The sequence below is a fragment of the Bos javanicus genome, chromosome 8, assembly GCF_032452875.1.
Source record: "Bos javanicus breed banteng chromosome 8, ARS-OSU_banteng_1.0, whole genome shotgun sequence".
Lineage (NCBI taxonomy): Eukaryota > Metazoa > Chordata > Mammalia > Artiodactyla > Bovidae > Bos > Bos javanicus.
The window spans coordinates 9,212,100-9,273,047 of record NC_083875.1 but is presented as its reverse complement, the minus strand read 5'-3'; the positions used below and the strand labels follow the sequence as shown (position 1 = coordinate 9,273,047).

The 60,948-nt window shown below is 50.7% G+C and overlaps 1 protein-coding gene across 1 annotated transcript; it reads right to left on the bottom strand.

Moving 5' to 3' along the window:
- Window positions 1-1,174: 1,174 nt before the first annotated feature.
- Window positions 1,175-42,730, bottom strand: RP1L1 (RP1 like 1). The gene is made up of 7 exons (XM_061427016.1): window positions 41,988-42,730; window positions 41,114-41,255; window positions 34,186-39,174; window positions 18,753-18,899; window positions 5,622-5,937; window positions 5,399-5,509; window positions 1,175-1,394 (listed from the first exon to the last, which is right to left on the bottom strand). The coding sequence occupies exons 1-7, from the start codon at window positions 42,582-42,584 to the stop codon at window positions 1,175-1,177; spliced, it is 6,522 nt and encodes a 2,173-aa protein (XP_061283000.1). The 5' UTR covers window positions 42,585-42,730.
- Window positions 42,731-60,948: the final 18,218 nt, after the last annotated feature.

Here is a 60,948-nt window from a genome sequence, read left to right as displayed (position 1 = left end):
AAAACATAAAACAGAAACAATATTGTAACAAGTTCAATAAAGACTTTAAAAATGGTCCGCATCCAAAACAGATGAGGTTCCCTGTGTTGGCAGCGGGGTTCCCACCTGGGAACCCTGGAAAAGCCATGAACCCATGTCTCAAAGCAGAGCCTGGGCATGAGAGTGGGGCCACCAGAAGGTGCCCAGGTACCACCGAGACCAGGCGTCCAACTCAGGGCTGCACCGGGAGCCCAGAGCAAAGCCAGGACAGGCACCCAGGCTCTGGACTCTGGGAGCCGAAGCCAAGGCTGGCTGCCCCTGACCGGGTGAAGCTTTCAGCAAGAAGGTGGTCCCATGGGAGTTTAGAGCTCCTTCCGCACTGAGACCAAAGCTTGGAGGACTTTGGGCTTCACCCTCTTGCTCTGAGTGATCTTCCTTCGTGACACCCTGGGTAGTTAGACCCATTTCTTCCCCGATCTGGTCCCTCACACCTCACACCTTCTCTACTTGATCCCTGGCTCCAGCTCAGGATATCACATGCTGCCCGAGCACCCAGACAGCTTGTTCCCACCCTTGGAATTACTTCCCTGTCCTAACGTGCCACCTCCCACCTGCCTCCCCACCACGAGTCCCGTTGCCTACGCGAGGCCCTGTCTAACTCTGAAGCACACTTGCCCCCAGGGACACTGCCCTGAGGGTCCTAAGTGTTCTGAGGGTTTCCTGCCTCTGCAGCCACCACAGACCCTTTGCAGTGTCTTATTCGCCCCCACAGAGGTATCATATCCCAGAGCTTCCACCATTTAGGTTTATGCCCTGTAAGTGACAGCTCAGACAGTAAAGAATCCACCTGCAAGGCAGGAGACCTGGGTTCGATCCCGGGGCAGGACGATCCCCTGCAGAAGGGAATGGCAACCCACTCCAATGGTCTAGCCTGGAGAATCCCACGGCCATAGGAGCCTGGTGGGCCACAGTTTGTGGGGTCTCAAAGAGTTGGACATGACTGAGTGACTGAGCACACATGCCTATGAATTGGTGGGAGGGGGCCACAATTCAGCCCAAAACAGGGGGAGTAGTCTGTCTCTAAGATCATCTTGAAGAGCTCACTGATTCTATGAATAGTCAAGCAGATAAAGAGACAGAATAAAAAATACAAAGGAAGGATAGAGGGATCTGAACTTGAAGACTGGGGTGGGGGCTAATGTCCAGAGAGGCACGTCCCCCGTCTCAGCTGTCTCTTCAGTGTATAACCTGTTGGCATCTTGGGCAGCCTGAAGCCCACCATGGCCATCCACGGCTTTTTTGTGAGGGTCTCAGTCAGGTCTGCATGCAAGGTAATGATATCTGTGACGGTGACGAAGTGAACGGAAAGGCAGTAGGGTCCACTCTGGGTAGATGCTTTGAAAGAAGTGGCCCAGCTGGGGATGGGGAGAGGTGTATGGGGTTGGGACACTGAGGGGTTATGGATGCCCAGAAAGGCTGCTAATCCTGACCCAACGGGGTCACAAAAAGGTGAGGTAAGCAAAAGCCTTCCTAGGAATCCAAGATCCCTGATGGGGAGCCAGCATCTCCCCCAAAACTCCCTTGCCCGGGTGTGCATGTGTGTGTATGCAATGTGTGTTTGTGCCTCTGTGTGTGTATGCTTGCATGCATCCATGCGTGCGTGTTTGTGTATGTCTTCATGCACTGCAAGTGACCGAGTATCCCAGAGGAGGTGAGGGAAGATTTGGGCCCAGCCGGAGTGTGGAGGCTGCAATTCAGGCCACAGGGATCTTTGCACCTGAGCACCCCAGCAAGCACCTAATAAGCACCTGGTTTTCCCTTGGAGCAGACAGGGGCACCCACTTCTCTCCACAGCCCACCTCTTCTGCAGAGGCTTCTTTCTGGCTCCTTGTGGGTCTGTTTGCTCTTCTTTAGAGTGACAGGGACCAAAAGGATTTGAGAGAGGGGACATCTTCTGCCCAGAGTCAATGTGAGGGGTTCTGAGAAGCCCTTACACCCGTCATGTTACTCTGGAGCCCAAAGACACACTCCCGTGAGTTCCTCCGTGTGGTTTTCTGGGACGGGGGTGGGCAGGGGGCGGTGAGGGAGACTGTGGAGTACAAGGACACACTCCCGTGAGTTCCTCCATGTGGTTCTCCTGGAGGGTGGGGGCGAAGACTGTGGAGTACAAGCCATCCGCCTTCTGCAACCTGACCACGAGCACTGGCCGTGGGCATGGGAGCCAGAGGGACCAGCGCTGGGCTCCTGGCTCAGCCACTAGGCAATGTGGAACTGAGGGCAAAGTCTCTGATTCCCAGTCTCCTGGAATGTAGAATGGGGCTCTCTGCGCCTGCGGGGGAACCTTGCAGGCGCAGAATGAGATAAAAGGAGCTAAACCTGAAGCTCAGTTAGAGTAGGTGGGGCAGCCCTCCACCCCCACTCCTCCAGGGGTCACAAAGAGCAGGGTCGGGGGGCTTAGACTCCAGAGTGCCTGTCTCCACCCACCCTCTGTCTGTCTCTAGAAAACTCTTTGTTCAGCTGTCCTACCCCAAGGCTGCCTCTTAGCCAAACCTCCAAAGTCTGGGATTAAGATGAAGTTGAAAAACCAATGCATCGTTTCCACTTCCAGCAGCCCCCAAACTAGCAAAATCCCGGATCAGACCTAAAAAGGTTGCCTAGACCCTTCTCAGAACCCAGGACAGCCAGGGGTCCAGAGCTTCACCTCCTCAGGGGTCTGCAGATAGCGGCTCGGAGGCCAGGAATGCACCCTGCCCGACCCCACTTCTCACCTCTCTGTCCCCCCATGTCCATCCCCCACACATTCATTCCCTTGACCTCACACATTCATTCCCTACTTCATGAGCCCCAGCCCATGGTAGAGAAGAAGCCCCGCACCCACCTGGGTCCTCCCAGAGTTGACAACTCCTGCCCACTCCGCTCCTCCAGCTACAAGCAACTGAGAAAATGCTGAAGAACAAGAAAGGCCAAATGCCCACAGGCTGCTCCATGTCAAGCCTGTCATTCCCAAAGCACATCTCCATCCTAGACTCAGAATCAGAAGGCTGCTGAGTCAGGGTCTAGACCCTGTTCCCAGCTGAGCAGAGCCCCTCCTACTAGGAACCACGAGAGAACTTGCCCGTAGGCAGGGAGACGGGTCACCAAGACCCAGGAAAGAAAGCTAGGATGTCCCTGGCAAACCCACTCCCCATGCCTGAGACAGGCCTGTGACGAAGACTCAGACCCCTCCACGCCGTCTGTTCTACCTGGCCTCAACCCTGGGCTTCTGTCTGTTCTTTCAGGGTCTAGTTTTAGCGAGAGTCTGGCTAAGTCCATTTGCATACTTGACATCTAATCACTCTTGACATTGACATCGGATTAAATTCCTCATTCCCCGAGATCTCGCAGTTGATAACCAGCCACCCAGGGCTGCCTTCAGGGACAATCACGCTCTCGGATCCTTTTAGCAAGAATCCCTCTACCCTTGATATTGTCTCTTAGAGATCTCGATCCACTGACCTCTCCCTGCCAACTGCTCCTTAGAAACCCCCATGTATTCTTGTGGTATTCAGGGTTTAGCCCCGTCTGTCTCCCCTATCGCAACAGCCTGAACACTATTACAATAGTCCTGAGGTCTGAATGTTCGTTTCCTTAACAGTTAATATTAAAAGCAATGGAGGAAGGCATGGCAACCCATTCCAGTATTCCTGCCTGGGAAATCCCATGGACAGAGAAACCTGGTGGGCTACAGTCCATGGGGTCGCAAAGAGTCAGACATGACTGAGCGACTGAGCATGCAGGCACTAAACACAGCCAAGCAAACAGGTATCTGTTCTGTTGGGGTGGCTGTGTTGAAGACAGGTGCTTGCTTCTGAGTTTTACGAGCCATACAGCCAGCCAACTTTTGAGGATCAATCGTGAGGATTATTAACAATCCACAGAGTCGTGGCCAGGCAGAAGGTTCCAGGCTCTATCTAGGATTTCCCTTTCAGGGACAAGAATTTAGAGACAAGGACAGACGTCTCAGTAGGTCCAGGCATCAGCCCTGGCACTGACCCCCTCTGGCAGGGTGGAACCCCCACTACGTTAGAGGCTAGCAAAGCTGACACCTCTTTATTATGGATATGACTCAGAAATGAAGCCTGAGCTCGTGGTCACCCGTTCTCTGAGGGTCTCTGATTATCAGGGGGCGCTGCCCAAGGGCGTCTGTGGAACGCCAGGGGCTGTGGTCGCCTCTCACCTGGGGATGAGCTGGGCTGGTTTTACCCACCCCTTGAAATAGAGACTCCCCTCCAGGGCTACATTTGAGAAAGATTTGACCATGTGCTGTTTGATTCAGAACTTGGGAACCAAAAGAGACCCTAAATTCAGGCAGACCTCAGAGACACTGTGGGTCCGGTTCCAGGCCACAGAAGTAAAGTGGATATCACAATAAAGCCAGTCACACACATTTTTTTTTTTGGTTTCCTACTGCATATAAAAATTATGTTTATACTATACTATATTGTAGTCTATTAGGTATGCAATAACATTAAATTTAAAAAACCAGTATTGTACCTTAATTTAAAAATAATTTCTTACTAAAAAAAAAAAATACTACTAACCATCATCTGAGCCTTTAGAGTCATCATCTTCTTGCAATAGTAACTTCAAAGATCCCTGGTCAGAGAGCACGAGCACGGATATCTTCATAATGAAAAGGTGTGAAGAATTGTGAGAATTACTAACATGTGACACAGAGGAACCAAGGGAGCAAATGCTGCTGGAAAAATGGTGCTGATAGACTTGCTCGATGCAGGGTTCCCACAAACCCTCACTTTATAAATAATAATAATAATAAAAGTGATATCTGTGAGGCACTACCTCTATGTGGCCCACGCCCTCCTTTGACAGCTGGGAGCTGAAGCGTTGGGTAGAGAGCCCCCCCGCCATCCAAAACCAACCCGTTGAGGTGTGGGCAGAGCCAGGTTAGCATCCACACCTGGGTCCTTCCAGTGAGCAGGCTCTCACACAGTCTTCTCCAGAAAGACTCAGAGATGGAGCTCATAGTTATTTTTCACCTTGGCAGTTGGGAGAAAACTACCCTAAGTTTTCTTTGTGGGAGGAGGAAAAAATAAGAACCTGCAATTCAGCAGGGAGTACAATTTTAAAAATAAGTCTCCGGGCCAGTGCATTTAATGCCGGCCCCTTGGGGATGCAGGGCCCATAACTCAGGAGCACAATGGCTTTTCTTGTTGTGAATGAGTGTGAAGTGCCAGCAGAGGAAATAGGAAGCCCCCAATGCAGCCTGAATGGACCTGTGAACAGGCATAATAAAAGTTGTCCTGGATTTCCTCTACCACCAGGTGCTTCCGCCGGGACTTGTATTCATTCAGGCCTGGGGGTGGCCACCGTGCCAAACCTTCCCCGCGACCCCAGCCCCTGCTCACTCTCCTGACCTCACGCATCCAACAGGGGCCCCTCGGGCCTGGACTCCTGGGACTTGGTGGCAGATGAGCTTTCACCCCACCCAAGCGCCCCAAAGGTGGGGTTGGTTCTAGAGTAATGGGGAGGGCTGGGGTGGGAGACAGGAGGGGGGTCACCAGATTACAGCGCCTCCGTGCTGCGAGTCTGATAAGAGAAGCTTGTGGGAGGAAACCCGAGGGCACGTGGAGACAGGTGGTCACCAGCTACGAGTGACAGACACAGTGAGGGGTTTGGCCCATGCGGCAGGAGGTGCCAGCTGCAGGAAGGGTGGGGGTGAGAGGCTGAGAAGGACACCCATCAGTGAGGGGGGTGGAGATGCGTCCGCACCAGGCACAGACACTTGGGAACAGCCAGAGGTGAGCACCCGCAGGCCACCCACTTGCCGTGTGACTTCGAGCCTGCGGCTCTCTCCCGAACCTGCCCCTGGGCTCCCAAACGAGAAGGTTGGATGGAACACACTGCCCATCTGGTGCTGCCTCCTGTGATCTGAAGTCCGAATGTAAGCTGGGAATGCTTCTAACGAAAGGGAAAAGGAGACTGCGGTCTCAGAGGCCCACACCACCCAGCGGGGCATAGATGAGTGAGGCCAGCGTGGTGTGAGGTGGGGACTGTGGGGACAGGAAAATTCCAGCAAGACATGGGCCACAGAACACGCGCCTGCCCGCCGCCCAAGGGGGACTCCATCTAGTGCAGGCCTCCAGGCACCGGACGCTGAGGAAGCTGCTGAGACGGTGTGCATGCATGCTAAGTCGCTTCAGTCGTGTCCGACTCTGTGTGACCCCAGGCTCCTCTGTCCATGGGATTTCCCAGGCAAGATTACTGGAGTGGGTTGCTGTGCCCTCCTTCAGGGATCTTCCTGACCCAGGGATGGAACCTGCATCTCTTGTGTCTCCTGCATCGGCAGGCGGGTTCTTTACCACTAGTGCCACCTGGAAAGCTGGCCGAGATGGCAAGCCTGCCCTTTATTAACCATCTTAATAGAGCGGATTCAGAGAGATGCTGCCACATCCCTATGACAAAGCAAGGAGGGGCTTTGTCATTCTGAAATGGGGTAAGGTGAGGGGGGCGGTGGATTTACTCTCGAGGTATGAAAGAGAATGCACCAGAAATGCCTTGGCTCTTTACACAGTAGATGGTTTATAACAGGGGTCCCCAGTCTCCAGGATCTAATGTCTGATGATCTGAGGTGGAACTGATGTAATAGAAATGCAATGTGCTTGAATCGTCCCCAAAGCATTTCCTCCTCCCCTCCCCATGTCCCAGTCCATGGAAAGATCGTCTAACACAAAACTGATCCCTGGTGCCAAAAAGGCTGGGGACCACTGGTTTGCAACACACACCATCCAGGTGGATAAGAAGTCATGGACCAGCCACGGCCCTGATCCCGAGTAGGGAATCAGTCACCCACCCCCCCATCACAAGTAGGAAGCCTCACCTCTTCCTGGAAGCCTGCCCAGCTCTGGGGGATCCTGCCTGGAATCTGTGGATAGCTGACCCCTTGGGCACTAGAACATATTAACTGGGTTTGACAAAGACCCTGAGTCCTTGTCTTTTGAAGTAAAATGCTGACTCAAGAGTTAATGATGGGGAGATGTGAAGATATAGAGATAAATCAGAGCTGTTGAGCTGAGAAACTGGTAACAATTTAGACTATAAATCTGCCACATAGCAGAATTACCAAACTCTCAGTTCCCTGAAAGATATGGATAAAGGTCTGATACACATTCCTGAGCTGTTTTTACAGGAAGCAGACCTCCCTTCAGATGAAAACTGCTGACCGCAGGAGCATGGACCTTAGACTGGTTGAAACCAGAGAGTTGATGATGCCTGAAACTTCACCTTAATGTCAACCAATCCAAGAATTGTCCATGAGCTGATCACGCCCTACTCCTTGAACACTATAAAACTCCCCACGGCCCCTTCCAGTCTTGAAGGCATTAGCCCGCTGCGGCCCCCTTTGCCTGGCAAAGCAATAAAAGCCACTCTTTTCTACTTTGCCCAGAACTCCATCTGTCCATTTCTATCGGGCACCGATGAACCAAGTTCCGGCAACAGGGTCATTCCTCTTTGGCACCAGCACTGTGGCAGGGAGGGGACCCTCCAGCTGGAAGCCCTTTGTCCTCCCACGTCTAGCCTCCCGGTTCCATCTGTAAGACAGGAGGCGAGCCAAGCAGTCAACACGGACTAGGAACCGCCTGGGCGCTGAGCAGCCCTCTGGCTGCCAGTGTTTAGAGAGCAAGTTGGGACTATGGACGGCCCAGGTGTCTGATATCTTTATTAGTCACCTAAGGGCTGCTATTATCAGTGCTTAGGTTATGCATCCATCGCAGAATGAAGATAAGATTCATCTTCAGTTCCCCCAGGTGACGATGAAAACGACAATGATACGGCAATGGTGATGTTGCTGATAACACGGATAAGCAGCATCAGAGGGAATACAGAGTTACAGGCTTCTTGTACCATATGCCTTATGCGGAGTCTAGCAATAATATGATTCCAGAGACAGAGGACCCTGGCTGGCTATGGTCCATGGGGTCGCAAAGAGTTGGACACGACTGAAGCGGCTAACACTTTTACTTTCAATGATGATGTAAGAAGGGTGTATATTATTTTTCAAACATTTTTTTAACTTTTTGTTTTATACTGGAGTATAAAATAAACTGGAGTATAGCCAGTTAACAGTGTATGGTTTCAGGTGGACAACAAAATGATTCAACCATACATATTGTTGTCGTTGTTGTTTAGTCACTGAGTGATGTCCAACTCCGTGAGCCCATGGACTGTAACCCGCCAGGCTCCTCTGTCCATGGGATTCTCCAGGCAGGAATACTGGAGTGGGCTGCCATTTCCTTCTACAGGAGCTCTTCCTGACCCAGGGATTGAACCCGTGTCTCCTGCATTGCAGGCGGATTCTTAACCCCTGAGCCACACTCCCCTCCCATCTGTACTCCCCTCGCATCCAGGCTGCCACATGACATTGAGCAGAGTTTCCTGTGCTATACAGCAGGTCCTTGTTGGTTATCCATTTTAAATACAGCAGTATGTACATGTCCATCTCAAACTCCCCAACTATCCCTCCCCCCTGTGTTTCCCCCACTCCCTGCAACCATAATTTCGTTCTCTAAGGCTGTGAGTCTCTTTCTGTTTTGTAGATAAGTTCTTTTGTACCATTTCTTTTCAGATTCTGCATATAAGGGATGCCATATGATATTTCTCAGAAGGGTGAATTTATTCTGCAGGTAAGAGCATTGAGGCTTAGAGAAGCACAAGGGTCATATCTGCATCAAAGTTCTCATAACTAGTAAGTATCAGAGATGATTTTTCTTTCCCCACCCAAGGAATGAGGGTCTGCCAAGTGCTGTCCACCATGATGGCTTCATTCAGAGATGGTAAATGGGCTGAATATTGTCCACACTGGGGACATCTGCTGGGCTCTGAAACATCCCCGGGACTGGATGACTTTAGATTTTCTTAAAACAAATGTCGGACTCTTGGTCTTCCTCCAACTCTTTGGGAAGCTGAGTGGGTCTGGGGCCTCTGGCAGATCTCAGAGGATGGCCATACTGCCCTCTTCTCAATTGCCCACAGGACCTGAGCCTATCTGGGAGGACATCCTTGGTCAAGACCAGTTTGGGCCTAAGACCGTGGGATCAGCTACGTCGTGTGCTAGAAAGAGCCCGAGGCTTGGGCTCCAGCAATCCAGAGCTTGGCTTCTCTTCCGATTCCTTGACAGACTAGCTGTGGAATCAGGGGCCAAAATGACACGGCGTGAGCATTGACTGGTGCTCCACATGGTCACAGCACCGCCTCACTTCCAGGGCTGTTAGGAAAAGCACCTGAGCACAGCCTGGCACCTCTATGGGGTGCACTAGATTCACACACCTGACACAAGCATCACAGAAGAAAATGCAAGCCAGGGACTGCCCTGGTGGTCCAGTGGTGTAGGCCCCACGCTTCCAACGCAGGGGGCCCAGGTTCCATCGCTGGTTAGGGAACTAGATCCGACTTGCCACAAATAAGACCCAGTGCTCAGTCAGTCGCTCAGTCGTGTCCCACTCTGTGACCCCATGCACTGTAGCCCACCAGGCTCCTCTGTCCATAGGATTTTTCAGGCAAGAATACTAGAGTGGGTTGCCATGCCCTCCTCCATTCGACCCAGGGATCGAATCTGCGTCTCCTGCATTGCAGGCAGATCCTTTACCACTGAGCCACAAAAGTAAACAAACACAAGCCAGACAGAAAACCGGGATCCACAGTGTGTGGTCAGCAGAGTCAGGAGGACCGCTCAGGCCTGGGGTTCAGGCGCTGCCCCAGCTCCGAGCCCTGTAAGGAAAGAAAGTCTAGGATGGTGACCCTCTGTTCTAGGCTAGAACCTCTATGTCACAGGGCAGGCTGTGGTCAGCAAGGAGCCAGAAGCTGAGGTCCAGAAAATAACCTCTTTTGAGGGGCGGGGGCAGACAGAGAAGCTTTCTTTCCCTCGGGCCTCTTGCTCAGGCCAGGTCTTTATCATTCCATATGATTAAAGGTAGCGGACCCCTCCTCTATGAAAACGTGTGGACCAAACTCACCTCCTCTGAGACTGGAGGCAGCACAGATTTGCTTTTACTCCCAAGGACTCTGATAAATGGGAACACGCTTTCAGCCTGAGCCCACAGTGACTGGATGGTGGTATCTAAGTTCGAAATGACCAGTTGTGTTGAATACAGGCAAACAACACACACCCAGCCCTGATGTCATAGGATACGATGCAGGTGTTTAAGGGGAGGCTTTGTGGACTCAGCTACTGTGAGATTTGGTGGAGCCAGGCTAGGCTTGGAGTCGCAGAATCTGATGGCACTCTGACCACAGGACTCACTGGGTCTGTGGTCCTGGGTGAGGTACCTAGTCCCAAGAGCATTTGTTTTTCTCACCTGTAAAATGGGACAGTGGAATGACATGAGTGTAGGAACATTGTCTACAGTTGAATGGGATCTGGAGCTTCAAATACTGCCACGTGCTGTAGAAAAGCTGAGTGTTGTGTTCTTTGAGCCCTAAGGTTGGTTTTCTTGGCCTGAAGTCTCTCTTGGGACTTCCCTGGTGGGGCAGTGGATAAGAATCCGCCTGCCAGCACAGGAGATGTGGGTTCGATCCCACGTGCCTTGGAGCAGCTAACTGCTGAGCCTGTGTGAGCCCGTGCTCCACAGGAAGAGAAGCCACTGCAACGAGAAGTCCACACGCCGCAACCAAGAGAAGCCCCAGCTCCCTGCAACCGGAGAAAGCCCGCACAGCAATGAAGACCCAGGGCAGCCAGAAACAAGTAAATAAATAAATAAAATTATAAAAATAAATTTCAAAAAGCTCTTGCTCAAAGCCATCACGGTCTACCTGGGTGTTGTCCCTCTGCTCTTCTTGGGTGTAGGGAGGTGGGGCTGCCCCTGGTTAAATACGGTAATGGGTCACGGGCTTCTCCTGTTCTTGTTCCTGGGGGGAGCATCCGGGGAGCCTGCCGCCTCTCTCCCCACTTGCAGGCAGAAGGCAGTCTCTCTGGGAGTTGGGGAGATGCTATGGGAAGCAGGACACACTCACAAAGCCGAGGTTCTCCCTCCAGCCCTGCCATTCACCTGTCCTGTGGCCTGGGGCAAATCACACCCTCTCTCTGAGCCTGTTTTTGGCCTGGAATGATCTCTAAGATCCTTGCCAGCTCTGATCATTGTCCTTCAAAAACTCCACATGTAACCCCTTTGCTCTTAGAGCTCAGAATTCAATGCTACAGCAAGAAAAGCAGTTGATTCATTCTGGTCTGCTCTTCTGCCCCACTAGATAATCCCAAGAGTCATTGTCACCCCCGGCTTGTCCCTCCTGACACTGGCATGTCCAACCTGGGCCCTGACACTGCCCCGGACCTCCAGGCCTGTCTGACTGGCTCTCTCCTCCCAAACAATGAGATTTAGTGCTGGGGTGATCCCAGATCCCCCTCCCAGGCTATATCCACACCAACAAGGCCTCATCTAATACAGTGCTCCCACTCACAAAGCACCCCAACTTTTTGTTTAACAAAGAGTCAAGCAGTAGACACTTCATTTTGGAAAGGTTAGCAGATTGATGAGAGATCTGGGATCAAGCAGCCTTGGTGACGGGGAAGGGAAGTGTGGGACAAATTGAGAGAGTAGCACTCTGCCATGCGTAAAACAGCTAGCTTGTGGGAAGCTGCTGTAGAGCAGAGGGAGCTCAGCTCAGTGCCCTGTGATGATCTAGAGGGGTGGGATGAGGGGGAGGGAGGGAGGCTCAGCTGGGAGGGGATATATGTATATATTTAGCTGATTCACGCTGTTGTACAGCAGAAACGAACACACTATAAAGCAACTATTCTCCATTTAAATACACGAAGAAATAAGATCTGGGGTCAGTAAGGCCTTCCAGGGCCCCCCAGGTCAAACAGCTGGGCAACCTTCAGATCATTCTCTGTGGGTCATCTCTGTGTTAGTTTGATGATGCTCAGGGCAGGTTCATTAGCTGGACCCTTGATGAATAAAGGCTGATGGGAAGGGGCCTCTTGGCAATAGAGCAATTCGGCAGGGTAGGGACAGAGGATGGGTGTCACTGCACCCAGCTGGGCAATTGCCAAGGGACTGAGTCCAGTGATCAGATACTTCATAAAATAGCCAGTTTTGTGGTCCCATCTCCCTTAATCCTAAGGCAATGTCTGTTCTCAGATGAAACAGAGCAGAGCAGTCTGAGCACATGGTTAGGGTGGCCCCTTCCAGAAGGGCAGGCTGAGACCCGGATTCCAGCCCCGGCTTGGACCAGCTCACTCTAATGAGGGATGGGACAGGAGGAGGACACTGGTTTCCATGCCAGCAAAGACAGGGGACACTTGTCCTGGCGCAGTGCCCGGGCCGGCCATCAGGGGTCATCCTGGGAGCCAGACACACGGCTCCCAGACAGCCTCCTATAAATAGCTATAAATAGTCTTGGTTTTGTGTGTGCACACGCCTGGCCGCCGTGTACAGGGCGGCGTGCACAAGTCCGGGGCGCGGTGAATGGGGATTGTTGAGCGGGAGATGGCTTGTATTCACCGGCGCTGCTTGGGTTGGCGCCAGCCTCTTTTCTCCAGGCAATCCCATTTGGGCTATTGTGCCCATTATGGCTGATCCTTATCTTGGTTGTTTATCCAGTTGCTGTATAGATTGACTTTCTGAATGTCAGGGTTGGGCTGTTTCCATAACAGGAAGCTGCTTGCTGTCTTACTGTTTAAGAAACTCCAGTCTACACAATAGAGTCCCAACAAAACCCTAAACACTGCATGCGCCAGGGGGACCTCATTGAATCCAGCTCTTATTGTTTCTGTTGCAGGCTGAATCCTGTATTTACAGTCAGACGGGGGTGTGTGTGTGTGTGTGTGTGTGTGTGTGCGTGCACATGTGTGCATGCAGGCACAGGATATTAAGCCTGGCTTTTCACTTTCCAAGTTCTCAGCATAGATTAGGGTGCCCAGATTCCCCAGATGTAAACCTCCTGAAGGTGGGGGAGAGGGGACGAGTAGGGCCCATCCCCAGAGAGTTTCCTCCCGTTCTCCTGGGGCCTTGTGTTCAGAAGGAAGTTGGCGTTTGTGTTTTCATACCGGGGCACAAACAGTAGAACAAATGCTCAAGTCAGCATTGACCCAGGCGCCAAGACCCCTATGGAGGAAGTAGAAGATCAAAGGGAGTACTCGGCCCTGTTTCTGTCTGTCAGTATTATTTATTATCTTCTGAGCTGATTCCCAGGCCCAGTTTTCAAAAACCCCTCTAGGCTGGTTAAGGATCATGGATTCATCTTCAATTTTTTTCAAGCCTCCTCTCCAACCCTCAGCAGCCAAGGAGCTTAGAGAAGAAATCAAATGGAGTCTGAGACCTCTAGGGAGAGCTGCCTCCTGGCATATCAGAGAATCACCTGTTTAGAGCTTGGCTGGGAGCTCCTGGAAGGCTCAGGATCCCTCAGCCAAGTTCCTGGAGAGGAGGGAGGGGGTGCCACCTTGAAGTTGGAAGGACCCTATGAGCTTGCAGCCCCTTGGGATGTACTTCTCAATGGAGAACAACGCTGGGTTCCTTGGCAGTAGAGCCTCCTGGTTATCTTTAAACCTTGAAAATATAAACACAGATGAGTTTAGGCATCATACCTGATGTCACCAATGAAGCCAGGGAAATGGCTTATCAAGGCATCTCCAGCGGTTAAGGGAGCGTGTGCACAGTGGTCCTTCTTCCACAGAGCATAAGGGCTTTGCTTGACATTGTCCATCCTCATCTTGGGAAGGAGCAGGTGGACCCTAGATTCAGATGGTCAAGCACAGGTTGCAGAGAGACCAGTCAGTAGATTCATCAGGGTATTGTTAGCAGATCCCTTAGACCATGCAGTAGATCCCTTAGACCAACACGGCTGGGACCCTTTCTCGGCTTGAAGAAGCAAGTGATCTCAGCAGAAGTTTAAGGAGATGGAAGTGGGGTTGGTGGGTCCCAGAAGGAGCTGCAGATACTGTAGACCACACTGAGTTAATCCATTTCTTCCTTTTACAGGAGAGGAAGAGTGAAGATAAGACAAGCAAAGCGCCTGGACTCAGATCGCTGGTTAAATGCAGAGCTTCAGGAGAGGCTGGCCTGCTCCCCCAGCCCCCCAGCCTCCCAGTGAGGGGCAGTGGGAAGAGTGACCATTCCTCTCAAAGCCCCGATGAGAAGGAAGTGGCAGCCTCACCACCCAGAAAACCCAGGGACCAGAAAATGCAGACAAAGGGCTTCATCTCAAATGACTGGGTCATCCCAAATCACCACGCACACGTGTTTGTCACCTCCAGACATCTTCAGAAGAAAGTTTAGGTTTCCTGGGGGAGATGAGCCAATGGTCTGGACTTCTCTTAAATTAAGTAAAATTGGAGGTCCTGGGAGAAGAGAAGTGCTTAACGCTTGATTGTTAGAACAAGTTCTGAATTGACAAAGCCTTCCTTTCTGCTTGCAAAGAACTGATCCGGTGAGCTACAGACACCAGCCAAACCACCAAATCCAAAGAGGTAAGAAAAATTGAGTTTGTGTACTTGAACAAATGTGAACAGTCTTCTATTTCGATACTGATAGTTTTCTAAGGGCCACATAGTCCACGCTATCAGAGGCTTGAATCTGAATCTAAGACCAAAACTTCCATTTTGGTTGAAGACTCTTGTCTTATGGAGCAAATGATCATTGTCACCTTTTCCCACTCCCAGGGAAGGTTCCCTGGAAACGGCCTGGGAGGGAACCATTGCCCTGTGAGCTGTCGTGAAAGCCATTTAGCAGTAGAGGGCACTGTTTACCTAATATCCAAGCATGAGCCTGCGATGAGAGAAAGAATTCTGATGCTCTTAAGAGTGGTCATCTAGCTGCCTCTCCCATCTCCTCCAGACCATGTTCGACCAGCCTGATGGATGGGAAAGTTGTAAGTTCACAAAGAGCTCCCTGTCCTACTTGGCAACTCAGTCCTGTCATAGCCGTCTTCCTTGTTAAGAAGCTCTTAAACCAACCTGCACCCATTGTGTTACATTTCCTCTTGTTCTATGTCACTGACTTTGAACCTCGTGTCCACGGTGCTGCAGAGTGAATTGCTTCCCTGAGATGCCTTCCCTCTATTATTCTTGTTTGCCCAGCATTCACTACCATGGCAACCTCCCGCGGGTGGGGCACAGGGTAGGGTTGGGACAGCACAAATTGGACCTAATATGAACACTGCAGATTAAATTTAACATTGTCTGAAAATATGGGATAGAGCTAGATCTTATAAATGGTAAATAAAGAGCATTTAATTATCAATTGGGCTTACAGGTTAGGAGCCTTGTTCCTGTAAAACACAGGCAGACATCAGAATCACTGTTAGAAAATACTTTCAAGACACTCTGAACACAGGAAATAACCAGATGTCCTTAGTGTTATTCTCAAAATATTAGCCACATTTGTGGATAATGTTGACTTTGTTTTGAGATTTGGCCTTGGTCTACATGTGATGGCTCAGACAGTAAAGAATCTGCCTGCAATGCAGGAGATCTGGGTTCTATCCCTGGGTAGGAAAAATCCCCTGGAGAAGGGAATGGCTACCCACTCCAGTATTCTTGCCTGGAGAATTCCATGGACAGAGGAGCCTGGCGGGCTATAGTCCATGAGGTCACAAAGAATCAGACACGACTGAGTGACTGACACTTATATACGGTGGGTGGTTTACCCTGGAGCCAACAACGGTTAAGACTCAAGGTTCTTCTTGGCTAGCCAAGGGCCTAGCAATCTCTCGTTCAAACAGCATGTGTATTTGTGAAATTTGCAAGTATAAACTATTTTAATCCCAAATTGGTCAAAAGTGCTGTTTGTTTCTACTCTGATTTCTGTCCATCATACTTATCAACACACACACACACACACTTTAGTTGCTTCTGTGTAGTTAAACATGGCCAACTGTTCTGGTGTAGAAATAGCTTCCAGGCATACCCCAGTGCCAGCCCATGCCATTGATGAAGGCACAAGACCAGGCGTGGTGATCAGTGGGGACCTGTCTTAGGGCTCCAAGCACTAGAAGCCTGTCCCAAGCAGAGGATAAACACATATACAGAGCCAGAAGCTTGTCTGGATTATTTTTCTGGTTTCCTAATATTCCTGTTTTCCATCTTTTAAAAATCTGCTATTTGGGCAGAACTATGGAGAAAATAAAAAGATCAGTGGTCACCAGAAGTTGGGGGAGGGAGGGTTGGGCAGGGGAAGCCAAGGACATTTAGGGCAAGGAAATCACTTTATGGTCTTCTCATGGTGGAGACAAGTCACTGGACATTTGTCCAAACCCACAGGACTTGCCACACTGACTGTGCCTGCATGGTGAGCAATGCTCAGTCGTGTCCGAATCTTTGCGACCCCGTGGACTGCAGCCTGTCAGGCTCCACTGTCCACGGGATTTTCTGTCAAGAACACTGGAGTGAGTTGCCATTTCCTCCTCCAGGGGAACTTCCCAACCCAGGGACTGAAACTGCATTTCCTGCGTCTCCTGCATTGCAGGCAGATTCTTTATAACTGAGCCACCAGGAAGCCCCACACTAAGCCTGACCCTAATGTAAACCATGGTGATGATGAGGTGTTAAATCAGGGTCATCAGCTGTAACAAAGGCTCCGCTGTGGTGAGGGATGTTGATGGTGGGGGAGGCTATGCATATGCAGAGTGGCAAGGGTACATGGGAAATCTCTCTACCTTCTTCTCTATTTTGCTGTGAATCTAGAATGGCTCTGAAACATAGTCTTACAAAGTATGCAAATAGTTATCATTCATTTACTCATTCCAAATAAATATTCACTTATGAAACTTGTTATGCATTTGCAATCATGCAGGCTATTTTTAAGAAGCCCCTGGTTTGTTGAGATGCCCACCAAACCTGGGTCTGCCCTGCTCATAAGTCATAAGTCCTTGCCACGGTTATTAGCTCATACTTACAACTATGTCACTTTTCCATTTGGATTATAAATATCTTAAAGATGAAAAAGTACCTTTTGTTTCCTGTGCTCAGTGCATTAAGTAAAACTTTTCATTGGCTGGAGTTGATAGATGCCTCTCCCGATCCTCTTTGGCTGTTACCTGCAGGAGCTGTGTTACTGGTTTGTGGAACAGAGTGTAGAGAGTTCTGTCCTGAGATCTTTAGTTACTTGAAGGTGTCTTGAGCTGAAACAGGGGCTCCAGGGAAGCATGTAATTACCCATGTCAATAGAAGGGGACAGCAGAGAGTGAACCACCCAGAGAATTGCGTTCCTGGTACAGAGAACAAGATGATGGTCAATCCTTCCTGTTGCTCCCACCACTATTAGTGACTCTGAGGCACAGTATCTCACAGACTGAGAAACAGTCACCGCTTTCCGTTTCTTGAAATTCTGGAGTCCACTCCTTCCAGAGGGCAAAATTAGTGAATGTTTTGTCTCCTTTTCTCCAAGATCCTGCTTGGCTAGCGTTAAAAAATGGAGTTTTTTCAACAACCAAGATTCACGATGGTGAATCTTTCTTCACAGAAAAGCCACAATTCCAACTGTCCCAGAGCAGGTGAAGAAGAGTGGAAAATAAACTGAATATGTCTGGTAATTCTGTCAGGGACTGTCCCTGAAAGAGACACCAGTCATACCAGCACTTGCCAGCAGAGGGCAAGATGTCCCCGCTGGTGGGACTGAAGTTGGCTGAGCTACCTGTCTGGGTTCTTTTCTTTGGTCCACCTGGATTATCTGGACGAATCTGCAGAATTCTCTATTTGTACCCACTCTCTTTGAGGAGGTGGATCCACCAGAGGAGGCTGCAAAGAGCCCAGGGTCTAAATATCCCGCGTGGGCTGCTCTGGGGGCCTCAGACTTGGGGCCTCCCTGTGCCCTGGAGAGCCACCTCCAGGCTGCAGTTCTCCCAGAGGATTCTGGGATGAGAAAGATCTGAAGGTCCCTCTGCCCTCCCCTGTCCCGGCCCACTATCCCATTCCCAGTCCTGTCTGAACATCCCAACGACCTCCCTGCAGCATTCTGAACCCCACAAAAGGTCTTCTGTAGGGGTGCCTGATACAATCCAGGATGCTCAATTCAATTTGAATTTCAAATAAACAAAGAGTAATCTATTATTAATAATCTATCCCAAATATTGCAGGGGACATACTTACATGTTACAAATCCTTCTTGATCTAAAATTCAAGTTGAATTGGGTGTCTTTTCTCTTTATTTGCTAAATCTATACCATCTGGGGCTTCCCAGGTGGCTCAGACAGTAAAGAATCTGCCCGCAATGCAGGAGACTTGGGTTGGGAAGATACAGTGGAGAAATGAATGGCAACCCACTCCAATATTCTTGCCTGGAGAATTCCATGGGCAGAGGAGCCTGGCGAACTACAGTCCATGAGGTCACCAAGAGCCAGATACGACTGAGGTGAGACTTAGCACACGTGCATACCACCCCAGCTCTCCTGAGAAGCCTAAAATACTCTAACACAGTGCAGACCAAAAGCAAGATTCCTTCTCCCTCCCTCTAACCCCTTCTTCCCCCAAAACACTCTGGCTGGGATCTGCCTTATTAGGCCTGCTCTAATCTGAACCGCTCACTTCACACACTTTCATTTCCTCAGCCTTATTTGGTCCTGTCAATAAACCAGGCAGGCCTGCACCTAAACAGAAGGAAACAGACGCGGGATTCTGACTGTGCAGGGCATCGGCCTTGATGCAGCGACTTGGCGAGGCTGCCTGAGACTCCAGACATGACAGCTGGAAGTGGGGGGTGGGGCAGGCTCAGAGTCTCCTGTCCTTCCCCCTAAGCACCGAGAACCAAGATCTCCCCCAAGGAGCCCAGTCGTCTGCCATGTACCCCCATTGCAGGCTCTGGGGCAAGCCTGGGGGACCCAACTGGGCAGGCAGACCTGCCACCAGGACACCTGGGTCCTGTCCATGGGCTTCAGCCGCGGCCTCAGCAGCAGCCATGCCTTCCTGTGCAGCCGCTGCGGCGTGTAGGATGCTGATAACAGGAACAATGAGGCAGAGGAAAAGTGGCAGGAGCAGGACAATGAGTGGGCCTCAGGGTCTCTCCCAGGCCAAGAGGGATGGAGGAAGGAGCTGCAGGTCCCAAGGGCCAGCCTGGGGACTACTGTGTGGTGGGATGGAGAGCGGGGTAACCCAGGGCCCCGGGAAGGAGCTGGGGGGCAGCCTCAGCCTTGCTCCCACCCCTGAGAGAACCCCTTTCTCTGTGGTTGGGGCCAGGGAAGACAGGGAATTACTCCAAGCCCATTACCCCAAGAAGGGACCTTCTAGTCTCCCCTGGGGCAGAAGAGTAAGCATCTCACAGCTGGAGTGAGGACAGAGTGGCTCCTGGGATGATCTCAGCTCTGCCACCCGGAGGCCCACGACCTCTAAGTCCCTCGTCTACTCTCCAGCCTGTCCCAGGCCCCGCAGGAGGGCTCTTCAACAACCCTACCTGTGCAGAGTGAAGGGTGCACATGCAGGACTCCAGTTGTGCAGGGAAACCAGCCAGCGGGGCAGCAGATGAAGACCTTGGGGTTTGTCCAGAATGAGGCCGAATTGTCTTGTTGGGGGCTGAGTGCCTGCAGCTGCTGACCAAGTCATCCTGAGAGGAGCGGCCTCTGGGCCAGGAGTGGCCGCTGGGACATCCCAGGTGTCACTGTCACTTCATTTATGTGGAGCAAAGTGTATAGACTGTGTGATCATATCTCCCCGGGCCAGAACTGGAGATAGTACAAAGGTGGTCCAGGGGCTAAATGAGGTGCCTTGAGGGTATTTATCTCTTTTCTAAATCCAGACAGTGGCTACTGAGTCTGTGTCTATTTATTCGTTGCTTAGTTCAACCTAGTATTAAAAAGATGTACAGCAACCAGTATGATGCAGACAAAAGAAGAGGTTAAAACAAAGTAAAGAACGAAGTGGAGGGAAACAAAGGAAGAGAGGTTCCCCGGAGCCAGGAGAAAGGGTGAGGATGCAACGGAGCCTGCCATGAGGCCCCTGCGGGCGAGTGGCGCAGTCGCCAGGAAGGAGAAGCATCCCCGTCACAGGCTGTTTGGGAGGAGCCAAAATAACAACAAACAAAAATGCCAACATGTTATTCCTGATACTAACACCAGAGACCAAGCCTCATCCAAAGTCCTCAGGGAGAGAACGCAGAGCAAGGTGCTGGAAACGTCCAGGCTCCGGGATCCTGCATCTCAGAGCATGTCGAGGGTCGGGCAGGGGCCGCTCATGAAAGGCTCTGTGAGGAGGGCTCTGAGACAGGCCCAAGCCCCCTACTGTGGGTGGCTTAAGCTGAATATTTTAAAATTCATTTTTATTGAAGTTTATGTAGTTGCTTTACGATGTTGTGTTAGTTTCAGCTGTACCACAAAGCAAATCAGCTATACGTATACATATACCCCCTCTTTTTGGGATTTCCTTTCCATTCAGGTCACCACGGAGCACTGAGTGGAGTTCCCTATGCTATACAGCAGGTTCTCGGTAGCTATCTATCTTACACATAGTCTCAGTCGTGTATATTAGTCAACCCCAAATTCCCAACTCATTCCACCCTCAGTTCTTGCCTTAGTATCCATATGTTTGTTCTCTATGGCTGGGTCTTTATTTCTGCTTTGCAAATAAGTTCATCTGTATCATTTTTCTAGATTTCACTTATAAGAGATATTATACAATATGCGTTTTTCTCTTTCTGGCTTACTTTACTCTCTATGACAGTCTCTAGGTCTATCCATAGCTTTGAAAACAGCAAGTTTTTTTCCTTTTTATGGCTGAGTATATTCCATTGTATGTACGTACCACATCTTCTTTATCCATTTCTCCGCTGAAGGACATTTAGGTTACTTCCATGTCCTGGCTATTGTAAACAGTGCTACAATGAGCATTAGGCTGCATGTATCTTTTTGAATTATGCTTTTCTCAGGGTATGTCCCCAGGAGTGGGATTGCTGAGGCATATGGTAGTTCTATTTTTAAATTCTTAAGGAACCACTATACTATTCTCAATAGTGGCTGTGTCAATTTACATTCCCACCAACACTGCAGGAGAATTCTCTTTTCTCACAGCCTCTCCAGCATTTACTGTTTGTAGATTTTTTTGATAATGGCTATTCTGACGGGGTGGGAAGTGATACCTTATCTACTCAAAACAAGCTACTTGTCAATGCAATCCCAATCAAATTACCAATGACATTTTTCACAGAACTAGAACACAATTTTTTACAATTTGTATGGAAACACAAAAGACCCCCAATAACCAAAGCAATCTTGAAAAAGAAAAACTGGAGGAATCAGGCTCCCTAATTTCAGGCTATCCTACAAAACTACAGTAGTCAAGACAGTATCGACTGGCACAAAAATAGAAATATAAGCCAATAGAACAGGATAATGGCAACCCACTCCAGTGTTCTTGCCTGGAGAATCCCAGGGACGGGGGATCCTGGTAGGCTGCAGTCCATGGGGTCGAACAGAGTTGGACACGACTGAAGCGACTTAGCAGCAGCAGCAGCAGCAGCAGCAGCAGAACAGGATAGAAAGCCAGAAGATAAACCCATACACCTATGATCAAAAAGGGAAGAATACACAATGGAGAAAACAAGCTCCTCAATAAGTGATACTGGGAAACTGGACAGCTACATGTAGAAGAATGAAATTAGAACACTCCCTAACACCACACACAAAAATAAACTCAAAATGGATTAAAGGCCTAAATGTAAGGCCAGACACTATAAAACTCTTAGAGGAAAACATAGGCAGAACACTCTTTGACATGAATCATAGCAAGATCTTCTTTGACCCACCTCCTAGAATAATGAAAATAAAAACAAAAATAAACAAATTGGACCTAATTAAACTTAAAAGCTTTCGCACAGTTATGGAAACCATAAACAAGACTAAAAGACAACCCTTAGAATGGGAGAAAATATTTGCAAATGAAACTGACAAGGGATTAATCTCCAAAATATACAAACAACCCCTGCAGCTCAATATCAAAAAAATAAACAGCCCAATCAAAAAATAGACAGAAGACCTAAATAGACATTTCTCCAAAGAAGAAATACAGATGGCCAACAAACATTAAAAGATGCTCAACATCACTAAATATTGAGTGCGTGCATGCTGAATTGCTTCAGTTGTGTCCAACTCTTTGCAGCCCTTTGGACTGTAGCCCGCCAGGCTCCTCTGTCCATGGGATTTTCCAGGCAAGACTATTGGAGTGGGTTGCCATGCCCTCCTCCTCCAGGAGATGTTCCCAACCCAGGGAGAGAACCCATGTCTCCTGCACTGGCAGGCGGGTTCTTTACCACTAGCGCCACTTGGGAAGCCCTCGTTAATTATTAAAGAAATGCAAGTCAGCTGAATTTTAAGGAAGAATTCTAAAGCACAGGTGCCTAAGGAAGGAGAGAGGTGGACGTTTGCCCCGCCCCTAGGCAGCCCTCCATCAGGCCAGGGACCGGGTAGCGGGTGTAGGTGTTCCTCCCAGGCCACACCCCCAGGGCCTCTCTGTGAGTTCCTGGTTCATGGCCTGCCACCTCTCTGCTAAGGCTAAGCCGTGTGCCCGGGTGGGGCCTCCATCCTCTTGTGAAAGATGAGACATTTGGGAGGCCCCTCCCCTCCCTGCTCTCTGCCCGGGAGGCTAGAAAGGCCCCAGCTCGGTCCAATTGGGCCTGGCCTGACGTAAGGTCTGCTGGGTCACGAGCAGGTGACCTGACCTTTATCCTCCTGAGCGCACCCTCCTCAAAACCTCCCCTGCCAACACCTGTATTCTTGATAAAACTCATCTAACCTTAGACACGTCGCGTGCACTGGGGAACACAGCACCTTTGCAGCAGCAGGCAGGACCGCTCCTGGAGAGCCCCTGCACCCGCTGCCCTGGCCCGGAGCAGCGTGGACTGCAATGAACAGAGAGGTGTGTGTCCAGCCCCCAGAGCAGCCTTGGGGGTGAACCAGCGGCTCTCGAACACTGTCCTGCCCCAGTTTAGCAGGATTCCGGCACATCCTCCAGGTCAGGGGACAGGATACCTTGGCACTGACCCCCACAGGTCTGGCCGGGCCGACTGCCTCTCCCTGGGTCAACTGGCTCAGTCCCCTGTGGTTTCCTCGTCCACACAATCAAGCCCAGCGCCCCGGAGCTCCCTGTTAGGGACTGTTTTGTCAGCACTTGGCACGCAATCCACAGAGGTGACACCAATTACTCGTGTCACAGCTTCTAGAGAAGACGGAGATGTATGAAATCCAGCATGGGGACCATCCATCAAGGTCTGAGAAGAGTGGGCTGGGGGCCTGTCACGGTGACAGGGATCGGGGTAGGGGGCAGGGTCTCTCAGGACAGCTGCTTGGGAAAGTGCATTCCATCAGCAGAGCAGCCACCTCGGCAGCAGCGCTGAGCCAAGGCGATGACCAGGACTTTTGGAGCCGGGCATCCAAACCAAAAGCCCTCCCTCCCCCACGGGCCGGCTCTGGCCATGCTGGATCTTGCCTGCCTCCTACACCTCTGGGTTTTAGACCATTCTGTTTCCTCCCCCTGGAATCGCCCCAGCCCAGCTCCCACTGCCTCCATCAAAAGCCCCTCTCTTTCGTCAAAGTGCTGATCAAATGCACTCTCTCTCTTTTTTTTTAATCAGTAACTCCATTTGTGTTTTATTCAGTTACAATAATAGATAATTTATGTAATAACTTTCATGCATTTAAAAGTGTAGACAATAGAAGTTCTAGGGTAAGTGTGACTTCCACGAACTTGTTATACAGATCTAAAAATAATTCATACTTATTAGTGGAATAAAGCCCTAAAATTCCTTTCTTTCTTTTCCTCCTTCTTTTTTTATTTTTTAAATTATAAAAGTATGATAAGATATGTATAGGAGACTTGGAAAATACAGAAACGAAGTTGTGTATAGTTCCACTATAAATTACAATTATTTTTTAAGGTAGATAAATTAAGATTTTTGTTGGAATTTCAATATTAAAAAATCAATGGAATGAATATACAGAAAAGTAAAAGGATATGGTAAACCTGAAAAGCACCATGAACCAAGTCATACTGAGATTTATAAAATTTTCACACAACAGTAGGGTACAAATCCTATTCAAGTTCCCATAGACTATAAACTAGGAGACACTGGAATGTATCCAGGGACATAAAATAAGGAAATGCACTCTCTTTTGTAAAACCCTCCCCAGTTTACTCCCTTCCAGTGGGAATATGCTTTCTCTCCCATGGCTTCCAGGAACCTCTGCACCACCCCCACCCCCAGACAACTCATTTCCAACCTGTCCCAAGAATAATTGATGTATTAAATACTCAGTATGGCACATCCACCGTTATCATACCGATTAATTCTCATAGCCACTTAAATATGTGGGCATCGGACCCATTTTGATAGATGGGTAAACTGAGGCTCAGAGACATTGGTAATTTGGCCAGAACACATGATTGGTGAGTAGGGGGTGGCAGATGGGCAAACTGTGGGTATAAAGGAAGGCATGACATAGGGATCTACCAGTGGACTCTTCAGGATCTACTGATTGCTCCTGGGGACTCTGCACTAGATGGAGCGCTCACTTGGGACACGAGGAAGATGAGGTCCGTCCTGGAAGTCCCAGCAGTCACAGGAGGATGCTGGTCTTGCAGGAGGACCTGCCAGGGCCTGAGGAGGCCAGCACAGGCCTGCTGGTCAGGGGTCCCCAGCTCCTTTTAGGCTTTGGGGGCCTGATTTTGAGTCCCCCTTGTAGAGTCAACTTGGAATGTCACTCCAGGCCTAGGGAATTTGAGTCTTTCCTGTAAAATGTGATGCCCACTTACAGTCACACACAGTGTGCATGGCTTACACCAAACCCCAAGACATTCCAGGGAAGGACACTTCATCCATGGGGAGGGGCCAGCTTCACCTTACAGCCATCTGTCCCCTCGGCTCTCAGAACCTGGCTCCTGTCCATTACTTTCTGAGCATCTCTCCATCAGAGGCCTTTTACTGGAGGATTTCTCAACCCTGTTCATCCATCTGTCTGTATCAGTTTTTCCATCCATCAAATGGGTATAGCAGACCTTATATTGCTTCTTCACTGGGTCATTCTGAAGGCCTAAGGAAACCAGGCTGTGCTTCGTAAAATGGGCCCCTTGTGTGTGAAGGGTGGTGTGGTGGAGCCCCACAGTCTATTTTGTGGGACTGAGGGGGCTGGGAACAGAACCCCCAAGCCTGAGAGGTGTATGTCTCGATCAAAGTCAAAAATGGCCGAGGCTGGCAGCTCACAGAATGGACCCAGGACTCAGGACCCAGGACCACTCAAGACGTTTTGCAGAATGACTCTTAAGTACGCGGCCCTGGCTCTCCGATGGGAAGTTCAAGGAGGGCGCTCAGCCCAGCCTCAGAGCTGGAAGGGACTCTAGGGGTGTTGCAGATGAGGACATGGGCCTGGAGGAGGGGAGGGGCTGGTCTAAGCCACCCCACTCAGCTCACCGCCAGAGAGCCGGGATGGGAGGCCCCTCCCCCCAAGGTGGTCCCACAGGGGGATCTTCCCAGGAGACAGCTAGCAGTCGGCACAGAGCTTCTCCTCTGCTTTCGGTGTCCGAGTTTAAGAAACTGGTTCTCTGAGGCAGCTGGGGAGTCCACTCAACCCACTCGCCCTTCAAAGGACTCACGCAGGGTGACCCTTCGCCCCAGCAAAGGGCTCTTTTCTAACTCAGTTGAGGAAGTTGAAACCAAATGGGGGTGACACTCCAATGCTGGACGCATTCCTGGATCCTTCACCATGTGGTCACACAGCTCCATACCACCCCACACCACAGCCTGGCAGGCCTCTGGCCTAGCTTTTCTCCTCCTAATTTTCCTCATTCCAGCTCCTGACAACACAGGTTACCTCCAAAGTAAAAAACACGTCCAACTCACCCAAATATTCAAGCTGGACCCGAGTTCTCTGCAGAGAACACCAAGGGCTGGAACGTGCACCCATCAGCCCTTTTCTTATTCAAAGTGACTCTGGGGTGACATGGATACACGGCTATGTATAAAACAGGGAACCTACTGGGTAGCACAGGCAACTCTACTCAGTGCTCCGTGGTGACCTAAATGGGAAGGAAATCCAAAAACGAGGCGATATATGTATATGTTTCGGAGCAGAACATGACAACACACTCCAGTGTTCTTGCCTGGAGAATCCCATGGACAGAGGAGCCTGGCGTACAGTCCATGGGGTCGCAAAGAGTCGAACGTGACTGGAGTGACTTAGCACACACACATGTATACACATGGCTGATTCACTTTGCTGTACAACAGAAACTAACACAACATTGTAAAGCAACTATACCCCAATCAAAAAAGGAAAGAAAGTAAATGCTTAGGGAATAGACACAGGAAAAAATAAAATGAAACAAAGTAACTCTGTTATAGTAATTATTGGGTTGGCCCAAAAGCTCACTCACGTTCTTCAGTAAGATGATACGGAAAAACCCGTACGAAATTTTGGGCCAACCCAATAATTAAGCCTCCTTGGCCTTTCAGAGAAGAGGGCAGAGAGTTATTCCTACTTAAAGCTGGGCTAAGGGCACAGAGAGGTAGGCAAGCTCCACCCCATCTGTTAAAAGAACAAATGTAGGCAGAGACATGGGCTCTATGCCGCACGCCTGAATAGATCCCAGATGTTAAATCTGAGAAGGTTCCACACCCCCCTCCCTCTGGGCCACAGGTTGTGGGGAAGGGGCTTCAGAACACACGGGAAAGGGAAGGGGTGGAAAAAAAAAAATACAACGGCCCAGAAAATGCGAATTGGCTCAGGGAGCAGCATAATGGGAAGATTTCAGCGTGATATATGGTGGCAGGGACATTATTAATGGTTTGCTGATTTTTACCTTTAAAACCTTTGGGCAGATTATTTATTATGTCCTTGGCGTGCCTATGATCTATGGAGGGGGCACTAATGTGCGAGCAGGGCCCCCCGTGTCCCCGCGCCTCTACAGTTTCTAATTAGGCTGCGATGCTGCTCTACCTGCCTGCTGTCCACCCACCCGGGCAGAGGAGGCAGCGCCGCCTGGGCTCTGAGGCTCTTCTTTTGTGGAATCAACTCATGCCTGAGAATCCAGGGAACTCAGCTTCCTGGCCTGACTCTGTACTGACCCACTGTGTGACCTTGGGCCAGGGTGGGCACCTCTGAACCTCTGCGCTTGTATCTCTTGAACAACACAGAGATAAAAATGGCAGAACGAAGACGGAGTTGGGTATACGGTCTTCCTGGTCCGAAAGCCTCTGGCTCCTGGGACACAGAGAGATGGAGACCAGCAGTGTTCTTCCCACAGTTCACCATCATCCGCCCCAGAAACCAAGCATCTCTGGGTAAGGTGGGAAGTCAGCCTTTCTCCTCTGGCCCGTCTGCTGTGACTCCACTGGGAGGGGAGTCTGGACCCTCCAAGGACCTCCAGGAATGACCCTCCAATGCCCCAGGTCGGAGCACTGGACTAGAAGTTAGGGACAAAGCCAGAAACCAAGGACTAGAAACCAAGTGCAGCCAGGAAGGCCACCCGGACTGTCTCCAGGCAGAAACACCGGACTAGAGAAGACCACGCCTCTCTGGGACCCCTCCCCCACGCAACCTCAAGGTCCTGCTGGTTCCTGCTTCTCTCATCCAGTCCCATTCAGCGACTCCCCAGTCTGACAGCAGCCCTCACCTCTCTTAGATCCTCTGTCGCCCCTTCCTGTGCTTTGGGGCCCTACTGGCTGAGTGCAGCTTTGAGCCGGGCCAACCGGAGCTCTGGTCCTGCTTGAGCAGACGGGGCAGGGAGGATGCCTTGCCCTGGTACTGGCCAAAGCTCCAGCCTATTTAATTGGAAGTTCCTGGGGAGGTCCTAAGATTTTCACTCCCACCCACCTCCATTCTAATAAAACTCTTCCTCCTTCCAGAACAGGTGTCTCTTGGGTCATTGGCCTGGGGGTCAACAGAGCCTCCTTCTCAACCAGGCAGCATTTCTCTGACTCTCTACTTCCATCCTGCCCAAAGACACCCCCCAACACACCACATGACTCCTGAAGGCTTCTCCTAATTGCTGTTACCCCTACTCTACAGCCCCTGACCCCCAGTCTCAGCTCATGATGAATGTACCTCATCCTGGCTCCTGTCCTTTCTTCCTGGAGAACACCCAGACCACCACTGTCCCTAGTCAAAACAACTCAGGCAAACCGGTCTTTCTGCTGCTATGGTTGATACCGGATCCACTTCCATGCATCTCCCAGTTTCCTTAGCCACTGTCTGGGTTTTGGCTGTCACTGCCACCCCTGAGCACACGGAACAGGAATACAGCTCTGTTTTCACTTGTCCATCAGGAGGGCAGCCCCACTGACTGCTGAGCTCCAGGGAGGGGCCACAGTAGGTCCAAGGAGTGGGGCTCACAGGGGCCGTCTTTGATCTCTGCGTCCTCAGCAGCTGCCACGTGGCCTGGCCCAGCAGAGCTGCTCATCATAGGCTGGATAGAAGAACTAACAAATGCCAATGGTCCTGGTACGTAGTGTGCCCTGAAACGCAGGCCTGGGTAACATGGGGAAACCCTATCTCAAGGAGCTTCTGCTCTTGGGACATGTGACTGCAATGAATCCATAGCACAAGTCATAATCTCTGTCTGTAAGAACAGCTTTGTAGAAGGGGGGAAGAGCTCCAGACACAAAAGGGAATAGTTTACTCTGTAGATGTTTTTTCTCCTCACCCTCATCCCTTAAATTCAGAACTTTTGTGGGTTTGATTCTGATAGGCATTTGAGATGGTCAGGTGGGCTTAGAAGGCTGAGACCAAATAAGGGAATAGAGACCATGGCTCCTTGATGGTGGAACAGAGGATCTGCAAAGCATTCCATTTATCCCCGGGTCCCCAACATTTTCTGGAGCCATCTGTCCTGTTGGGGCCTGTCTTTCCAGGGCAAGGAAGAGCTTGCCAAGCTAGGGCAGAACAAAATGGGATGTGGAATTCAGCCTTTTCCAAGAAAATGAGTCACTTCCAAATTTCATCCTTCCCACCTTCCATTCATTGCACCAGAGGGCATCTGACCCTAGGATTGTCTTTTCCCAGAACTGCTATGATGATGAAGCTTTGAGAAGTCACCCAGTTCATCCCTTCGCCTTGAGGCAGGTGCTCCCAACTCAGCCGGGAGGGCTGGGAGCCATCTCATTCCTTCTCGGATATGATGGGAGAGTCAGGACTCAGGAGAGAAATGCTTGTGTGTGCCCTGGCCCTGTGCTCTGGGGAATCCACTGTACCGAACTTCAGTCTTGCCGGCCGTAAAGTGCAGCAGTCGTAATACCCGTGGCATCTGGGGTGGGACCACTCATCCTGGTAAGAGACTGGCCCAGAGCTGCCGGGCGTTTAGCCTGCTGGCCCCTGCATGCCGCAACACCAGTTGCTGGGATTGACAAAAATATTCAATGCTTTTCCCAGGCTGCCCACAGGTGGAAAACCATAAATTCGCCTTTGTTTATCAGGAACGGGCCAAGGAGGGTGGGCCCTGGAGTAGGGAGATGCTGGCTAGGACAAGGTGTGAACTCGGAAGGTCAGCCCCCAAGCCAAGGGCAGGCAAGGTCGCCAGAGGTGTGGCTCAGTGGAGCCCAACCTCCCCCAGGTGATCCCTGGAAATGGCGATCCAAAGGGAGGAGCCGGAGGTTGAAGCCCAGCCCAAGGGGTGCGTATAAGCAGTCTGTCAGGCCTTGACTCAGGCCCTGGCTGCATGGAAGAAGGGACCAGGCCTATGAGCGTCAGGTTTGGGTTCGGACATGGCTTCAGGATCTATCCAGCACATGTCCTTGAGTGACTTCCCTCTGAACTCATTTCTTCAGCTAGAAAGCGGCGGCAGGTGACCGTGTATTAATGCATAGAAGTATCTTCTGGATATGCTTCAGGGGTGCAGTAAGGGATCATGGGTTTTCACTGGGAGTCCTCGGACCAAAGAAGGAGCAGAAACAGCAAAAGTGCGTGAGGTCCTCTGGGGAGAGGAAGGAAAAAGACCAGCGGGCTGGGAATGAGGAGACGTCGGTGTTTGGATGCAACATGCAGGCAGAAAGGATGGGAAGCCAGAGCTGGACTAGCGAGGGGCTTGAGGGGGAGATACTCACTGAGTCAGGGGGCATCATTAGGACTGTGGGCCACCACCATCTCAGGAGAAAGGGTTACTAGTGTTTGGAAGATCCACAACCAGCAGCGATTTCAGGACCAAGGGTAGAGGGGTGTGATGAGCTGAGATAGGATGGGAGGTTAGATGAAAGTGGGGGTGTAGTGGTGAGGGCTAGGTGCTCTCTTGACCTGTAGGGGCTTCAACTGGTTTCCTCATTAATGACTGGGTGCCTTGAGCTATGAGTGCCCCCCTCCCCCACCGCCACCAACCAGGTCTAAACATTTAACCCAGGAGGACATGGAGGACAGGGCAGGGCTCTGTAAACCCTGCTAGGAATAAAGGAACAGGTGGGATCCGGTGGGGACTCGGAGTGAGGGTGTGGAAGCAAGGGGAGGGCACAGAACTGGCCCAGAGGAGGGACACCACCAGGTACCCATTCACTAATGCTGTCACTGCGACATGAGCTTGGTCATCTGTCTCCAAGTCCCACGACCTTTTCGTTTTCTTCTCTTGACCAGAGACGAACATGCCATTTTAGTGACGTGCTGGGTCAGTAAGAGCTGGGGTGGTTGTCTCTGTCACTTGAGGAGATAGCAGATTATGAAGCAAAGAGGTTGAAACATCTCTTGGGAAATGACTGAGGACCTCAGGTCACAGAAGAGGTGCACAGTGGAAGCCCCATGTCAACTAGTAGTTACAAGGTCTGGACAATCCTAAATACCATTATACCTAATCCAAGCTTACAAGGCAATGTGTTTCACTAGGAGTTTCTGACCAAGATGAGTGAGTTCAAGTCGCTTAGTCGTGTCCGACTCTTTGCGACACCATGGATTATAGCCCACGAGGCTCCTCTGTCCATGGAATTCTCCAGGAAAGAATACTGGAGTGGGTTGCCATTCCCTTCTCCAGGGGATCTTCCCAACCCAGGGATAGAACCCAGGTTTCCTGCATTGCAGGCATCCGAGCCACCAGGGAAGCCTAACCAGTTCATATATACATAAGTGTGTGTGTGCATATACACTTACATACATATATATACTTCTAAATATTTATTTTTAAAAATTGAAGTATAGTTGATTTACAATGTTGTATTAGTTTCTGGTATACAGCAAAGTGATTCAGTGATACGTACATTTATACATATTCTTTTTCATATATACTTTCCATGTAAAAACTTTAAAAACTCACCTCTGAAAGAACTTTTATAAACATGTCAAATTAAGAACATCTCCAGCACTCAGATATAGAGGAGAACAGATGACTGTGATGTGAGGACACAGCCTACACTCAACATTTGCTTTATTTTCTATTATTAACATATCTATTTTATTTTTTACATTTATATTTATATTTAAACAACCAGTAAACGGTACCTGTTCTTGTAGCACAGACCTTCATTTTAATAATTTTGAATACACAAAATGGTCCCGTGTGGACGGGAATGCTGGTGAGAACCTGTGAAGGAGATTCTGAACCAGCAAGGACAGCCCCAGTTCAAGGCTTGCTGGAGAAATGTGCTGAGAAAGGGCATTTTTTTTTTCAACCTCAAAAATGACAAATAGAGATTTTGAAATTATAAAGGACACATGTAAATCTATTTATCTAAAAAAGCTAGAATCCTAGCTGAAAATGGGCGAAAGACATACACATATAATCTATGTGTAAACAGATTTTTTATAAAGACTAGAAAACTCTTTAATCTCATTAGCAATAAAATATAGCTAAAATAATTCCAACTCAAAATGAGGTACTATTTTTGCCCATAAAATTAGCAAAGGCTTTCTCATTTTTAATGACTCTAACAAACACAGATGAGAATGTAGTGGGCCAGGTGATGTAATTTAGTACAACTTAGATGTTTAGAAAAACAATTTGGCGGAAGATATGAAGAACTTTTCAAAAGTTGGTATCTTTAGACCTAGTAATTCCGTGCCTGGGAAACTATCCTAAGGAAATCATCTGCCATTCGGGGCAAAAAAAAATTTGTGTATACACACACACACACACACACACACATACAATTAATTATATATATGGAAAATCCCATATATATTGGAAAAAATAATGGAAATCATCTAAATAGTCAACAAATGGAAATGGTGAAAAAGCATTTTATAGTCTCATATTATTTGGGCATTAAAGACATTATCCAGGTATTAAAAATAGGTTTATGAAGATTTTGAGATTAAAAGGGGAATTTCTTATGTTAAGTTTAAAAAAAAAGGAAGTAATAAGGATGAGCACAACTATCAATTAGAAAAATGATGGGAAAGAAATGCATCAAATTGCTAATATCAGTTATCCCTAAGGGATGGGATTATGCGTGACTACTTTCCCTTCTTTCTGCTTTTTTGCATTTTCCAATATTTTTCATTACAAAAGCATATATATATACATATATGAATTAAGGAAAGATACAGCCTTTGGAGCCAAAAACAAATTTTGTCCAATGACACTGAATTTATCTTCTTCTCCCAAGCATCCATATCTCCAGAGTCACCAAATATAGTCAAGACTAGAAAAAAAGCACTTCAAAGTTGAGCGAGGTCATTGCCCAGGAGAGGCCAAGGAGAGAAATAACTGGAGATCAATAGGCAGAAGAAGGAGGGAAACTCTAGCTGGTAAAAAACACACAAACAAAATCTCTCCTGGACTACAGCCAGCCAGTTCCATCCTCTTGGGTTCAGCAGGCATATGGAGGGGAGCTGACTTCTGATAGCCAGGCAGATCTGAGACCCTCCCTCACTTGGTGGGTGGATGGGTCAATGGGGCCTCAGAATTTAGAACCCAGGGCAGTGAGGGGTGGTCATGTCCTTGGCAAGTCCTTGATTTTTGCCTGTGTCCTTTGCGCATCTTCAGTGGATTGAACTTCTGACTCAGGACTGTCTCCCAAGTAGTTCTCTAGAAATCTAAGTCATCTTGGTCAAAGCCATCTGTCCGGTCCATGGGGAGGTTTCTAAACTGTGTTTCTGTGGAAGCGAGACATTTCACTACTTTTTTGGCTTCTAAGTTAGAGCCTTCCTCTGTCTCCTGCTCTGGAGCTGAGCCTTCCTCTCCCTCCTGCTCTGGAGCCGGGCCCTCCTCTCCCTCCTGCTCTGGAGCCGGGCCCTCCTCTCCCTCCTGCTCTGGAGCCGGGCCCTCCTCTCCCTCCTGCTCTGGAGCCGGGCCCTCCTCTCCCTCCTGCTCTGGAGCCGGGCCCTCCTCTGTCTCCTGCTCTGGAGCCGGACCCTCCTCTGTCTCCTGCTCTGGAGCCGGACCCTCCTCTGTCTCCTGCTCTGGAGCCGGACCCTCCTCTGTCTCCTGCTCTGGAGCCGGGCCCTCCTCTGTCTCCTGCTCTGGAGCCGGGCCCTCCTCTGTCTCCTGCTCTGGAGCCGGGCCCTCCTCTCCCTCCTGCTCTGGAGCCAGGCCCTCCTCTGTCTCCTGCTCTGGAGCCAGGCCCTCCTCTGTCTCCTGCTCTGGAGCCGGGCCCTCCTCTGTCTCCTGCTCTGGAGCCGGGCCCTCCTCTCCCTCCTGCTCTGGAGCCGGGCCCTCCTCTCCCTCCTGCTCTGGAGCCAGGCCCTCCTCTGTCTCCTGCTCTGGAGCCAGGCCCTCCTCTGTCTCCTGCTCTGGAGCCAGGCCCTCCTCTCCCTCTTCTGGAGCCGGGCCCTCCTCTGTCTCCTGCTCTGGAGCCGGACCCTCCTCTGTCTCCTGCTCTGGAGCCGGGCCCTCCTCTCCCTCCTGCTCTGGAGCCAGGCCCTCCTCTGTCTCCTGCTCTGGAGCCAGGCCCTCCTCTGTCTCCTGCTCTGGAGCCGGGCCCTCCTCTGTCTCCTGCTCTGGAGCCGGACCCTCCTCTGTCTCCTGCTCTGGAGCCGGGCCCTCCTCTCCCTCTTCTGGAGCCGGGCCCTCCTCTGTCTCCTGCTCTGGAGCCGGACCCTCCTCTGTCTCCTGCTCTGGAGCCGGGCCCTCCTCTCCCTCCTGCTCTGGAGCCGGGCCCTCCTCTGTCTCCTGCTCTGGAGCCGGGCCCTCCTCTGTCTCCTGCTCTGGAGCCGGGCCCTCCTCTCCCTCTTCTGGAGCCGGGCCCTCCTCTCCCTCTTCTGGAGCCGGGCCCTCCTCTGTCTCCTGCTCTGGAGCCGGGCCCTCCTCTGTCTCCTGCTCTGGAGCCGGGCCCTCCTCTCCCTCCTGCTCTGGAGCCGGGCCCTCCTCTCCCTCCTGCTCTGGAGCCGGACCCTCCTCTGTCTCCTGCTCTGGAGCCGGGCCCTCCTCTTTGCTCTGCTCTGGACTCAGACCTTTCTCTGTCCCTTGCTCTGGAGTTCTGGTGCCTGATGGGGCTCCTTCTTGCTCAGAAGCGGAGCTTTCTGGGTACATGCCTGTGACTTTTCTCTCTGGATCAGGGATGTCCATGGCCTGGTCTTCAGTGCTCCTCATGCATCTGTCCCATGGCTCATCTTCGGAGCCTTTCTGAGAGAGCAGAGAGCAGCTCCCCAGAGAGGACGTGCTGAAGGAAGAGAGGCCTGACCTGGGGCCTGACCGCTGTTGAGGGGGATCTGCCCCTGGGGTCGGGCTCCTGTCTCCAGAAGCCTCACGGGACTGGCCACATCCCAGGCCAACCTGAAGGCCCCCTTCTTCGTCACCTCCATGTCCTCCTCCTGTCTCTGACCGCTCCTCCCTTGCAGCCTCCAGGGCCTCTGTTGTTTCAGCACCAGCATCTTGTCCGCATGGACCCGGGCCACCTCCCCCCAGGCCATGAGCCTCCCCAGTGTCCTCAGCCCCACAGTCCTCCTCCAGGTCTCCTTCCTCACCACCCATGCCCTGCTCCCCCCTCCCCAGCCCCTCCCAGGGGTCGCTGCCTACACAGGGCTCTGTTTTCCTCTCTTCCTCCTGAGCACCCGCCTCCTCCTCTGTCCCCCAGGGGTCTTCATCCCTGCCAAGGGTCTGGTCCCCCTCCTCCGCTCTGGGGCCCTGGCCTGATCCCAGCTCAGGGTCTCCATCAGCTCCCCGGACAGTGCTTGTCCTCGAGGGGTCCCTGTGAAGGGGCTCCACCTCCCTCTCCACAGCGGGGGCCACCTCCACTGTCTCTCCATCAGCACACCCTCCTTTCTTCTTCTGTAGAATGTGTTGCAGGTCGAAGGCCTTTCTGATGGGTGCGCTGGCTGACCCCGCAGCATCCACTGGGGATGCGGGAGCCATTTTCTTCCTCACGCAGGCCTCGCAGGGACAGAACTCCTCCCCCTTGGCCTCTACCGCAAGTTGGGTCCCCAGGGCTCCTCTGAAGATCGGCAGGTCCTCCAGGGAGAAGGAGGGGGGACCCCGGCCTCGCATCTGCTCGGAGAAGGGCGAGAGGTTGCGCAGGGCCTGGAGGCGCCGCCTGCGCTGCTCGGTCTGCAGGGACGCCTCCCAGTGGAGGGCTTCCCTGGGCAGCCCCGTGCCCGCGCCCCCTGCCCAGCTCTGGACCTTGAGAAGCTCCTTCTCCACACTGTCCTGGAGCCGCTGGCCCACATCCCGCTGCAGCTCGGCCACCATCTGGTCCAGCAGGTGGTTGCCCTGCAGGCCCCAGCGGGTGCAGAGCTCGGCCGTGGCAGTGGCGAGGTGGTCCATGAAGGCCTTCTCCATCTTCTTCAACAACTTGGACACCCACACGGGGTCCGAGATCAGAGACCCCCTGCGGCCCTTGCAAGTGCCCCTATCACCAGCCCCCTGGGTGATCTTGTCCAGGGTTTGCCCACAGCCAGTCTCAGCTGCTCCGAGCAACTTCTCCAAAGGGGGCTCAGCTTTGGGGCCACTTTGACTCCCACTGGCATCCAGGTACCTCTCGCTGAGGCTCCTGGGGGGCTCTGGCGAGCTCCCTCTCCTCTCTGAAGAGCTCTGTGTGGCAACGGCAGTGGGGTGTCCTGGCTCCTCTTCATTCAGGCTCTTATTTTCCCAGACACCAGCCCCATCCTGAGAGCCTGCCCCTGACAATCCTAGTTCCATGATTCCTTCCTCTTCCGGAAACCCTCTGACACCCTCTACTTGCAGTTCTGCTCTTTCTTTTTCTTCTTTTATTTCCTCCAATTGTACCCCCTCTTCCTGCATTGTGTTTTTATCTCCTTGGTCTGGGTCACCCCCAAGCGTCTGCTCCCTGCCGTTTTTTTCTGCCCCTTCGTCACTGGCAGCACCCTCAGCCTCATAACTACTCAGCTGTTGGTTTCCCGGAACTTCTGGGTTCCCCAAGGTTCTGGAATCAGGCCCCTGGCAGGAGATGCTTAAGGGCAGCTCCATCTTCTCAGACACCAAGCTGCAGTCCACAGTGCAGGGTCCGCTGCCCTCCCCCGAGCCACCAGAACCACTGCCAACATCCACCCCAGAGGAGGACGTGGGCCTGAAGTCCTCGGTTGCAATGTGGGGCCCAAGGGCCGGCAGGGCCTGGCGCCAGCCGAGCTCCCGGAGGTCCAATTCCAGCTCAGTGTTCCTGAGGCCACTCCCTGGCCACAGGGCCTGGAAGGTACTTAGGAGCTCCTGGTACCGAGGGGAGTCTGTGAACCTCACTTTGCTAGCGGGAGACCCAAGATCATCATCATCAAAGAAGTGGAGCCTGGCGAGACAGGTGATGAGGGCCTGGGCCGAGCGGCTGAGCCTCCTGCCCGCTGAGTGGGACACTTCAGGCAGACTGCTGGGCCGGCCCGGCCGGGACCCCATCAGTGCCTTCATGATCTGTAAGGAGGTGGAGACCCTGCTGGGCAGCACGCGCCCCTCCCACCGTCCACAGCCTGTTCCAGCCTCCGTAGGGGTTTCTGACACTCCACGGCAAGGCATACCCTCTCCTGACTTGGGACTAGCACTGCTAGCCACTGGAAAGGCTTTATCTGGTTCTGCTTCCTCACTGGCCGCCTGTTCCAGGGGCAGTTGTCTGGCCCAAACTGATCTTTCCAGACTGTCTGGGGAATGTTTGTCCACAGGGTCCTCTTGGGGGCCTTCCAGGCCATGCCCGGCCACATCCTCGCCCTTGTCCTCCAGCTCGTGTTTGATGGGCTCTTCCGGGATGTTGCTCAGCCACGCACGGACCACAGCTTCTGGGGAGGCTCGGGGCAGAGCTCCCAGCAGCTCACTGCCACCTTCCTCTGGCTCCTCCAGGCCTCCTCCTCTGCCTGAGAGCTTCCCTTGGACCATTCTCCTGAGCTGGGGACCGCTGCGAGGCCTGCCCCTTCTCACAGCTCTGACTGCTCTCCCCGAGGCTGCTCCCTGAGAGCCAGGGGGCCGCGGATGCCACGCATCCAACTTTTCCTCCCCCACCTGCTCCCCACTAGGCTTCCCATCAGCGCTGCGGTCACCCTCGCTGCGGCTGCCTGAAGGATGCCTCTTGCCCAAGGGCCGTGTCCTGGGGGGCGTGGGACAGTACCTGCTGCACACCCAGCAGGCCTTGGAGGAGGGGCCCTGGCTGCCCTGCAGCTGTGGGGCTGGTATCGTCTGTATCGTCCCACAGGAGGCTCCTCGAGCCAGGGATGTTCCCAGGTGTGAACAGCAGCTGCCCCATTGTGCTCCCAGCCTCCCTTCCTCAGGCCACCCAGCTGGCAGGACCAAGGGCCAGGAAGGCTGGAATCTGTCACCCCCAGTCTTTTCACCCAGGCCATCAGCTGGGGCACTGAAAGGGCCGGATGTGTTTGAAGGTGTGAGAGCCGGTGAGCACGGCCTGAACTCAGGGCCCCCTTCAGTCTCAGGAGAGGGAGAATCGGGGAGATAGAAATTGGAAACACAGTCAGAATTGCTCCCAGGGGTAATGGGGATGCTGCTTAGCCTGCGTGTGTCCTGGGAATAAAGAGAGCCTGAGAAGGGTGGCCCTGGAAGGGTGGAACCAGGCTTCCAGGTGCCCTGTGGGCTTTCAGAAAGGCTGGGTGGGGGGCCGTGTGGGTGGGCCCTGTCTCTGCTGGACAGCCCCGGCATTGGCCGGGACACAGACGAGTCGACTGGGCAGTGAATGTCCTTAGGGCTGTGGTGCTGCCTGGGGCAGGCCCTCTGGGCCCCTTGGCTGGGAACAGAACTGTTGGCTGAATACAGGGTGCTGGCTCTGCTCTCCTGCTTTCTGCTTCTGCCCAGGGCTGAGGCACAGACAGAAGGTGGGGTGTAGCCTCCCGCATCATCCCCAGAAGCAGCCGGGCCCCGAGTCGAGGGTGGCCTCACCCCAGACCTATTTCTGGCCTGGGAGTGCCCTGCTCCCTGTCCAAACTCCTCTGCCTGTGGGTCCTTGTTCGCTATAGACAAGGGGCTCACAGTGGGGGAACCCGGAACTCCCTGCTGGGTGGCCCTCTGGGGAGTCTCGCTGGGGCGGCCCTGGGACAGCTTGTCCCTTTTGCTGCACTCCTCATGAGACCTGGCGCTTGCAGAGGAGTCAGGAAGAGCATCTGTCAGGCCGCGGGTCCTGGGTTTCAGGCAGCCATCATGGTCCCTGCAGCCCAGCGCTGCTCCCTCGCCTTTGCCTTCACCGGCCCCCGAGGCCAGATGTGGGCCACAGCTGGCCACAGCATCCTCCAGGGACCCAGAGCAGCAGGAGGAGTTTAGCTCAGAGCCTCCAGGGGGTGTGTCGCTGGAGGCAGGGCTGGCCCTGTCCTTGCTCCCTCTTTTCCTGCTGGCGACCCTTTGGCTCCGGGGGGCCCTGGAGTGGGAGTTCTGGGTCAGCCCAGACCTCCACCGAGAGGCTGACCACTCTCCCTGGGAGATGTACAGGGGGTTCATCCAGATCTCGTATCTAGACCCCTGCTGCCGCTGGCCTTGGTCAAAGGCTCCCGCCCCTCCCGCCTTGCAGGGCCCCAGTCCCCTTGCCCCAGGCTCTGAGGGGTCCCCAGAGTGGCCCTTCCACACACAGCCAAGCAGATCCACCTCCCCAGCGTCGGGGCCCTCCCCACTGGTCGCGGTGAGGGTGCTGGCCCTCCCGAGCCTCCTGGACCACAGAAGCGGGTCCTCCCCCAGCAGGTGGAAGCGGACTTTCATCTCTACAGATAGGCTGCCATCCTCATTCACGCTCACATTCTTCTCGATGTCTTCACCTGTCACCAAGGGGCCGAGCTGGGCAGGAGTGTTCAGAGGGTGCCTGTCTGGGGCAGGGCACATGCAGGCACGATGCGGGAACACCGAGGGGTCGCTGTGCCCCGACCTCTCCGACATCAAGGAGAACTGCCGTGGCCTGTTCTCCAACCTGGACCGTGCGTGGATCACGCTCTGTTTGGCCTTGGGCCCCCAGCTCCCTGGCGCACAATGACGAGCAAGAGAAAAGAGGGAAAGATAATAAGCTGCTGGTGGGGGCTTCAGGGCAGAAGAGTCAAGGTCATGAGCCTTCCACAGCCTGTACACCCCTCTCTGTACGCTACCATCTCAGTCGTGTCTGACTCTATATGACCACATGAACTGTAGCCCACCAGGCTCCTGTGTCCATGGGATTTTCCAGGCAATAATACTGTATACTCCTGCCACCTCCCAAACCAGCAGTTAGGACAGAAACCATTCTAGAATGAATCTTTGCAGAGTTCCCGGGTGGTGAACCAGTACAGCCCAGAGAGATGAACTTGAAGTCCGAGTTCAATCTCAACCCTGCCACTTCCTAGCTGTGTAAGCTTTGGCAGAGCCTCTTTCCTGAACTGTAAAAGTAATAGATCTATCTGGCAGGTTTATTTTGAGGATGCAAGGCAGTGCATATAAGACTTCCTCAGAGTTGCTGGCACTGAGTAGGTTCTTCATAGACAGTAGGGTGGGCTGTACAGCATCAGTGCCCTGAGTTAACTTCTAGCCCTCTTCACACCCACCCCCAGTGCAGGAAATAAAATCAGTAAGTTGCTGCATACACCCCTGATTGTATAACTGTAAGATGGTTTGCAATTACTTCTGCTGCTAAGTTGCTTCAGTCGTGTCCGACTCTGTGCGACCCCATAGACAGCAGCCCACCAGGCTCCCCCGTCCCTGGGATTCTCCAGGCAAGAACACTGGAGTGGGTTGCCATTTCCTTCTCCAAGGCATGAAAGTGAAAAATGAAAGTGAAGTTGCTCAGTCGTGTCCGTCTCAGTGACCCCATGGACTGCAGCCTACCAAGCTCCTCCATCCGTGGGATTTTCCAGGCAAGAGTACTGGAGTGGGGTGCCTTTGCCTTCTCCAACTGGTGATTTATCATTTATCATCTTAACACTCATCAAGTTTTGGGGTTGATAAATGATGGCAAGGAAGGGCCTACATAGATGACAGCTAAACTTGTCCCTCAGCATGAAAAAGGGAAAAAGAGGGGGTCACTGGGGACAGAAAGACGTGACCCTGAGAAAAAAGGAAACCCCTAGTACTTTCTCATTTTATCTCCTGAGTTAACACTTGGCAAAGAGGGAGTGGCTGGTGGAGGCTGAGCCTACGGCCAGCAAAAGAGCAGATTCGATTGAGTCCAGCTGGGTAGGAGAAAGTTTGCCAAGCTCTGCTTCTCCATAAGCATCAAGTGAGACTGAGGGTTCCCCCAGGGGAGTGGCTGGGATTGACATGTCTCTGTCCAGAACTTGGCATGGACAATCACAGAAACCATTGTTGTCATTCTCTTAATAGCTTTTCACAAAGGGTGTTATTTTGATTATTCACCAAAATTTGCCCATAGTAATTCCAATAATTTTGCTGAAATGTTTCTCTGTACTTGTTGATTGTGCTTTAATTTTTTTTTTTTAATAACCAAGGCTACCTCTGGCACATAGACTTTTTGGATGGGTATATGGCTGGCTGCATAGATTGATGGATGGATGGGTGACCCGTGGTTGTGATTTGTTTCTTTGGTCTGTTTGATCCCCACTGTTGCCTAAGAGAGTCATGACTCTTGAAAGATGCAAATGCCACATACCCACGATTCACTGTGCCCATAATGGTATACCTACTGTGGTCCTTAACAAAAGCTTATTTTAGAGCCTAGAATCTTAGAGCTCAAGGTCTCTTAATTCTGCTCTCTTTAAATACCAGACTCCCCTCTCTCCTATCCCAGTCAACTGTCCAGCTCAGTTAATGTGATGAGAAGGAGGAAGGGGCAAGAGAGACCTCTAGAGAACTGAGATGCCAGGTGTGGGGCCAAAGGCAGGTTTCCTAAATGATTTACAAAGGATATCTGCCCGACCCTCCTGAACCACCATCCAGTGCAAATAAACTGGGCATCCTCCAGACCCAACTCACCACTTTTGTTCCTTGAAGTCTGCCCAGATGAAGGTTCACTTCCTTTTCTTCTGATATCTTCCGTCACCAGCGGTCTGAAGGGCTCGAGACCGGCGCACACCAGCACAGAGGGGCTTCGCAGCAGAGCCTTCAGAGAGTCCACCTGGGGAAGGAGAGTGTGGAGTCAAGGGGCCCGGTCTGCAGGACCCCCTTCTGCCCAGCAAAGCACAGGTAGAGGGAGGGATCAAACCCATGTTTCCTGCTTTGCAGGCGGATGCTTTACCGCTGAGCCACCTGGGAATCCCATATATATACATCCATCCTCTCTTTCCTGATTTCCTTCCCATTCGGGTCACCACAGAGCACTGCGTAGAGTTCTCTGTATTGTACAGTGAGTGAGTGAGTGAAGTCGCTCAGTCGTGTCTGACCCTTTGCGACCCCATGGACTATAGCCTACCAGGCTTCTCCATCCATGGGATTTTCCAGGCAAGGGTGCTGGAGTGGGTTGCCAGTAGGTCCTCATTAGTTATCTATTTAATACACAGTAGCAGTTGTGTCTGATGGCTTCTCTGGTGGCTCAGATGGTAAAGAATCTGCCTGCAATACAGGAGACCTGAGTTTGATACCTGGATTGGGCAGATACCCTGGAGGAGGAAATAGCAACCCACTCCATTATTCTTGCCCCTTGGACAGAGGAGCCTGGCGGGCTACAGTCCATGAAGTCGCAAAGAGTCAGACACAACTGAGCAACTAATACACACACACACACACACACACACACACACATCAATTGTGTCAGTGCCTCTTTTAAAGGAATAACTGTCCAGTTCCATCTAAGTGTTTCGAGCTGAGATCCGGACATCTTTTTAAGGAAACGGTATACTGGACAGCCTACCCTTTTCCCACCGGTCGTGTACACATGCTTCACGGGAAAGCGCAGTAGGTCCGACGCTTTGCTGAGAAAGGCCGTCAGGTTCCTGGTGTTTCTGTGGCTGAGCACCACTGTCTGCTGGAGCCAAGGGTCCCCGTTCTTAACCAGTGTGATCCTCCTCGAGGCTTTGAGACCTTTGCAGGTAGAGGCTGTTCCCGGTGCCTCAAATTCCCTCAACTGCTGAGCGGAAGGGCTTCTCCCCCGGGGCTGGCCCAGCCCACCGGGAGTCCTGGGGGGCTTCTTATCGGAGCAGAGATAGCAGCCACCATCCTGCAGCTGCTCCAGGGTGCTGAGGCCGTGCAGGCCCCGGGGTGTGGTGACCGAGCGCACCCCAAAGGAGAGCGGTACCCGCTGAGAGAGCTCGTCCATCAGGGCCCCAAAGCTCCTGAAGGCGCGCTGGTGAACAGCCACGCGGACCCCAGCAAACCGGGGATCCCCTCGCTTGAGGAAGGTTATCTTCTTGGCCGGCATGACCTGGGTGACAGAGGGGGTCCGGGCCGCAGAAGGCAGGAGGCACTCGCGGTGGCCGGGGGCCGGGGCGTCCCTCGGAGTGCTGTTCATGGTGGGGAGGACCAGGCAGCTGGAAGGGATTGGAGAAAGGAAAGTCAGAGAGCAACCTGAGGGTCTGCGCGTTTCCTCCTGGCGTTGGCCCAGAGGTGCTCCCTTTCCACCCAAAATCTCCCCCACCCCGTCTTGGAAAGGCACGTTCGTTCATTCTGATGAGCGGCTACTACTGCTCGGTCACGTCCAACTCTTTACGACCCCATGGACTGTAGCCCGCCAAGTGCCTCTGTCCATGGTATTTCCCAGGCAAGAATACTGGAGTGGGTTACCTTCTCCAGGGGATTTTCCTGATCCAAGGATCGAACCCATGTCTCTTGCATCTCCTGCACTGCAAGTGGATTCTTTACCACTGAGCCACCCTGAAAGCCCTTTGATGAGTAGAAGGAAGAGCAAAGGTTTGGCATCAGAAGATATGAATTAAAATCCCAACCCCCCACCTCCCTCTCACTGCCTGTGCAACCCAAGAGGTTGATGACTAGTCTGGTTTTGGTAAAATGCAGCCATATTCATCTGTACAACACAATTCAATGGATTTACGAATACAAAGCAAGCATCAATAGCTAAAAGGCATGGGGCACAGAATCTGTAACCCTCAGGGCACCCAGCCCCCTGCTAGAGACAGCAGGGACCCAAAAAATACTAGTGATTGATGACACCTAGGCTTCACAAGCTGCCCCACAGAGCCCAGGCCTGCCAATCACCGCCATGCACACAGTCAGGATCCAGTGAGGGGTCTCCCCTGATTACATGGGCTCAGACCTAGCAGGACCTGTGTTGCCATGCACGTGGCAGGTGACCACAGTCTCCCCTGCCGCAGCCATCTCTCCTCACTCACGGTCCAGCCAGAGGCCACATCTCCTTTTTACCTTGACTCACCATGTACCCCCAATTCATTTTTGGGGAAAGAGCTCTGCTCTCATTTTCAAAATCTTGGTGCACAAGAGCACTTGTAATCGTCTCTCATCTCTGCACAAACTTTATAATTAGCTTCTTCAGCCTCCTCCCTCCCAGCTAAGCCCTCTAAGCTGCTTTCTCAGCACCCCCCACCCCCGACCCAGCACATCCCTGTAGCTGCCAGGCACTGGCCCTCAGGCACGCCTTCCAGAGGGCTACTTTGCTTTCTGCTTGACTGGCGGTTCCACTTGTGACCGTGAACATCCTTCTCGGCCCCACTGAAGGGCTGAGAGGGGGAAGAAGGTCACCGTGTCTCCTGCAGTCACCACCATGTCCCCCGGCATCATTGTGTTCCCAGTGTCATTGTGTTCCCCTGTGCCACCATGTCCCTAGTGTGGCCATGCGCCCCAGCATCACCATGTCCCCCATAATCACCATATCCCCAGCATTGCTATGCCCCCAGGATCACTGCAGTCTGTCACTCTGTCCTTCAGTGTCCCCATGTCTTCCAGTGTCCCCACCACCTCCAAGGACTGCTCCTCCCAGTCTACTTCTGAATACAGAGCCCTCCTCAACACCTCCCAGCAGCAGCTCTGCAGGGATGGGAGAGACCGTGAAGGCAGAGGTCATGCCGGCTCCCAGGGGACTCGGGCTCCAGAGTCTCATGGCAGTGTTGCGGTCAGCACCCCCCAGTGCCGACGGCCCCTTCCCTCTGACACCCCTCTAGAAAACTCTAGGGGTAACTTCTTACTCTCCAGCCTCTTCGGCAGAAACAAACAGGCTCTGCTTCCCCTGCACGGTGAGTCACTGAGAACTGCCACCTCCTCCTCAGCCATAGGGAAGGGAGAAGCCAATCAATTTTCTTTTTCAAAGAGACAATGAACTTTTGATTCTTTCACCTTCAAAGTATCCTGGCCAGGATATTCATTCATTCAGTCACTCCTTCATTCACTCATCTGTGTACCCAACAAAGATTTTTTGAGCTTTGTTATGTGCCAGCCTCTATGCTGAGCCCTGGAAATACAAAGATCACTGAGACACGGCACTCATCTTCAAAGACGTCCCATTCTGCTGTGGCGCTGCTGCTGCTGCTGCTAAGTCGCTTCAGTCGTGTCCGACTCTGTGCGACCCCGGAGATGGCAGCCCACCAGGCTCCTCTGTCCCTGGGATTCTCCAGGCAAGAACACTGGAGTGGGTTGCCATTTCCTCCTCCGACGCATGCATGTGACACTATAGATGGCAGCCCACCAGGCTCCTCTGTCCCTGGGATTCTCCAGGCAAGAACACTGGAGTAGGTTGCCATGTCCTTCTCCAATTCTACTGTGGCAAGTAGGCGATAATTAAGATGCAGCATAAGACATGATCTGAGATGGAGATACAGATACAGATGTATTATAAACAGGGTGTGACTGAAAGCAGATCAAGGGGAATGCAAGTCAAGGAAGACTTCCTGAAGGAGGTGACGTGCTGAGTTCCTGAGCAGAGACCTGCAGGACAACTCGAGGATTAGCCAGAGAAGGAGGAAGTTAGCACCGGTGTGGCAAATAGATACGGCCTTGGTGCCAACTCTGACCTGCTGGATAGGCTGGCAGGATGGGCAGAGGAGGTGCCAGGCTTCCTGCATGCTGTGATCAGATGGCAGTGTGGACACAGCGTCAGGGCGGACGGGCCGCACAGTGCCTGGCCTTCCCATCCGTGCTCTGCTCCCAGCAGTCGGGGCGGCGGCCTATGTGCAAACACGCGGTGGAAAGAGAAAGATCAGATGTTCTGGAAGGGCCTTCAGTGGATGGACGCAGAGCATCTGACAGGCTCTATTAAGGGAGCTGACAGAGGCTCCGGGGGGATGGAACCGCACTAAGGTCAGCTCTGGCCCCTAGAACTACAATAGCAGAACACAGAGCCCTTCCCCACTGAAATCTGAGATGCTGGCAAAAGCCAACTCAGGGGTTCCTACCTCTAATCCCAAAACAGGTGAGTAAGGAAGAAGGGGATGGTAACTGAGTCTCGCAAAAGCTAGTGGAAAGTTGCTATATGACAAAGGGAGATCAGTCTGATGCTCGTGATGCCCTGGAGGGGTTGGGGCGGGATGGAAGGGAGATTCAAGACGGAGGGGACATAGGTATATGTGTGGCTGATGCATGTTGTTGAAAGGCAGAAACCAACAAAGCATTGTAAAGCAATTACCCTCCAATTAAAAATAAATGAATAAATTTTTTTAAAAAGCAGAGGAGAAATAAGCAAGCGTCACTGCAGGCTGAGTTTACCTGGACTGCTCCTGCTTTAGCACTGAAGGGCCCTGGTGCTGGGACTCCCCACTCCCCTGCCACCCCAGGTCCCCTGATAGATTCCCAGGATCAGGTGGCCCTCTTCCTGGCACTGGCCCGGTTGGCAGTGAGGCCAAGAAGAGCTGATTGCCTCGTGCAGCTGGAAAAAGATGCTGCCACCAAGGATGGGAAACCAAGTCTTAACGACCTGGCTGCCCCCCTGGATGCACTGTTTGGGCCCAGAAAGTGAAGTGAGTGTTAGTCCCTCAGTCGAGTCCGACTCCTCAAGCGCCTCTGTCCATGAAGCGAGGATACTGGAGTGGGTTGCCATTTCCTTCTTCAGGGGATCTTCCTGACCCAGGGATTGAATCCGTGTCTCTTGCATTGTAGGTTGTTTCTTTACCATCTGAACCACCAGAGAAGCCCCTGAACACAGCACCCAAACTGGAAAACTGGTCTCTTCGGATATACTAGCCAGCTATTCTCCCCTTAGCTTAAGGAATTTGAGCTGGAGCTTCTGTCGTTTGAAACAGAAAGGGATACAGAGCCTCCAGGGAGCAGCACCAGTGAACACTCAGTATTTCCCAAATTCCAAAACTGGATTTCTGAGCTAGGGGACCCCTGAGGGTGGGAGGCAGGGCTCTGAGGCCCCTGCCAGATCCTCCCACTAGATCCCCAGGGATAGATGTCAGTTCAGTTCAGTTCAGTTGCTCACTCGTATCCGAATCTTTGTGACTCTATGGACTGCAGCACACCAGGCCTCCCTGTCCATCACCAACCCCCGGAGTTTACTCAAACCCATGTCCATTGAGTCGGTGATGCCATCCAACCATCTCAGCCTCTGTCGTCCCCTTCTCCTCCTGCCCTCAAACTTTCCCACCATCAGGGTCTTTTCCAGTGAGTCAGTTCTCCGCATCAGATGGCCAACGTGTTGGAGTTTCAGCTTCAACATCAGTCCTTCCAAAGAATATTCAGGACTGATTTCCTTTAGAATGGACTGCTTGGATCTCCTTGCTGTCCAAGGGACTCTCAAGAGTCTTCTCCAACACCATAGTTCAAAAGCATCAATTGGCGTTCATCTTTCTTTATAGTCCAACTCTCACATCCATACATGATTACTGGAGAAAACATAGCATTGACTAGATGGACCTTTGTTGGCAAAGTAATATGTCTGCTTTTTAATATTCTGTCTAGATTGGTCATAACTTTTCTTCTAAGGAGCAAGCATCTTTTGATTTCATGGCTGCAGTCACCATCTGCAATGATTTTGGAGCCCAAAAAAATAACGTCTGACACTGTTTCCACTGTTTCCCCATCTATTTCCCATGAAGTGATGGGACCGGATGCCATGATCTTCATCTTCTGAATGTTGAGCTTTAAGCCAACTTTTTCACTCTCTTCTTTCACTTTCATCAAGAGGCTCTTCAGTTCTTCTTCACTTTCTGCCATAGGGGTGGTGTCATCTGCATATCTGAGTTTATTGATATTTCTCCTGGCAATCTTGATTCCAGCGTGTGTTTCATCCAGCCCAACATTTCTCATGACTTACTCTGCATATAAGTTAAATAACTAGGGTGACAATATACAGCCTTGATGTACTCCTTTCTCATTTGGGAACCAGTCTGTTGTTCCATGTCCAGTTCTAACTGTTGCTTCTGGACCTGCATACAGATTTCTCAGGAGGCAGGTCAGGTGGTCTGGTATTCCCATCTCTTGAAGAACTTTCCACAATTTGTTGTGATCCACATAGTCAAAGGCTTTGGCATAGTCAACAAAGCAGAAGTAGCTGTTTCTCTGGAATTCTCTTGCTTTTTCAGTGATCCAACGGATGTTAGCAATTTGATCTCTGGTTCCTCTGCCTTTTCTAACTCCAGCTTGAACATCTGGAAGTTCACAGTACATGTACTGTTGAAGCCTGTCTCGGAGAATTTTGAGCATTACTTTGTTAGCATGTGAGATGAGTGTAATTGTGCAGTAGTTTGAGCATTCTTTGGCATTGCCTTTCTTTGGGATTGGAATGAAAACTGACCATTTCCAGTCCTGTGGCCACTGCTGAGTTTTCCAAATTTGCTGGCGTATTGAGTGCAGCACTTTCACAGCATCATCTTTTAGGATTTGAAATAGATCAACTGGAATTCCATCACCTCCTCTAGCTTTGTTCATCGTGGTTATCTGGGTCATGAAGATCTTTTTTGTATAGTTCTTCTGTGTATTCTTGCCACCTCTTCTTAATATCTTCTGCCTCTGTTAGGTCCATACCATTTCTGTCCTTTATTGTGCCCATCTTTGCATGAAATGTTCCCTTGGTATCTCTCATTTTCTTGAAGAGATCTCTGATCTTCCCCATTCTGTTGTTTTCCTCTATTTCTTTGCATTGATCACTGAAGAAGGCTTTCTTATCTCTCCTTGCTATTCTTTGGAACTCTGCATTCAGATGGGTATATCTTTCCTTTTCTTCTTTGCCTTTTGCTTCTCTTCTTTTCATAGCTCTTTGTAAGGCCTCCCCAGACAGCCGTTCTGCCTTTTGGCATTTCTTTTTCTTGGGGATGGTCTTGGTCCCTGTCTCCTGTACAATGTCACAAACCTCTGTCCATAGTTCTTCAGGGACTCTCGTCTATCAGATTAAATCTTTTGAATCTATTTCTCACTTCCACTGTATAATCGTAAGGTATTTGATGTAGGTCATCCCTGAATGGTCTAGTGGTTTTCCCTACTTTCTTCAATTTAAGTCTGAATTAGGCAATAAGGGGTTTATGATCTGAGCCACAGTCAGCTCCCGGTCTTGTTTTTGCTGACTGTCTAGAGCTTCTCCATCTTTGGCTGCAAAAAATATAATCATATGAGTTTAGTGTTGGCTATCTGGTGATGTCCATGTATAGAGTCTTCTCTTGTGTTGTTGGAAGAGGGTGTTTGCTATGACTAGTGCATTCTTTTGGCAAAACTCTATTATTCTTTGCCCTCCTTCATTCTGTACTCCAAGACAAAATTTGCCTGTTACTCCAGGTGTTTCTTGACTTCCTACTTTTGCATTCCAGTCCCTTATAATGAAAAGGACATGTTGTTTTTGGTTTTAGTTCTAGAAGGTCTTGTAGGTCTTTATAGAACAGTTCAATTTCAGCTTCTTCAGCATTAGTGGTCAGGGCATAGATTTGGATTACTGTGATATTGAATGGTTTGCCTTGGAAATGAACAGAGATCATTCTGTCTTTTTTAAGATTGCATCCAAGTACTGCATTTTGGAGTCTTTTGTTGACTATAATGGCTACTCCATTTTCTTTTAAGGGTTGGAGATAACTGTCCCATATTCCTACATGCCTTGATGGGGGAAGGGGAAGTGTCACACAGGCCCTCAAAGGAGGGGAAAAGGGTTACTGCTCAGCTGATATGCGAAGTCACTTGTATGGGGTTATCTCTCATCGTCACTATCTTCCTTTCAAAATCAAAAGGTTTCTCTCTCTGTCTTAATTCTTTCCCTCTTCCCTTGTGGCTCAGCTGGTAAAGAATCTGCCTGCAACGCGGGAGACCTGGGTTTGATCCCTGGGTTGGGAAGATGCCCTGGAGAAGGGAAAGGCTACCCACTCTAGTATTCTGGCCTGGAGAATTCCACGGACTGTATATAGTCCATGGGGTCGCAAAGAGTTAGACACGACTGAGTGACTTGAACTTTCTCTTCTCTCAGCAGGAGTGGAAGGACTTGATCTCTTTAACAAGACAAGACAGGTAGGGTACCAGGTCTGGCCCATGCGGAGGGTCCATGTAGCTCTTCATTACCACGTATGACCCAGGAGGGCCACATGGTCAGGAGACCCCCCTCACAGTCCTTCCCCCGTTAACTCACAGTGAGGGTGGGAGGCAGGGGATGGTGACAGCAAGAGAAGGCTGTGGAGGAAGTGGGGAGCCCGACTCTTCCGAGTACAAGGAAGTACTGGGGAGAAGGGCAAAGAGATGATGGGAGCAGAGCTGTGGGACAGCAAAAGATGTCCCCCAGTTGGGGTCTCTTGGGGGAGACCAGTGGTAGACTCCACTGGATAAGATGAGAGACACTCTGATAGCAAATGGTTTCTGCCCAGCTATGCCTGTGACTGAGCAGTAAAGGGCACCTCCTTTTGAACCCCCCAACCCCCTCCCACTCGGGACAGAGCTTCAGGGTATGTTGGGTTGAGCAGATTGGAGGAGGCTCTGATGGTGAGCTTTCCTGAACCCCTGGGAGGACCAGGGTCCGGCTGTTAGGCTGTGGTGAGTGGGCTCGGTCAACCCACAAACTGGAGGGCAAATCACTAGAGCTCAGTGTTGTTGCTGCTGTTCAGTCACTCAGTCGTGTCGGACTCTCTGTGACCCCAGGGACCGCAGCACACCAGGCTTCCCTGTCCCTCACTGTCTTCTGGAGTTTGCTCAAACTCATGTCCATTGAGTTGATGATGCCATCCAACCATCTCATCCTCTGTTGCCCCTTTCTCCTGCTGCCTTCAATCTTTCCTAGCGTCAAGGTCTTTTCCAATGTGTCAGCTCTTTGCATCAGGTGGTCAAAGTATTGGAGCATCGGTCCTTCAGCATCAGTCCTTCCAGTGAATATTCAGGGTTGATCTCCTTGCAGTTCAAGGGACTCTCAAGAGTCTTCTCCAGCACCACAGTTAGAAAGCATCGATTCCTCGGCGCTCAGCCTTCATGGGTCCCAGCAAAACCCAGACCCAAAGTACCACGTCCTAGCAATGTCAGGACTGGTTTGGGGCAGCAAAGGATGGGGGTGGGTGCCAGGGGATTTCAGGAGGAAGACAGCCAGCCAAGGAGGACTTCCAGCTGTGTGTGGGCAGGGGAGGGAAGTGGAGAAAAACAGATTAAGGGGCAAAAGGGGGAAAAAAATAGAAGTCTCAGGAAATGTTCAGAAAGGTTACAGCCCTGGTGGAGGAATTAGGCAGAGCGGGCTTGAACGGGAGGAAATGGTCTTGTCGGCAGTCCTTCCAGGGGGCTAGGGTGAAGGGCTGGGAGCAGGGCAGTCAGCAAGAGTGATGGATTCAGGAAAAGAATAAATAGGGTGAGAGAAGTCTCCAGGCAGGATGGAGGGCTGGCTTGGCAGGCAGAAAACTTCAGTGTGCAGACACTAAATCTGACCTAAGAGGGAGGGAGCAGGAACGGGTGGGAGTTGGCGGCGGGGCGTGGTTGCTGTGGAAAAACCTTGAAGGTGGATTGAGTGAGGTTACAAATAAACAGCAGCAAGGAGTGAGGATGACGTGAACAGTAAACGTGAACAGAAAAACACTTGCAGCACGCATGCAGCCTCTAAGGAGAACCGCCAATGATCAGCCCCTACTGGGGTCTTCCAGTACTGCGTGGTTTACACAGGCTGTTTGGAGTCTGGAGACACTTTCAACACCGCATTTAAGTGACTCGAATTTGCTGTTATTTTATGAGTCAAGAAGAAAGAAAGAAAAATTGGTGACAGACGAAGACATGCTGTTCATTGCAAGGTGCATCCTGATTTCAGGGATATTTAAACATGGGAGCAGGAGGGGGACAGGAAATCTGCATTTTAACGTCAGTGAGTCATAGCAGGACAAGGAGCTGAATGTAGACTGCACACAGATCCATGAGAAAGACCCAGTCTGCAGTTGCTTCGGTCTTGGCTCTTGTGAAGAGCACATACACGGCTTCACAGCTTACGAAAGAACGTGTGTCCTTTGACAACCTAAATGTCCATCGACAGATGAATGGAGAAAAAAAGATGTGGTGCATAAATAAAACAGAATATTACTCAACCACTGAAAGGAAAGAAATAGGGTCATTTGTAGAGATGTCGATGGATCTAGAGTCTGTCATACAGAGTGAAGTAAGTCAGAAAGAGAAAAGCAAATATTGGACCAAGGGATTCATGCTAATACAGCCTTGCAAAAATACTCCTTGAAACAAATATGTCATAGTAACATCTCCTTCCTGGATAGTCACATATAAATTTAACATGTGAAAATGGTTACATTGAAGTGTTTTACTTTGTGATTATTTTGTAGCTTGTGAAGCGGTATATGTACAACCGTGTGTTAGTCATTGCTCCCTTAAACAAAAATTGTGAAAATCCTTAGTATGGTGCTTGCATTCATGTCTTTGATAGCATTATTCAAAAAGAATTGGAGGCTTTTTTCCCACAAAATGTTTGCCATTTATTTTGTGTATATATAGATATATTTGTGAGAATATTTGACACTACATGATTTTTGTGTGAAGTGTAAGTCACTCAGTCATGTCTGACTCTTTGCAACCCCATGGAATGTAGCCTGCCAGGCTCCTCTGTCCATGGAATTCTCCAGGCCAGAATACTGGAGTGGTGAGAGAAGTCTCCAGGCAGGATGGAGGGCTGGCTTGGCAGGCAGAAAACTTCAGTGTGCAAAAACACTAAAGCTGATTAGGGGATCTTCCCAACCCAGGAATCGAACCCAGTCTCCCGCATTGCAGGCAGATTCTTTTTACCATCTGAGCCACCAGGGAAGCCCAAGAACACCTGAGTGGGTAGCCTACCCCTTCTCCAGCAGATCTTCCCGACCCAGGAATCAAACCGGGGTCTCCTGCATTGCAGGTGGATTCTTTATCAGCTGAGCCACCAGGGGAGCCAGTAGCTCAGCTGGTAAAATTTTATGTGGTCAAATCTAAAATAAATAAATTACATGACTTCCTATATTCAAGGTTCTGAGTGGAGGATTCAGGAAGGAAATAAACAGAGTTCTAGTGGACAAAGTTCTAACAAGAGTAGAACTTACTTAACAGGTGTAAAGTAATCTTACAGCCCATATTGAGAGCTATAATGTGCTAGAAACGTGTTAGACGCAGAGAATTAGGCTCAATGTTTGAGATGGGCTCGTGCCTCACGAAATTTAAAATCCAGGAAAGAAAACAGAAGCTCTGCACCCGAGTCCTCCTTCTTTGGTCCCACCACCACTTCCAGGCGATCACAGGATCAAGAGCCTACCTTACTCTGCCAGTAACTAGCTAATCGCTGTGGGCAAACCACTTGACTTCTGGGAGTTTCCGTTACTTTAATCCTAAAATGAAGATGCTAAACCAAAGGGCCACTGAGGTTACACTAGGAGTTTATGGGAAAAGACAGCAGATGACACTATGGTAAAAATGATTACCCTTGACGGAAGACCTGTTGAGAAAAACATCAAAGGCATTCGTTTTTAAAATTTTTCCAGGTGAGGGACTTCCCTGATGGTCCAGTGGCTAAGACCCCAAGTTCCCAATGCAGGAATCCTGGGCTTGATCCCTGGTCAGGGAACATAATCCCACAGGCTATAGCTAATAATCTTTAGTTGAATGCTGCAACTAAAGATTCTGCATGCCGCAACTAAGACCTGGCACAGCCAAATAAAATAAATATTAAAAACAAAATAGTAAAAATAAAAAATTTCCAGGTAATATGTTATCCTTTCAAAATTCCAGTAAAACCTTGAACAGTGACCTTCTTCTAAATAATGAGCACATTCCCATATGTGCAAAATGCTGCATACAATTTCAGGGGACATTGGCATCTAAAACCCACCCACAGAAAGCCGCCAGAAATCACAAAGCCCAAGTTACAAACCTTTGATCTAAGTCTAAGGATTTAACGTATAACATGGTGACTATAGTTGACACTGCATTGTATAATAGAAATTTGCTAAGAGAATAGAACTTAAATGTTTGCAACAACAACAGTGAAAAAGAACCTTTGATGTAGTCCTTGAAGACGAGGAAACCAGAGAGGAGGAACAATAGAGAAAAAAAACGCGGCGCTCCGGTTTCCCAGTATACCCGGACGGTGTGGCTTAAAAAGAGGGTGTGTCTGTGAAGATAAACCTACTTGTTTAACCATAGCTCCTGAGAAAAGTTTTCACAAAGATGGTTCTCTTTCTGGTGATAATGGAAAGACATACACACGCCAACACATTCATGGCAACTCAGGAAGAGAGACTCAGGGCTGGAAGAACCCAGATACCTGATATTGAAACAGGAAGGAGAATCCTAGGAAAGTCTTAAAAAAAAAAAAAACCCACCAGCATTAGAGTATCTTCCTGACCCACTCCCCACACACTTGCTAATATTCTCTAGACAGTTTATCAACAAGGAATTAGGCTAATGAGAAGGCTTGGATTTACAGAGCTTAAACTGCAGTGTGGGACAGCTGAGCTCCTTGCAGGCAGGAAGTGTTGTGACTGTGGCCCTCTTGTCCCAGGCAGTTCTTGGCACATCATAAGTGCTTGACCCATGTTTGCAGAATAAATGATGCTTGGAAGGCCATGCAGTGATGAGAGTGGGGGGAGTTCTTTGATCTTAGCTGCGGAACGTGGAATCTAGGAGGCTTCCCAGGTGGCTCAGTGGTAAAGAATCTGCCTGCCAGTGCAGGAGACTCTAGAGACACTAGTTCAATCCCAGGGTCAGAAAGATCCCCTGGAGAAAGAAATGGCTACCCACTCCAGTATTCTTGCCTGGAAAATTCCATGGACAGAGGAGCCTAGAAGGCTCCAATCCATCGCGTTGCAAAGAGTCGGACATGACTGAGTGCACACACACACACAGACACATTCTCACAGTTCTTGAGGCTGGAAGCCCAAGACCAAGGAGTGAACAGGGTTGGTTTCTCCCGAGGCCTCTCTCCTGGCTGTGTAGACAGCCATCCTCCCCTCACATCTTCACACAGTCTTCTTTCTGTGTGTCTGTGTCCTAATCTCCTCTTCTTATCCAGACAGAGTCCTATTGGATTAGTGCCCACCTTAATTAATCAGCTCGTTTAACTCAATTACCTCTTGAAAAGCCCTGTGTCCAAATACAGTCGCATTCCTCAGAGTGCCCTGGGGTTAGCGCTTCAGAATATGACTGTAGTGGGGAGCCAGGGGGGCGTATGCAATTAAGCCCAAACCTCCGGGAAAGGTTTTGAAAGTACCGACATCCGTACTCCACCTTCAGAGATCCACAGACTGGGTTGGATCAGAGGCCCAAATTAGCTTTTAGTACTTAAAAGTGTTTTCAGTTTCTTTTTTAAAGTTCCCCAGCTGACTGGAACACCCCTAAGCAAAAGGAACAGCCGGACGCGATACGATGCCAACAGGGTACCAGCCCACACGATGAGGTGAAGTCCAACAGAGGTTCATAGAAGGAGCGTCTGGCCGACATAACCAGAGACTTTGACAAAGGCTTTCCAGTGGGTTGGGGGGATGGGAAGATGTCCATTGACAGAGCAGGGTGGGGCCTCCAGCAACTTTGCAAGCAGGGCCTTGCTTGATAGAGCGAATGCGCGCCTCTCAGGAGGGTGGCATTGCCTGGCTTGGGGAAGAAGGGAAAGAGAAAGCAGACACTGCAGCTGGGAGCCATGGTAGGCTTCTGAGCAGGGGCGAGATGTCGTAAATATGGTGATCGCCCAAGATCAATGAGCAGGATCGTGTGGAGGGCCAACGCAGTGTAATGGCCAGGTGGGGATGTTTTCATGGCAACAGTAGCCGTGCGCGCGCACTTACACACACACACACACACACACACACACACACACAAGGGGGAGGGGCACTTCTTCAGAGCACTTGGTGAATCTGAACCACAGCTCAGAAAGAGTTCATAAAACCTAAAGAATTCTTAACTGGACATAAGAAATCATACAGTATATAATCCTTTATGTAGTTCAAAATAGGAATGATGCATCCATGTTGTTAAAAGAGAGGGACTTCCCTGGAGGTCCAGTAGCTGGGACTCTGTGCTCCCAATGCAGGGGGCTTAGGTTTGATCCCTGGTCAGGGAACTAGATCCCACATGCTGCAACTAAGACCTAGCACAGCCAAATAAATAAATATTAAAAAAAATAGTAAATAAAAGAGAGGTTGTTGTTGTTCAGTCACTCAGTTGTCTGACTCTTTGCTACCCCATCGACTGCAGCACACCAGGCTTCCCTGTCCTTCACCATCTCCCGGAATTTGTTCAAACTCATGTCCATTGAGTCGGTGATGCCATCCAGTCATCTCATCCTCTGTCGCCTCCTTCTCATCCTGCCCTCAGTCTTTTCCAGCACCAGGGTCTTTTCCAATGAGCTCGCTCTTGGCATCAGGTGGCCAAAGTATTGGAGTTTCAGCTTCAGCATCGGTTGTCCCAATGAATATTCAGGATTGATTTCCTTTAGGATTGACTGGTTTGATCTTGCAATCCAAGGGACTCTCAAGAGTCTTCTCCAGCACCACAGTCCAAAGGCATCAATTCTTTGGCATTCAGCCTTTTTTATTGTCCCGCTCTCACACCTATGCGTGACTACTGGAAAAACCATTGTTTTGACTATCCGGACCTTTGTAGGCAGAGTTAGAGGAGAGGACAGTAGCCCTGTGCAAGGCAGAGGGAAAGGCTGAAGGTTGCAAACACACCGAGGACCGCTCTGGAATACTGGTGATGTTCTTGTTCTTTTTTTATTTTATTTTAATTTTAGTTTTTTTTAAAGTATCACTGATGCTCTGACTATTGATCTGTGTGGTGGTTGTACTGGCTTGCTAAGTGATAATACATCCAGCTCTCTACTCCCGACTTATATGCTTTTCTGCATATATGTTGTATTTCAACAAGAACAAAATTTTATTTTATTTTTTTGGCCACACTGAGAGGCATGAGGGATCTCAGCTACACGACCAGGGACTGAACCAGCGCCACCTGCATTGGAAGGTGCCGTCTTAACCGCTGGACAACCAGCGAAGTCCCTGAAGTTTAATTTTTCAAAAAGCTTCATGAGTGGCAGCCTGGACGGGAGGGGAGTTTGGGAGAGAGTGGGTGCATGCCTGTGAATGGCTGAGCCCCTTCACAGGTCACCTGAAACATCACAGCATTGTTTGTTACTCGGTTACACCCCAGCACAAAATAAAAGTTTTTTAAAAAAACTTCATGATGTCCCATTGAAGAGATTTATTACAAATATGCAACCAATACTCTAAGGGTGGGCATTTCCCTCTGAGGTCATTATAGACGACACTGAAATAAATGGCCTTGTAAACACAAAAAAATTTTCAAAGAACTCTTAAAAACCAACATGCATAAAGCTCTTATCAGCTTACAAAGTGATTGTATCCATAAATCTATAAATATATACAGGTAAGTTAATATTTACTTATAGAATTGTCTTGAAATCATGTATAAATATAACAGCATTTATATAAGATAAATACATACACGCAAGTGTTATCTCATTGCTCCTGCAATGACCTACGCAGAGAGCAGGGGCCGGGAAAGCCCCCTGAACAAAGGAGAAACTGGACGGGCAGAGTGCCAGGCTCTGCTACTTCTTGGCCCCAGCTTGCAGGCGCCCTGGGAAGCTTCCCTCAGCCTGCCTTCTCATCCCCAGCAAGGCCCCCACCCGTCCATGAGGGTTGGTGGAAAGCAAAAGAGAAGCAGCCTATTCTTGACAAAATGGAAACCAAGGACCCCTGGCCCTTAAACGATTCTGCACCCACCGAGGGAAAGCTACTGTGACCGCAAGTGTCCGGATTCAAAAACAGGAAGAGGGAAACCAGCGCAGGGCCGATTTGGAACCGTTCCATGGAAGTGGAATGAATAACTCCGAATCCTGCTTTCTCTGACACTCACGGTGGCCTCCGTGAGCGGGGCAGCTCGTTTCCTTGGAAATGTTTTTGTCATTTTGTCATCAGGCTTCTCACAGTAGGGGGGCAAAGTGGGAGGTTCTGGGGGAGAGGTAAAGGGAGGGAGAAGGGGCAGGGGAGGGGTCACCTTGAGCCAGATGCTGCTGAGGAAGGAAAGGCAGAGAAGATGGGGGTACCCAGCCCCGGGGGAGGTCGAGGAGTGCAGGCTTGGCGGCGGGCAGGGTGGGGGTGCCTCTGAGTTCACAGTCCTATCTCTGTGTTAGTCCGGGTTCTTTAGAGGAACAGAACCCATGGGATGTATACAGATTCACAGAAAGAGATTCATCATGAGGGATTGGGGCAGGCACTTATGGAGGCTGAGGAGTCCCACAGTCTGCTGTCTGCAAGCTGGAGGGCCAGGAGTGCCATCCCATCAGACAACCGAGGCCTGAGCAGCAGGTACAAGTCCTGGTAGCGGCAGAAGGCCCAGAACCGGGAGCTGGGTGTCCAAAGGCAGACAAGGGCTGTCCCAGCGCAAGCAGTGAGAGAATTCTCCTTCCTCAGCCTTTTTGTCCTCTCCAGGCTCTCGATGGTGCCCACCCCGTTGGAAGACCATCTTCTTTATTCAGCTGATGATTCAAATACTAATCTCTTCCAGAAACACCCTCACAAACACACACTCAGAAACAATGTCTTAATCGCTAACTGGGCACACACTGACCTTACCAAGTTGACACACAAAATAGACCATCACACACCGGTTCTAACAAATGACCTAAAATAACCTGGGGAAGCCACGGGGTGCGAGAATAGTGGAGAGGGACCTCTCTAGCGGCCTAGTGGTTAAGACTTTGCCTTCCAAGGCAGGGAGTGCAGGTTTGATTTTGGTCGGGAAGCTGAGACCCCACATGCCTCGTGGCCAAAAGTCCAATATGTAAAACAGAAGCAATATTGTAACAAATTGAATAAAGACTTTAATTATGGCCCACATCAAAAAAAAAAAAAACACAGTGGGAAATCCCCATCCCCTGCTCAGGTGGAGGTACACCCGGCCAGCACTCCACTCATGACCCTTCAGTGGGATGGAGGCAGAACATGCTACTTCAGTCTTTTCTCTTCTGGACAATGGATGGGAGCAGTTTGTGTGTGAAGTCTGGAGGTGGAAGGGGCTGCAGGGAGACAGGCCTTGAATCTGGAGCTTGCTGGGCAACCATCCAACCGTCAAAGCTGTTTCCTCCCCTGTGTGGTGGGGACAACAGTGTTTACCAGGAAGTTGGTGATGATGTTACGAAGCACCTGGCACACAGTAGGACATCAATAAAGATTAGGTCTCCCTTTCAGTTTAGCTCATTAAATTCTTGGCTATGCAATTCAACTTACCCAATCGATGTATGTGACTATCTCCACCCAAAATTCAGGAGAGGAGATGCTCTACCTTATCCTGATTTCCTGTTTCTGCCCTAACTCCTTTAGCACTTCCTGTCTCATTCTCATGCTGACTGTGTAGCTGTCGTGTGTGTGTGTGTGTGTGCATGCGTGTGCACAGCTTATTTCTCCCGCTGTATTAAAAGAGGGTTGGGGGTGAGAATCAGGCATTTGTTCTGGGGTCCCCAGTGCATGGCACCTGGCAGCATGTTTGCTCAGGAAATATGTGTTGAGTATCTGCATAAGTAATGGCCTATGAATCTCTACCTGAGGTTGACCCGATACAGAGTCAGTGAGGTCAGCACTGGGATTTCAAAGCATTCAAGGGCCCTTTGATGGTTCTGGCACTATTTGGAACCAAGAATGACCTACCCTTTGAGACTGCTTGGTTCATCCACCAGAGATATCAGTTTCTACTGTCTGCTCTTTGGGCTGAGGTTGTGCTGTTTGAGTGGTACCCAAGCCACTGCCCTGGTTTATCTGTTATGCTTGGCTGCCCTCACCACCCCCCTCATCTCAGGGCCTGGGGCTGCTGAATCCCAAGTGCCGTTCCAAGAGAGAGGCTCATCCTCTGAAGTACCCTAACCTTGACCTCACTGATTCTATACCAGATCAATCTCAGATGGAGAATCACAGGCCACTCTGTCCAATGAGTGCTCATCATTTACTCATTCAGTTGCTCAACACACATTCCTGAGTACCTCCAAGGTGCCATGCACTGACCCCAAAATAAATGTCCTAGTTCTCACCCCCAGCCATCTCCTAGTACAGTAGGAGAAATAAGTTGTGCATACCTGTGTCATTCAGGGTCCCCATGGGAAACACAGGGCACAGTCCAAGGGCTAATTGAAGGGTGTTTAGGGAAGAAACAGGACTTCCCTGAGTCTTTACTCAGTGGTAACGAATCTGTCTGCAATTCAGAGACAAGGGTTGAGGTCAATTCCTGGGTTGGGAAGATCCCCTGGAGTAGGAGATGGCAAACCACTCCAGTAGTCTCACTGAAAAATATCATGGACAGAGGAGCCTGGCAGGCTATAATCTGGGGGTCACAAAGAGTCGACACAACTGAGTGACTACGCAGGGAATAAACAAGGGGGAGCATGTCTAACACTCTGTGTCCAACAAGGGACAGAGATGTGCCTAGGAGACAGTGTCAGTGGGAAGCTATGCCTCAAGGGGCACCAGGGAGAAGATAGCACTGCTGAACAATGAGAGCTGAAGCTATGGAGCAGCCACCACATGGCTCTGAGTAAAAGAACACAGACATTGCCTAAGCTATTACCTGGCAAGGAAGGGGAATGAAATATTCCAACCTCTCTCTCCTCTTTGCCTCTCATCTCCTGCTGGCGCTTCCCATTGGTCAAACCCAACCGGAAGCCAGAGGGCGAGGGAGCCCATGAGGTGAACCATGTAGGTCAACTCCTAGGTCAAAGGACTAAGAATAAATCAGGAAGGGCAGATGGAGATTTAACAAGCCAAACGCCCCAAATGAGATCAGCTTCCAGCCAGAGGAAGCCTTGGGCAGGGTCATCTAAGACTCTGAGTGCATTTCGGCTCCATAAACATGCTCCGTAACCCTACTACCTGCCAGACACTGGGGAGTCAGAAGCCTGCCCAGAGGAGTCCACAGACTTGGCAGAGAAGCCAAATGACATCTTTTTTTTTTTTTTAATCCTTCTTGAATCTGTTATCAACCTAGAACAACAGGTGGGAGGGACTCCAAACCTTGTCATCCCCACCCACCCTAGAAACCCAAAGCTTCATATGCTTTCTACCCTCTCTCGAGCGTCCTAAAAGAATGTGACTAGTAGAACTGACGTCATCCTATGAGACCAATCCATGCCTTCACTGGGCAGTGACTTACTGAAGACCTGCTACATTCTGGGCTTTGTCAAGAAGGACCAGGCGACTTCTCAGGACAGAGGAGTTCTTTAAGGTTCTACTCTCCAGGGAACTGGGAAACTCTTTGATTGAAAACAACACAAAGAGCCTCCCATCTCCTCTGGTCTCTTCCTTTCCCCTCCTGGCACAAAGTATTGGTCAGGGAAGCGGCTAATGGGGGTGATGGGGCATGTGTGGAGAAGGCAGAGGATGAGGGAGCTCCTTGTACTGTTCTCAAAACTTTTCTGTAGCTTTGGAAGTTCTTCAAATTAAGTGTTGGTCACTTAAAGAGCACAAGTAGTATGGACTTGGGATCAGGTGGAGACCACTGGC

Bases quoted from the DNA above. Each gene is read 5' to 3' on its own strand.
- RP1L1 (XM_061427016.1), bottom strand. From the start codon at position 42,584: ATGAACAGCACTCCGAGGGACGCCCCGGCCCCCGGCCACCGCGAGTGC. The intron at 39,175-41,113 runs GTGAGTTGGGTC...ATTGTGCGCCAG, and splicing joins GACTTCAAGGAACAAAAGTG to GGAGCTGGGGGCCCAAGGCC. The intron at 5,938-18,752 runs GTACATGGCAGA...CCCTTTCGTTAG, and splicing joins CCCCAGAGCCTGCAATGGGG to AAGCATTCCCAGCTTACATT.